The sequence below is a fragment of the Schistocerca piceifrons genome, chromosome 7, assembly GCF_021461385.2.
Source record: "Schistocerca piceifrons isolate TAMUIC-IGC-003096 chromosome 7, iqSchPice1.1, whole genome shotgun sequence".
In the NCBI taxonomy this organism is placed as follows: domain Eukaryota; kingdom Metazoa; phylum Arthropoda; class Insecta; order Orthoptera; family Acrididae; genus Schistocerca; species Schistocerca piceifrons.
The window spans coordinates 162,389,267-162,461,355 of NC_060144.1; positions in this window are offsets into that span (position 1 = coordinate 162,389,267).

The window sequence follows — 72,089 nt, forward strand, 5'->3', positions numbered from 1 at the left end:
TATCACACTGTAATGCCATTTCCTGATTTTTATATGACCACTTATGCAATTATATTTATATGAATACTTACTGATGATTATCGTATTTTTTTCTTGGCAAGTGCCCGGCAAGGTAAGGTTAGCAGGTCGCTTTTCCTGTCGTTACACATCCAGACCGTGCACATTTTTTCACATAAACTTACATATTTTATGACCAATTATGCAATTCTATCTAGTGACATATTAATTTTATCAAAATCTTTCTCCATTTAAGTCTTCAACTCTCGCCTCTATCAACTACACAACATACATGCTGAACACAAAGATAGTCATTTCTTTTCATTATATATCAGACCGTGCACATTTTCCATTTTTCTTGAATGTATGATTGTTTCCCTGTTTTGTTTGTATGCACTACGAAATCTTTAAGATATAACAAACACCAGTTGACTTTGACATTTTGCCTTATGATATCTCAACATCGTGACTGTTTTACATTTTTTTTTGCTACTACATTGTGATTCTCTGTGTAAATTTTTGCACCTGAACACTGTCTATGTTTTTGACATAATACGTTTTCTGTCATGCTATGCTGTATGCTTAATTATACCGCTAGAAACCAGTTTTTATCTAATGGGTATATGATTTAAATGCAAGATATTAATCCTTATGCATCATTTTCAGAAAGCAATAACGTATAAAAGAAATATATGAAACAAACCAAAGTGGATTACTATGAAATAGGAATTTCACCTTCGGAATGAACGAAAGAAGATGCAATAGCTCGTCATGAAGAGTAAATGGATCTGAATTAACTAGCGTTAATAAGAATATACTATACACATCGTATGATAGCAGTCTTAACAAATTATTTTTCTTTCAGAATACGAGGCGATTGATGTAGGCTGTCAGACAGAACTACACTTCTTAGTTTTAGTGATGAAATATGCTAGAAATAAGAAACTCTATACTATTAATAGTTGTATGAAGTAAATGGTGATACGAATAATGAAGTGTCTTTTTTGCAGATGATAATGAATGGCGATGAATAGTTATATGAAGAATATGCTAATATGAATAATGATGTTTTTCTTTGCAGGTGATGATAGTAATGAAGTTATGGTAATCTGAATAATGAAGTTTTTCCTTGCAGATGAGAATAATGATGAAGTTTATATATTTACTATTAGTTAAGAGATTCTATGTAGTTATTTAAGTATTTGTTGCAGTTCGTTTTGACAGTATGTCTTATGTCGCATAGTATATTGACTGAATGTTTTGGAAAGGACAGCTAGAGTACATACATATTGAGTACACGATTCGTTACCTGTTAATTCGAAATTCACTACTTTTCAGCATAATATGCGTTTCTTCTTTCAGCTTAATAATCCCTTTTGTATTTTTCCAGGGGAAGCTATTCATGAAATTAATGTGATATAAGCAGTTAGTCATTAAACTTGTTGTAGTACTTGTATTTTTTTTATCCATTTGTGTGTGTCATTCATGAATGTGATCACATGTACTCCACTTGTATCATAACCTTGTTACAGCTGACTCATGACGAATGATGTTACTAATCGTTATTTGCAGCAATAAGTCAAAAGCAAATATTTTCATTCCCCAGCAATTAATTATCGATCCCAACGCAATGCATTGCTAGCAAAATAAAAAGTCCCAAATAATGCTACTAGTTTAAGAGAGTTCTGAGTAATACTGAATGATGTTTTCTAATCACAGACCTTGAGTAATAGTTACAGTGTGTTCCTTTTAAATATGTCCTATGTCACTTGAATGATGAGTTATGAGTAATAGTGAATGATATTTTGTAATAATGCATACATGCAATGCGAATAATTTCTGTAAATAATATTTTTGTTATACTCTATAAATGCTATGCTAATAATTAACTCTCATTTTGAATGATGACTTCTGATGGTTTGTAACTGGCCAATGAGTGCCAATAATTATTATAAATATGTCGTATGTCACTTGAATGATGAAAAATGTTTTGTTATATTCAATACTTGCTACATGTTTAGTAACTGGCCAATGAATGCCACTGTTTCTTATATTATAAATTTGTATTATGTCACTTACATGCTATTATATATGAATAACAGTAGCTTGATGCTACACTCATTAGCTCCTGCTTTGAATGATGACTTCTGATGGTTTGTAACTGGCCTATGAGTGCCAATGATTACTATTACTAGATGAATTATGTAAATCGTATGCCTTTAATTAACTCTTGCTTTGAACGATCACTTTTGAATAATGCATAAAAATGGTTTGTAACTGGCCAATGAGTGCCAATGTTCACTGTAATCAGATGACTTATGAATAATATTCTGTAATACTTCATACATAGTACAGAAATGTTTAGTAACTAGGCAATGAGTGCCATCAATTACTCAAATCGGTTGATAGACTAGTGTAATTCTCAATGAGGACTAGCATAAGACTTAATGTCCTTCACCTTCTGACCTAATTACCAGAAATTACTGCAATATCCGTTTGTCCTGTCCATCCTTATGATCATGGAGCACCATATTTGGTTTTTGCACTTATTCTACGTTGGTGAAAGAGTGTGGTGTTGACACATCATGGTGTCCACCACCTTGAACAATGGAGATGTTATTATGGTTCCACTGTTTGGTGTACCTAATGTACTACCAAATGATAACATTGAATATTAATATGAAATTTCAGTGTCTTGGCTACACTGATTAGTACTTCAGGGAAGAGAACTTCTGATTATCTCACTTGGTGTGGTGCTTCTGTAGAAAGATATGGACTTTCAGTGCAGCTACGTGCAACCTACTGTGCTACAACCATGATGCAATCCTTCCCTTTCCTATCCTAGTTCTTGTAAAATGGTAAAAAAATACTACAGTGCGTATGCATTTTGTGTCATTTGTTAATATGTTTTGTACTCATTGCGTATACATTTTGTCATTGCTAGATATGTTCTGTACTACAGTGCATATGCACATTATGTCATTTGTTAATATATTTTGTAGTCATTGCGTATAAATTTTGTCATTGCTAGATATGTTCTGTACTACAGTGCGTATACACTTAATGTCATTTGTTAATATGTTTTGTACTCATTGCGTATACATTTTGTAATTTCTTGACATGTTCTGTACTCAGTGCATGTGCACTCTATTTCATTTCATGTTCTGCACTTATATATATATATATATATATATATATATATATATATATATATATATATACTCTGTGACTGTAAACTTAGTTAATTAAGAAAAATTTGTTGCTCATGGCAAGTCCAATTGACTCACCATCGCTGCCACATTTTTGCCCCCCCCCCCCCCCCCCCATGGAGGGTTATGTAAGACGTCCAAGCAGATGTTATTTCGATGTATTGCTCATGCACTGCCTGCGATATGTAAGGTATAAGAGAATCGCTGACCAGAGAGCAGTGTTGACTCAGTAGGAACTGTGTAGCTGTAGCAGTAAGTTGTTGCCAGTCTGTGTCTGGTCTGCAGTCTGCTCTGGTCTGGTATAGTGTATCACGTTGGCTGGGCCAGTCGTGGTGCAGCGATGCCGGAGCCTGAATCTACATCTACATCTACATCTATACTCCGCGAGCCACCTTACGGTGTGTGGCGGAGGGTACTTATTGTACCACTATCTGATCCCCCCTTCCCTGTTCCATTCACGAATTGTGAGTGGGAAGAACGACTGCTTGTAAGTCTCCGTATTTGCTCTAATTTCTCGGATCTTTTCGTTGTGATCATTACGCGAGATATATGTGGGCGGTAGTAATATGTTGCCCATCTCTTCCCGGAATGTGCTCTCTCGTAATTTCGATAATAAACCTCTCCGTATTGCGTAACGCCTTTCTTGAAGTGTCCGCCACTGGAGCTTGTTCAGCATCTCCGTAACGCTCTCGCGCTGACTAAATGTCCCCATGACGAATCGCGCTGCTTTTCGCTGGATCATGTCTATCTCTTCTATTAATCCAATCTGGTAAGGGTCCCGTACTGATGAGCAATACTCAAGAATCGGACGAACAAGCGTTTTGTAAGCTACTTCTTTCGTCGATGAGTCACATTTTCTTAGAATTCTTCCTATGAATCTCAACCTGGCGCCTGCTTTTCCCACTATTTGTTTTATGTGATCATTCCACTTCAGATCGCTCCGGATAGTAACTCCTAAGTATTTTACGGTCGTTACCGCTTCCAATGATTTACCACCTATGGAATAATCGTACTGGAATGGATTTCTGCCCCTATGTATGCGCATTATATTACATTTATCTACGTTTAGGGAAAGCTGCCAGCTGTCGCACCATGCATTAATCCTCTGCAGGTCCTCCTGGAGTACGTACGAGTCTTCTGATGTTGCTACTTTCTTGTAGACAACCGTGTCATCTGCAAATAGCCTCACGGAGCTACCGATGTTGTCAACTAAGTCATTTATGTATATTGTAAACAATAAAGGTCCTATCAAGCTTCCCTGCGGTACTCCCGAAATTACCTCTACATCTGCAGATTTTGAACCGTTAAGAATGACATGTTGTGTTCTTTCTTCTAGGAAATCCTGAATCCAATCACAAACCTGGTCCGATATTCCGTAAGCTCGTATTTTTTTCACTAAACGTAAGTGCGGAACCGTATCAAATGCCTTAATGAAGTCCAGGAATACGGCATCAATCTGCTCGCCAGTGTCTACGGCACTGTGAATTTCTTGGGCAAATAGGGCGAGCTGAGTTTCACATGATCTCTGTTTGCGGAATCCATGTTGGTTATGATGAAGGAGATGTGTAAGAACGTCATACTACGAGAACACAAAACATGTTCCATTATTCTACAACAGATTGACGTAAGCGAAATAGGCCTATAATTATTCGCATCTGATTTATGACCCTTCTTGAAAATGGGAACGACCTGCGCTTTCTTCCAGTCGCTAGGTTCTTTACGTTCTTCCAGTGATCTACGATAAATTGCTGATAGAAAGGGGGCAAGTTCTTTAGCATAATCACTGTAGAATCTTAAGGGTATCTCGTCTGGTCCGGATGCTTTTCCGCTACTAAGTGATAGCAGTTGTTTTTCAATTCCGATATCGTTTATTTCAATATTTTCCATTTTGGCGTCCGTGCGACGGCTGAAGTCAGGGACCGTGTTACGATTTTCCGCAGTGAAACAGTTTCGGAACACTCAATTCAGTATTTCTGCCTTTCTTCGGTCGTCCTCTGTTTCGGTGCCATCGTGGTCAACGAGTGACTGAATAGGGGATTTAGATCCGCTTACCGATTTTACATATGAACAAAACTTTTTAGGGTTCTTGTTTAGATTGTTTGCCAATGTTTTATGTTCGAATTCGTTGAACGCTTCTCTCATTGCTCTCTTTACGCTCTTTTTCGCTTCGTTCAGCTTTTCCTTATCAGCTATGATTCGACTACTCTTAAACCTATGATGAAGCTTTCTTTGTTTCCGTAGTACCTTTCGTACATGATTGTTATACCACGGTGGATCTTTCCCCTCGCTTTGGACCTTAGTCGGTACGAACTTATCTAAGGCGTACTGGACGATGTTTCTGAATTTTTTCCATTTTTGTTCCACATCCTCTTCCTCAGAAATGAACGTTTGATGGTGGTCACTCAAATATTCTGCGATTTGTGCCCTATCACTCTTGTTAAGCAAATATATATTCCTTCCTTTCTTGGCATTTCTTATTACACTTGTAGTCATTGATGCAACCACTGACTTATGATCACTGATACCCTCTTCTACATTCACAGAGTCGAAAAGTTCCGGTCTATTTGTTGCTATGAGGTCTAAAACGTTAGCTTCACGAGTTGGTTCTCTAACTATCTGCTCGAAGTAATTCTCGGACAAGGCAGTCAGGATAATGTCACAAGAGTCTCTGTCCCTGGCTCCAGTTCTGATTGTGTGACTATCCCATTCTATACCTGGTAGATTGAAGTCTCCCACTATTACAATAGTATGATCACGAAACTTCTTCACGACGTTCTGCAGGTTCTCTCTGAGGCGCTCAACTACTACGGTTGCTGATGCAGGTGGTCTATAGAAGCATCCGACTATCATATCTGACCCACCTTTGATACTTAACTTAACCCAGATTATTTCACATTCGCATTCGCTAATAACTTCACTGGATATTATTGAATTCTTTACTGCTATAAATACTCCTCCACCATTGGCGTTTATCCTATCCTTGCGGTATATATTCCATTCTGTGTCTAGGATTTCGTTACTGTTCACTTCCGGTTTTAACCAACTTTCCGTTCCTAATACTATATGCGCACTATTTCCTTCAATAAGAGATACTAATTCAGGAACCTTGCCCTGGATACTCCTGCAGTTTACCAATATTATGTTAACTTTTCCTGTTTTTGGTCTCTGAGGGCGGACGTTCTTTATCAACGATGATAATGTCCTCTCTGGTAAGCCTTCAGGTATTTTATCGTTTCGCCCAAGGGGGGGTCCCTCTAACCTAAAAAAACCCCGTGTGCACGCCACACGTACTCTGCTACCCTAGTAGCTGCTTCCGGTGTGTAGTGCACGCCTGACCTGTCTATGGGGGCCCTACAGTTCTCCACCCAATAACGGAGGTCGATGAATTTGCAACCATTATAGTCGCAGAGTCGTCTGAGCCTCTGGTTTAGACCCTCCACACGGCTCCAAACCAGAGGACCGCGATCGACTCTGGGCACTATGCTGCAGATATTAAGCTGAGCTTGCACTCCGCGTGCGATGCTGGTTGTCTTCACCAAATCAGCCAGCCGCCGGAAGGAACCAAGGATGGCTTCAGAACCCAAGCGGCAGGCGTCATTCGTTCCGACATGTGCTACTATCTGCAGCCGGTCACACCCAGTGCGTTCAATAGCTGCCGGAAGGGCCTCCTCCACATTACGGACGAGACCCCCCGGCAAGCACACCGAGTGCACACTGGCAATCTTCCCCGACCTACCCGCTATTTTCCTGAGGGGCTCCATAACCCGCCTAACGTTGGAGCTCCCTATAACTAATAGGCCCGCCCTCTGTGACTGTCGGGACCTTGCCGGAGAATCGGCCACTGGCCCAGCAGGCGAGGCATCCTGTGGTGGCTCGGAAACGATGTCATCACCACTAGGAAGCACCCCGTACCTGTTGGAAAGGGGTAAGGCAGCTGCCACGTGGCCAGATCCCACCTTCGCCTTTCGGCCAGGCACGCGCGAGCCCACCACTGTCCGCCATTCACCCTGGAGTGATGGCTGACCTGTAAGATGCTCACTGCCGGAAGACGCAGCGACATCAGGGGTTCCATGTGATTCCAAGGCCACCGAAGTAGGCATAGGTCTCACCACAGTTGCCCCAACGCCACTACGAGCCGACGCCTGCACCTCGAGCTCGATGAGCCTAACAGACAAAGCCTCCACCTGCCCCCGAAGAGTGGCCAATTCTCCTTGCGTCCGCTCACAACAACCACAGTCCCTACACATGACTATGTTTACCCTACTCTATACGGTGACAAATTCCCAAGATAATCTTCTGATGAGCTACTCTGATAATCAAGAAACACTCACTGAAATACGAGACGCGAAAACTACGCTAGGTTTTCCCAGAAAAACTATTTAAAAGCTAAGCGCAGCAAATAAGTACAAAAACGCTTTATACAAACAGTACTCGCTGCTGCTGGTGCTCTCGCTCTGGCTGTCACAAGACAACTGCTGATTCAAGTGACTAGTGGCTAACGGCCGCGAAACAAACAAAAGACGGTTTTAGGGCGCTTTCTGTTCTAAACGATCAAGAAAACACTAAGAAATCTAACACGAAAACTACGTAAAGTTTTATCAAGAACTGTTAGTTACTATGCAGAGCAGATAAACACAAATAGAATCCCTTCCTTAGTGGAAGGTCGTAAACAAAATGCAAAATAAACGCTTTATACAAACAGTACTCGCTGCCGCTGGTGCTCTCGCTCTGGCTGTCACAAGACAACTGCTGATTCAAGTGACTAGTGGCTAACGGCCGCGAAACAAACAAAAGACGGTTTTAGGGCGCTTTCTGTTCTAAACGATCAAGAAAACACTAAGAAATCTAACACGAAAACTACGTAAAGTTTTATCAAGAACTGTTAGTTACTATGCAGAGCAGATAAACACAAATAGAATCCCTTCCTTAGTGGAAGGTCGTAAACAAAATTCAAAATAAACGCTTTATACAAACAGTACTCGCTGCTGCTGGTGCTCTCGCTCTGGCTGTCACAAGACAACTGCTGATTCAAGTGACTAGTGGCTAACGGCCGCGAAACAAACAAAAGACGGTTTTAGGGCGCTTTCTGTTCTAAACGATCAAGATAACACTAAGGAATCTAACACGAAAACTACGTAAAGTTTTATCAAGAACTGTTAGTTACTATGCAGAGCAGATAAACACAAATAGAATCCCTTCCTTAGTGGAAGGTCGTAAACAAAATGCAAAATAAACGCTTTATACAAATATTATTGTATAAGGTAAAATGCAGCCTCGCGCATATCTAGTAATGTTATGTGAACTCCCATGTAAGTCTTTTAAAAGTCTCCTAATAATAATATTTGTCATATAAAGTAATTTCCAACAAGCATTCATTTCAATTTAAAGAATTTACAAATTTCTCCAATCCATGATCATTCCGATTGTTGCAAAAGAAAAATCAGTTGCTTCCTTTGATAAATGACAAATCTATCGGCCAGCATTGCACAGAGCTGTGCCGGAAAAAGTTATTGTAAGAGCAGATGGTTGGCGACTTTATTGAGGTAAGAATTTTTGCTTTTTATTCAGAAATATCTTACAGGGCCATGACGCAGCACTGCAGTCGTCCAAAATTTACCGGATTACTGAATTTATTTTTTATTACGAGGTTTAGGAATTTTTCTGTTTCGAGCTTACATTTAATGAGAAAAGAATTTTGTGGGTACATTAAATTGGAAACAAATTTTGTGTGGAGTTTAAATGTGAATGAATTTCTGTAGGGAGGTTATAAACGGGAACCAATTTTGTTCTGAGGTTACACGAAAATAGAATCATATTATTATTATTATTTAATTAAATTTTGTGGGGAGGTTACAAGGGGAAGAGGCAAATCCTAATAAAATCTTACCGAACTTAAAAAAGTGTTTCAGCTTAAGAACGTAGCTTTGCACCTTTCCTCTGCTGATACCTATTTCCTACACTAAGAAACAGAATTTATGTCCTGTGATACAGGCAGTGTATGAGACCTCTGCAATACGTCCAAATGTATATGCCGCTCGCAAAGTAATGAAGGGTGTGCTTTAGCAAAGATACAGGATTTGAGAACCGTGCTGTAATGTCATTGGCTGATAGCATCACGAGATCGACGCTGGCAAACGTTTGTTGACGTGACAACTCACCGAGAGTGGTGGTTTGGACCTCGAGTAACTGAGGAAAATGCGTTGAAGTATGGAAAACCTGGTAAAGTACGAAAATTGATGGAAAATACGTAAAACTGATGAAAATACCTCAAGAAATTCAGAGGGATGAGGGTACTTACACGCTCGCCTGCATGTATGAGAATCATTGCATTCCTCCAACTGTGGGATTCACACCTGCTGTTGCTTACTGTCCATGTCCTGTGGGTTTATGTACTGCAGTATACCCCTTGTTGCATATGCGGTTACGCATTGGAAGTTATAAAAATGAAAGACGCAGTGTACAAAGATTTGAGGGTCAGGATGTCCACCACCCACGCTACCGAAATAGCTATGACACAAGTGGGTGCAGTATACTCCACCATTATCAGGAATCTCTGCTCTGGATCTCATTGAAAACAGAATACCGAGACACCTGCTGCCCCATCTGTGTGGAAGGTGAGATTAAATGTAGAAGTCATCACCTTCATATAGCTACTAGGAACCCCTACACAATTCCACAGATTCTTCCAGTTTCCATATATTGAAATAACTTCCACATTTTTGTCAATGAGAAACACCGCCTCTTTGATTTCAACAATACTGCGTATTGTGAAAGCAGCTTATCTTACATATGCGATGTCCAGCTTTCTATGAGAGCCTTTGGATCGAAACGTGTTAAGTACGATTCAGCACTTGACATAGACCTGAAAGATGTGGTAGGAAAGCAAAATATATGGCGGTATACAAAGCTACAGTGATGCACTGCTTGCATGTGTTACAACAGAAAAAAACGTTGTATCATCCTGCTTATGAAAGATTAACACATGAACCCATTCTTGTGATTGATAGTGCCATATGGTCCTCCCACAGTATTGGTGACAAAACTTTACACAAGTCTCGTCAGTGGCCACTTGCTCTAGTGGACCAGTACGTGTAAATTTGACATGGTAGATGTCAACAACCTGACGGTATTTGTTTTCGTTGTACCGGAAGAGAGGGACGTAGTAATATCTCATCGAGTTCTCTATCAGGTGATGTTAGCGAAGTTTTTATAGGTTTTAGTTTTACTCCTTTAGATTTTGTGGAAATGCCGTGTGGCTAGAGCCTCCCGTCGGGTAGATCGTTCGCCTGCTGCAAGTCTTTCAAGTTGACGCCACTTCGGCGCCTTGCCAGCCGATGGGGATAAATGATTATGATAAGGACAACACAACACTCAGTCCCAGAGCGGAGAAAATCTCTGATGCAGCCGGGAATCGAACCCGGTCCGTTAGGTATGACGTTCCGTCACGCTGACCACTCAGCCACCAGGGGCGGGCCTTAGATGTAATAAGAAATAACGAGGGGAGAGAGAGACAGAGGCTGTGCTGTTGTGACGGTAACACCAATCACCTTAAACGGCAATCGATGCTAACGTTAAACCTGTGCGAGAAATTTTTGTGAAAGTTGTGGCCGTAACATAACCTAATGGGATCAGAGCAATCAAATAGGATTCGTTTCCGAAACACTCCAGCAGAGTATAACCAACAGTAACCAGTGGGCCAGGAACAGACGGTCTCCAAGCTCAAAATCAAGCTGTAACATTACATATGAATATCGGTCACCAGCCTAATTAGGCATTTTTGTGTCAAGCAATATAATAAAGTAGAAGGCAGTGTTAAGATTAACCTAATCTTCTTTGACACACACACTAAACTTTTTCTTTACATCTGTTCACACTACAACACAGTAATCTAAATTTGCAGATAAATATACTGCTGACATGAAAGTAAAAAAAAAAAAAAAAAATGGGCAATGAGATAGCAAATAGTAACATGTACCTCTTGACAACACGTACCTTATATGAACTAGATGCAGCAGTTTATAGAACCAATCACCAACACACATGAAACTAGTACCAATACTAAACAGGAAAGATCGTGAATTGATTTTGATTTAAATCAGGGGGTCTGTTACCTATCTTACTCTATAACATCATTGCTTAGAGCAGGGTCTCTATGCCTGTGCATTAATGAACTTGTGTTAGAATAGCTAACTGAGTAAATATTTCTTTCTTAAGCTCGGTTTAAAGAAATTAAACATAATGCAAACATAACTACACTGGCTCTGAAAGTATCCTTCGATGTGCTTAATTACCTAACTAGGCTAGCACATTTGGCCCCTTAAACTTTCATTGTTTAAAGAACCCTGCTCATTAACAAAACTACACAAGTATGTATGAGATGTGTTAAGTATTCTCATTATTAATTATTAACTAAGTAAAGGATAACAAACTATAACCCTCTAAATAACTAATTGTACTTTGATAAGCAATCATGTAATCTACTCAAAATATACTTGGCTGTGAAAATGCCAACACAACATTAAATTCAAGTTCTAACACTTTCTCATGAAACGAACACTGATAAAACTTTGTAATTATGATCAGAGTGAATAAAAATGTATAATAATGCAAAAAAGTGTATAAAAATATCTCAAACTATAAAACTTAACCTGAACCACTATAACTCCATATATCAGAAAGCAAACACAACTCATTTCATAGCTGCCAAATAAGCCTTTCCACAATAAATCATTACACTCGGAATTAAATTCACTAGGATGTGATTCCTGTCCAGGTTTGTGATTTGGGATATTCACAGGTGTCTGACAGAGTTTTTAACAACACCACGATAACCATCAGAACCAACCAAATTTCACGAATTCCTGCTCCATTTACAGAGTGCCAAATATAAATAGTTTATGGGAAGGCTGGTGGTACTGGCGGCGTATTTTGCAGTGGCTGTTAACATGGCGGCTGAGCATTCATAGCAGTAGTGTTGGACTTGCCATGTTACAGATCTTCTTGGCGTCGGTATTATATTTTTATAGGGTCACGAACCATGCCATGATAGTAATATTACCACATGCAGCATCCGAGGGCCTTAAATACTGCTCTCAAGTTCTTCTTGCCTCAAAACTTCAAGAACATGAGCCACAATGATCCGCTCCTATTGGCGTCATGTCAACCACAGCACTGCTCAGCCCTGACTCCTTACCCGTCACAAAGGTCGAGTTGCCATTTGCACGCCAACCACACCTTTTCCACTCCGCCAAGCAACTTCCGTAACACCAGGGCTTCCCCACGATTGTACATTCAACCCTACGTTCCCTAACTACGGACCAAGTCATTTAGAGTACATTATATAACAGTTATTCCAGTAGTCAATTACATCCACAAGCACAATTTAAACAACACCAATTACAAAATTCGCATAACTGAAATATGTATACATAGTCAAAGAATTTCCGTGACAGGTACAACATATTAGATAGGCAACACTACAAATTGACGTAGAAATAGCGATACAGATGCAAAATAGGTCGAGAATAGGTGCTACATTGTCAGCGACATCATTACGCTGCCGTATTTCTGGCATGCTAATCATAGATATGCGATAAAGGAGATCAGGACGCGTAGAGAGTGACGTTTATGATGGATGTTATGCTCCTGAGTTTATTTCTGCAGTCCGTGTACACTCTACATGGTAGTGAAATTCCTCCTGTACTTTCTTGTGCTATTTTTCTCCTTGTGATGTCCGCCTACATAGTCACCGACGGGTAAAGGACTAGATGCCTTCTAACTAATCGAACAGTGCTGTCGGAACGGATTTCGAGAGAACTGGCTGAGGTCTGTGACTCGGCGGGTACGTCTCTCACACGTGGAAATCACATGAATTCAGATGCTACCTATCGAAGACTGGAAGCTTCGTGAGAATACGGCCGGTATAAGATACTCTGATGAAAGATGAGTTGAGAGGCGAACTCTATACCCCTTCTTCTAAGTATTGTTGGCAAACATTTTAGAACCTCTCACAATCGTCTCGCGAAGTGACTTCAATGAGAAAATTAGGGGCCAATATAAAGATTTCTTACCGAGAGACGTTCAGCAATAAAATCCCATCTTTCGTTTACTCGGAAAATTGGAGACAACATTCTCACATGAATTTAGTGTGCCTATGAGTGGATGGAATGACATATTAATAGGCAGACAAAATTTACAATTACAGCTATATATTTACGGTTTGTGGTGGAGGGTATGCTGTACGACCACTAACCATTCCCTTTCCTATTCCAGTCGAAAACAGAACGACGGAAGAAGATTGCTTATATGCCTCCTTATGAGTACTAATTTCTTGTATCCTATCTTCGCGGTCCTTACGCGAAATGGATGTTCCCGGTGGTAGAATCCTTCCGCAGTCAGCCTGATATGTCGGTTCTCAATAGTGTTCCTCGAAAAGAACATCGTCTTCCCTCCAGGGATTCCCATTTGGGCTACATGGCGAGTTTAGTGTAAGTGCTGGAAAAAAATTACTCGCCATGCAAAGCGGCTCTCATTATCTACTTAATTAACTATCCCATCAATTTGGTGTCAATGACTTGCCGCCAGTCGGTTGGAAGCAAGGGTTAGAGTACCAACGTTATGATTTGGGATTTGGAGTGGTAATCAGCGGTGTTTTCGTTGCGGCGATATCTTCTAACAATATTCGTATCCCCCACCTACACAGGAAGATATTACCATTGTAATAAAATCAGGTACAGTACCGAATTTAAAGAGTGATACATTGTATAAGTCTGATATTTACTAATTCACTGTGCTGTTACCTTAAGAGACATTGTATGTGACGAAACATTTGGTTGCTTTAAGACAGTTGGAAAGTGAGGAAACATCCTGTGACTGAGGTAATCTTATCACTCAGCAACGAGCCAAAAATGAGTAGAATATTATAGATCAATGACGCAGGACATAACAGATATAATGCTAATTAGACAGATTTTTTTTATCGAATGGGAGAAGACTTACAGGAAATACCGCCTATGCCATACTGTTGGAGGTCTTTCACAAGAAGTAAAGATTTCTTAATGATGTGCAAATGCTTGTATGCTTCAATTTCCTCTGTCTTCGAGAATAAGTGATATAGAACTTAGAAACGTACATTTTTCGTGAGAAATTCGAGGTATATTGTCAACAACATTCCTGTCTTAGATTGCGTAAAATGGAATTTTTAAACGGGGGAGAGCGGCGTGGGATTAGCCGAGCGGTCCAAGGTGCTGCAGTCATGCACTGCGTGGCTGGTCCCGGCAGAGGTTCGAGTCCTCCCTCGGGTATGGGTGTGTGGGTTTGTCCTTAGGATAATTTAGGTTAAGTAGTGTGTAAGCTTAGGGGCTGATGACCTTAAACTGGGGAGGGTCTATGTTAGGGTGGAATTGCAATTAAAAACAGACGTCCAAGCCATACTAGGATTCAATCGACCAGAGGTCGCGGATTAATTTAACCTGTGATGACTGGTTACTTACAAAGAATACTCCAACCTGAAAGCTCTTGACCGGGGCCAAAGAGGCAAGTCCCGGCGGCGGCTGGATGATTCACTAGCAAAACGTCCAGTAAGCTGGATGAACGGTGACAGGAGCGTACATGTGTGTCGCATGAGAAGTTTCAGAATGTTGGGTGTTTGCTGTGGACGATTACTCCACCCATGTAAATTGATCAGTTTACTGCTTGGTAACAGTCCCTCCAAGTTCTTAGCGTTCAGAAGGGCTGCCGTGTGGATGCTGGGATTGGGCATGCAGCTGCAGATGCGCCTGTGGGTTTCTCCTGACTGGCATCCGCACGACATGTCCCAGCCAGCAGCATGGTCGCGGCTCTCACAAGCTGGTGGATTGTGTGCTCTTCGCGACTGTGACCGTGTGTGATCGGTAGGATGTTTTCACCGGATATGTTTAGTGGAAACATTGTGGTGGAGGTGAGTGCTTGTGTTGTCAAACGTTGGTGCATACAGAACCTCAGAAATATTTTGCGCCTCGGTAGATTTGTGGGGGAAATTTAGTTGCTTCACATGAAAAATAATTTTTGTCTTGAAAATATTTTTACTACAAAGAAGAATCATTGAGAAGTGGTTGTGAATGTTTTAAGCGATCTATCTGACATCTGTAAATTATCAAACAATTAATTTGTCAGAGTAGTGCAAATGGACTATTTCCCTACATTTTTGATATCGAAACTGATCAGCTCTCCATTTGTCCCCAGCATTAGCCAAAAGGAACACAGTATTTAGAGAAGAGATGAAATCCTCCATCTGCATCTTCGGAGATGTTAGTTCACACACAAATAGAAGAACCCATTTGAGGCAGAGAGAGAGAGAGAGAGAGAGAGAGAGAGAGAGAGAGAGAGGATATATAAAGAGAGGGGGAGCAAGACAGAAAGTGAGCACATGCTTCGACAAGAATTGCTCACTTATCAGTATAAAAGAGTTCCATCCTCTTGATGCTTTGTCTGATAGTTAATAACTGGAGGAGCAAAGATAACGTGAAGCGGGAATAGGAGAGAGGACAGCTGGCAAGGTTTCTTCTTCCAGGGTCCTCTTCCTGTGGCATTGTGAAATAACTCATTCAGAATTTGCACAGCAGGGCGAGCACAAAAAGCAGCTGCTTTCACTGGCCTGGTATGGGAGGTGTTTGTTTGGCAGCAAAACAAGAAGAGTGGCAAGTATAAAGGGGAAGCCGACAGCTGATGCTTTGTTCAGGTATTCAGTAGTAAGCGACCAGGGGCTGCTACCTTCAGCGGCCTGGCAATTCTACAGTCACTGCCCACTGTTCTACGCACATGTGTATGAAAAAGAAAGTATGTGTCATTTGTGCAATTGGAAAGCTGTCTTTCCGTCAGATATCTTAAGCAAGAACGGATAAACGAACCATTTACATATTTCATTACCTTTTCGATGTTCACACATCAAATAAAGTTTTGCAACACCCTGGTTCCCACAACTCCTGCAGACAGACGTTAGCTGTGGATATTTAATCACAGACACAGTCCCTTCGACGGTCTGGAGATGTCACTAAAACCACCCAAAGATGTAAAAAACCATACATCAGCAGCGCCTGTTAGACAGAGGGGGTCCGATAGCCGATAAGATCCTCTAGTTCCACCAAGAAGGAGGTACACGGCTCGTGCTGCCTGTAGTTCAACCATTCCTAGACGGTCAGTACCGCGGTTCGATCGCGTCCGCATTGTTACTTTGTGCTTGAAGGGGCTCTCAACAAGGGAAGTGTCCAGGCATCTAGGAGTGAAACAAGGCGATGTTGTTTGGATCTGGAGGAGATACAGAGCGATAGGAACTGCCGGTGATATGCCTCGCTCAGACCGCCTAAGGGCTACTACAGCAGTGGATGACGGTTACCTACGGATTATGGCTCGGAGGAATCCTGACAGTAACACCACCATGTTGAATAATGCTTTTCGTGCAGCCACAGGATATCGTTTTACTGCGAACTGAATGACGCGCAACTTCACTCCCGATGTCCATGGCGAGGTCCATCTTTGCAGCCACGACACCATGCAGCGCGGTACAGATGGGTCCAACAACATGCCGAATGGACCGCTCAGGATTGGGATCACATTCTCTTCACCGATGACTGTCGCATATGCCTTCAACCAGATAATCGTCGTGTTTGGAGGGAACCAGGTCAGGCTGATCGCCTTAGAGTGCAGCAAGGTGGAGGTGCCCTGCTGTTTTGGGATGGCAATATGTGGGGCCGACGTACGCCGCTAGTGTCATGGAAGGCGCCGTAACGGCTATACGATACGTGAATGCCATCCTCTGTCCGATAGTGCAACCACATCGGTAGCATATTTGCGATGCATTCGTCTTCATGGACGACAACTCTCGCCCCTATCGTGCACATTTTGTAAATGGCTTCCTTCAGGATAACGACATCGCTCAACTAGAGTGGCCAGCATGTTCTCCAGACTTGGATCCTATCGACAATGCCTGGTGTGGTATCGATGGCTACGATGCCACGGCGTAGGTACAAGTTCTTAGGATGGCACTACGCCACCGACACCGACAGCGCCCTCTAGCCGGCGCTGTGCAGCTCTGTGAGCGCCGCTCCTGATTCAGGTCGTTTGATTCCGAGTAGACGACCAAGCTAGATTGTTTCTATTTCATAGTAAGCGAGCCACTACAGATTTGCCTTCGTAAATTGTAGTAGATGTTAGCTTTCATAGATGAACGACTTCGCACCAACGTGCTCATCTGTACGCAAAGTTAAATAATATTATCAGTTGCGTATGTTCATACATCAGTAAAAGAGCTATAACCTATACGAAGTACAGAAGCATTTCACCTTTTCCCGCTCCTACTCACTTCCTACATCCGGCCTACACCTCTGTTTACAGGAGCAGATCCACGCGGGATACTAACCTGGGATAGATTGAAAATTGCGGTTTATGGATGACGTGACCCACCGACCGTTCTGAGGGATTTACGCCAACTCGCCATTTAGGAGTGGGACAATCTGGACCAACAGTGTCTTGATAAATTTGTTGATAGTATGCCACACTGAATACAGGCATGCATCGATGCAAGAGGACGTGCTACTAGGTATTAGAATTACCTAAGTGTACAGTAATCTGGACAACCACCTCTGAAGGTCACAATGTATGGTGGTATAAATGCAATGTCTCGTTTATATGAGCAATAACAATGGCAGAAATGATGTTTATATTGATTTATATTCCAGTTTTTTGTTCAGGTTCTGAAACTCTCGGAACTGAGGTGATGCAAAATGTTTTTATGTGCATATTTTGCAAGACCTGCATCTTCCAAAACAGCACAAAATGATGAGCTTCACCCAACAAATAACAGGGAGATACATCCCTCCAAAATTCAGTTTTATAAATAAACAATGCATTATTCTTATTTACTAGTATGTCCACTTTATTGCATTTGAATTTTCAGTTGTGGGATAATTCCAGTCCAACAGCTCATCGATTTTTCCCACCAACATATTTTTGGAGGGATGTGGAGGGAGGGCCCAGAGGTGGGTGTGGAAGTCCTCTGGTTGTGGCAGTGTGTGGTAGCCCAGTCAAAACCTGCACATCAAAGTGAGAACACATATGAAAATTTTCCAGCAAGACTACACCTTCAATCGGCATCAGAGTAATTACATAATTATGGCATGTAGTTGCTGGACAATACAATAATGTTCAGCACAGATTCATCAGTTCTTGCCACTACACTAATTGGGGTGGGGGAGGGTGGAGGTGAGGGGCTGAGCTTTTCACGCCAATTTACAACAGGGTAGCACCGAAATAAAGAAATTCAACTCCCTGTGTCTTTCCTCTCCAGAAACTCGGCATAGACTGTTTCTTTTTCCGCCAGTTTTCTGATGGGAGGATAGTGGGTGATGTGAAGGGTAGGCTGGGATGTTTTCAGAAGAGGAAAGAAGTAATATATTGCTAAATTTATCAATTAGTTAATTTATTTGATAACTGAAGTGTGCTTATATCAGTGTTGGGGGCTGCAGAGGTTGGAGGTTTCTGAGAGGGGAGGAGAAAGTAAAGGGGGAGGGGGAAGGTTTGGGGGTTTCTCAGAAGGAGGGATTAGCCTCAGAGATTCATAAATCAACCCCAGGGGGTGATAAATCATTGAGCACAACAATACGTTTACCCCTGAATGTGTGCTAGCTACTGAATGTATGCATGCTGCAGAACTAAATTGTGCTCTTGCGACCTTTGCCCCTCCACTCATAGACAGAGGTACATAGTGCTAATGTTACACAATATTTTATATCAATTACTGATTGCGTAGAAGGCTATTTCACAACAAAAGATTAAACTAATCTGTTGGAAAATTAATACTGTGTGTTTCAGTTTTTAATACAGTAATTTCATTACAAAAACAATTGATGAGAAAATGCCTGTAAACAACACGTGAGTTCTGTAATAAACAACTACATTTCAGTTGGATATGTCGATATATTCATAGCCCAGTAATACCGATATAGTCCATCGTCTTGGACATTAAAAACTAATTCTAGTGTGGCAATCGTGGCTGGGAAACGCCAAGGGGTGGATTCAGCCACATAGTAGGAACGGATGTTCCTCCTCCGCGCCATTGGGCCATTTCCTTGCAGAACGGTGAAAGCTGTACCGTATGTGTGTTTATGGTGTGTAGGTGAGTGTAATGGATGCGTGTTTATTGCAGTGTAATTTTTGAGTTGTTTGAATACAATGAGCGTGGTGAGAGAAGAGTTAGGATGAAACCTGTGGTCAGCCCACTCCTCTTGAATGGTAACAAAGAGCCTAATGTCGCCAGCCGACGGGACGATCACCATAAACAGTATCATATGCCCTCATTTCGTGAGACACTGCTGAGAAGTTTGAAGTTCAATACAGCACATTGGCACAAAGACAATCAAGAATTGAATGCCACTACCTCCAGTCTCCTTGCCGGCTAAATACTGTCAGCGAAAATTTCATCTACCAACAGTATTCGAACTGCCTTTGTTCCTAATATACCACTACCGCTCAGGGGCGCCGCCGGGACGTCGACTGCGGAGGCTGTTTAGTATTCGAAACAATTGACGTTAACATCTTGACACATATGGCTAAAGACAATCATGCAAAGCGAATTGCGGAGGTCTTTATTCGCAGCAGATGTTATATGGCAGAGAAAGACGAAACACTTCTATCTCATCCAATGTTGCAGCGTTTAAACGAAACGGCCGTAATATACGAATACCCCCACGTGAGAGTTTTCTGCAGCTGTAAGGCTGTCATTAGTGAGAACACTGCCAGTTTTACTTTGGAATGTTGGCAGCACTTCAAAGGAGACGCTTGAAATTAGTGCGTTCCTGCCATATGTATTCTACGAAATATCTGCACTGGTGCAGTGGAGAAGATAGAAACACTACACTTTCATCTTATTACCACATAAACGTAATGAGCTGCGGTCTTCGTGGGTGTCGAAAGGTAAAAGCTATCCCACATCTTCTTCTTTCCTTTTTCTGTCTTTGCGTCTCCATATTGCTTCCGTTACATGAATAGCTCGTACTGTTTTCCTCCTGTAATATAAATAGCCCGCAAGATATTTTAGAATTTTTAAAGATGGGTGCGTTCTTACCAGCTACTTATAAAGTACACGTCACAGTAATAAACCGGCTTTGTAATTCGAGTAACGAAGCGGTTTCTTAAACACACCACACAGCCCACAGCAAGTTTTAAATCAAACTCTGTGTCTCACACTCAGAACGTAAAAGCCTGTTCGGAGTAAACGGTGAATGGTACAGGAATTAATACTCAGACCCTGTGTATAGGGACATAGAACAGTAATTATGCGAGAACGAAATAAAGGCATTACATAAAAGGAGTTGGTCAAATGTGAAGGGTAAAGTGGTACGAAAAAAATTAGAGGAAATTGTAGTTAATGGCTGAACAGGTTTTCGTATGTACAGCATCCTGTTACGTTTCAGATAAATTAATGACGTGAAACTGTGATAAATAATTCTTCAAGGCAAGTGGTAGGTACGTACTGTTAAGGACTTAGAACGTAAAAGTGGTGTTTATAGTTACTTATTCCGAGGCGCCTTACGAATACATATTGTGTATCGATATATTAAAATGTGTTTATCTGATCTAATGCATCTGCCTCCACATTGTATTTGCTTCTGAGGAATTCTGTTTTGGGCATATAGCAGTTACTTCACAACTATGAGGCTTGATCAAAAGATTCTTTAGGTTTTTGAGAAATTAGATACGTTCTTGGTTCCATATCGAAGCACAGTGATGGATATATATTGTAAATATTGTCTCGAGTATCTCCACATTATCCCTAAAACAATAAAGAGCCTAATCATTTTCGTCATTAGCGCTACAAGATAAGCAACACATTCAACAAGAAGAAGGCACTATTTGGGTCTTATGTTTTCTACGTTATGTCGAAGACTGGGATAAACCAAGCGAAGTTTGCATGGGGGCTTAATTAAGTATAATGCAAAAAATTTTTAATTTTTGTAGCTGTTTGTCCGATTACGGAGGCTCATAACCGGTTGGCCCTGACTAGTATTAGTACGCAATCTGACTGCATACAATAACAACAAAGAATGAAACAAAACTTCCGTTAACACAATTAATTAATTAAGTCCCCTGCAACTATAAAAGCTACGAAACAAAACCACGAAACAATAAAGCACAAATGTAACAGCTCTGTGTGTGGAAGTGTGATTCAACGTACACATCTGGCACGGTTCTTCCTCAATAAGACAAGGTATTTTAAATACCAATTACACTGAATTAATTAAATAAAACTGAAATACTATACTTGCACATAGAAACCGGAATTAGACTCTAATAGATGAACACACGCCAGATGCTTTGTTGACTGAACCTGTAACACAGAGGCATTATTATTTAAGACATTTGAAATAAAAATAAAAAAAATTATTACCTTCATATGTATTGACGAAACATACACTCTGATCATTACAACATCCGCAATCGAACAGCATCGGCTGTCTATCCCATCAGAACAACTGCATGAAACATGCTCACAACTAGTCATGGCTACATCGGAACTCCTACTGCCCACTTCTCAATAAGCACTCTCCACGACGACTTCTCGACAAGCACTCTCTACCACATCTCAACAAGCACTGCCAGTGGAGGCGGCTGAATAATACTCTTTGGCGCAATCTGGCGCTGTGACTCAGTGTAGCCACCTTTCATATGCCCCTCCGCCACGGGCTAGAATTTGATGGTATTTTTGCCAGCATTGGTGGTGAAAATACCACGTAATTCGTCCAAAAAATACAGACAAAAATTAAAAACTAATATTAATAAGTAAATATCACATAACTAAATAAATTTTCCCTTTGCACTGACCCTTCAATAACCTAATATATAAAATACAGTAAGGAATACAAATGCTTGCATACATATGATTTTACATAATAGTTTACACAAGTATCATGTGGTTAAACAATTCAATCAATAGCGTCAGCAATGACGAATAGGTGCAGGTAAGAGTCTCATAACATCTCATAAACAGTAAACACACAATAAATCAATTTATACAAATATTCACATAAAATCCTTTCAATAGTTCAATAAACAAGTAGAACTCCTCAGAGTAGATGACAGTTCCAACAGTAGCACCCAGCAAAGATCAACAGGTGCAAATAGCAGTCTCATAACATTTCATCAGAATATTTAAACAGCTTTAACTGTGGCACCCAAAAATGGCGAGCAGGCGCAGACACCAACAAGTGACATTATCTCAGTAGATGCAGTCCATTAGTGGCACCCAGCAATGTTGAACAGGTCCAGACACCAACAAGTGGCATCATTTCAGCAGAAGCAGTCCATCAGTGGCACCCAGTAATGTTGAGCAGGTGCAGACACCAACAAGTGACATCAATTTAGTAGAAGCAGTTCCACCAGTGGCACCCAGCAATGTTGAGCAGGTGCTGACACCAACAAGTGACATCATTTCAGTAGAAGCAGTTCCACCAGTGGCACCCAGCAATGTTGAGCTGGTGCAGACACCAACAAGTGACATCATTTCAGTAGAAGCAGTCCATCAGTGGCACCCAGTAATGTTGAGCAGGTGCAGACACCAACAAATGACATTATGTCAGTAGAAGCAGTCCATCAGTAGCACCCACTAATGTTGAGCAGGTGCAAGTAACAGTCCATAATATTCACTATCACTAATCAGACAGTTCATCAGAGTTCATCAGCAGAAATTAAACATTTCTAAGTGGCACCCATTATGTTGAACAAGTGCAAGTAACAGTCCATAATATTTACTATCACTGATTAGACAGTTCATCCGAGTTCATTAGCAGAAATTAAACATTTCCAAGTGGCACCTACCAATGTTAAACAGGTGCAAGCACGAACAACAGTTTGAATGCACACACAATTGCTTTTACAAAATTTTATCAATGCTCTTACACTAAACATACAAATTATAATAAACACACAATTGATATCAGATAATTGTCATACTAACTATTACAAATACACAAATACCAGTAAACATATAATAATTATGGGTGTCAGTGCAAGCCACAACAACAAGTAAAATAATATTTAGGAGATAGGTCGGTACAAATTATTTGGGATTAGGAAAGGAAAACACACAAAACACATTCACTCATCTTTCATCCACATTAAGTACTACTGTGTAATTGAATAGTGTTAACTGTGTAAATGCAACTCAGTCCAAAACTTTATGTTCAACTTGTGTATCAAGTAGTAGTGGCAGCAATGTATAACAGTCAATAATAGTTAGTCAACATCGTAGTCATCATGTCAAGACCAATGTTTGCCAAGCCAAATCAAATGTCGGTTGCTGAACAACTGTCAGTGTGCCAAGATATGCAAATACTTCCTCTCTCCAAAAAAAATAAAATAAAATAAAATAAAATAAAATAAAAATCAACAAATAAAAATATATACTGCTTAGTGATTTAAAAAAGTGTGTGTGTAGACAATCTTCCTTCCACTTGAGTGTTCTGGTCTTCCATCTTCATCCTCCTTGTTCTATATAGACCAACAAACAAACAAAAAATGCTCCTCACTTACTTCACCTCTTATCCACCAAAACTCCAATAATCAGTATCGTCACATAATCTTAATACTTCAATAATACCTCTTACGTCGATACATATAAACCTTATCATCAATATCATTTACCTTACCTCTTGTCCACCAAAACTCCAATAAACATCAACTTCACACAATCTCAATACCTCAATAATACCTCTTCAATATGTCGATACATATAAACCTTGTTACCAATATCATTTCACTTCCTTAACAACTCTTTCCTCTAGTCAGTCTCCTCGAACAAGTACAGACAAAATCCTTGTGCTTTATACAGCTTCCATAAAACCTCCTGCTCATGTGACTTCTATGAAGTTTCTTGTACTAATGTCGATCGTCGAATTATAGCAGTTCATTTTCTTATCTTAAAAATATAAGGCACTGAGCGTAAACAAAACATGCAATAGCGAGTAAATATACCAGTAGAGAACAGAATGTCAACAAGTGGATGCAGCACTATTCCTACAAGAGGCTCTGGCAAGCGAACAATCTATAATTAATACCATAGTGTAACCTAAATTCTATGTTCGTACACAGTCATTTTCTTATCTTAAAAATATAAGGCACTGAGCGTAAACAAAACATGCAATAGCGAGTAAATATACCAGTAGAGAACAGAATGTCAACAAGTGGATGCAGCACTATTCCTACAACGAGGCTCTGGCAAGCGAACCATCTATTATTAATACCATAGTGTGACCTAAACTCTATGTTCGTACACAGTATATCAGCATTTCTATATACCAAATTAAAGAATAATTATGACAACAAACAGAAATGTATAAATATGCAATCCATGCGCAAAGCAGCAAATATGTATCTTACATAATAAACAGGTCATTAGCATCATATCAGCATAAGCAAATTAATGTTCATATGTAATCGTAATTAGTAAACATGAAGGCGCAAGCAGATAAATCACAAAGTATAACTTACATACATAACCATATCAGCACAACTAATCAGGTGACAATTATAATTTAAATAAATAAGTACAGCAGACACATAATAAAAAAATGTGACATCAGTGAAAAAGCATAGCAACCGAGCGATGCATAATATACATAAGTAACAACCCTGTTCATTAATCAATCATTGTCAATATCAGTTAACACGAAGTATGAATCACGTAATCGCGAGCAGGAAATTACGTCTAAAGTACGTACCAAGTGGAAATATGTTACCTGAAAAATAAACTCAATTAATAGTTACGTTTTTAGTTTATTACTTTCTTCATCGAAATTACATTCTTCCTGAAATTTTCTCTTAACGTCGGACACACACAGAATTTACCTGAAGTTCTTAAATATTTTTGTACAACCGTATCCTGAAAAATACTGAACGTTAATAACATAATTTATCAAGTCACTATAGCTTTATACTGAATTTATTCGGAGATATTAGACTGTGTATTTGTTTACGGCTGTCAGTGCATTCACACTGAGCGCTCGCGTGACGTAGGAAGTAATTGTTTGCGGTCAACGACTGCCTTGTGCGGTGCGCAGACTTGATTGTTGCTCTGAATATGTGCCGCCGCCGGAACACGGCGCGGTATCCTTGTATTCTCTGCGTGTTTACATGTAACTGTTAGTCTCTCAAAAGTAAGTCACTCCACAAAAATTTTAACGTTCGATATATTATGTGTTCCCTTAGAGCGCCGAGATTTAAGAGTTTCTACTTCGACAGTGTTTTCATGAATGATTTTGCGAACTCTATATGGACCGTTATAAAGCAGAAAAAATTTGCGACACAAGCCTATTCCTTTGTGAGACAAACGGTGAGACTTAATTAACACTTTTTGACCAACTGACAAGGTTTTTAATCGACCAGGACGCTTAGCTGATTTCTCTCTTCTAGCAGCCGCAGACGCAATATTTCCTAGAGCCAGGTTGACAACTTCAGAATGCCGCAGTTTCCGTGTAGGCGGAAAAGGAACGATTTCAGAAATGCGAATTGTCGGTTCTTTATTATTTAATATCAATATCGGCGGTAAAGAAGTTGAATCATTAGAGAGTTCATTCAGAATGTTTTGAAAAATATGAAGATACTGATCCCACGTTCTGTGATTCTGATGACAAGAAAGACGACACAATTTATTGATTTCCTTCATCCATCTCTCTGAAGCGTTAGATTGAGGGTGAAAAAGCGAAATGAAAATTGGTTTAATTTTATGACGCAGTAGAGTACGAAGCCTAATTTTAGAGCGAAACTGTGATCCATTATCTGATATAACCTTACCAACATGACCCACTTCTTTAAGAAAATGTTTGAAGAAAGCGTTAGAAACTGAACGAGCTGTTGCTTTGCGTAAAGGTGTAAAACACAAATATTTTGATGTCAATTCCACTGCTACTAAAATGTACGCAAAACCATTAGTAGAACGAACCACTGGACCGAACAAATCGACTGTAGCCGTCTCCTTTAATTTCGCTGTAATGATAGGAAACAACGGTGCTCTGTGAAAAACAGTTGGCGGCTTAGCCTTTCGACATAATTTGCGTTTGGAAAGAACAGATCGAATACGTTTTTTCATATTACTGAAGTAGCAATTTTCTCGTAATTTATGAAAGCATTTTCTGGGACCAAAGTGTGCATAACTGAAATGTGTATACCAAATCAATTTATTAACTCACTCATCAGGAATACAAACTAACCAAAAAGAGTTGTCAACCGATATTCGTTTAAATAGAACTTTCCAAATAGTTCGCAAAAACGAGGTGTGGCCAAATTGTCCAATTTAACAAAGCGTCTAAGAAAATTAGACACACCAAGGAAACTACGAACATCACGTTTTGTGGTAGGAACAGCATAATTACAAATAGCATCTAGTTTCTCTGAATCAGGAAGAATACCTTCTGTAGAAATAATATGACCAAGAAATTTCACCTGAGAACGACCAAATTCAGATTGTTCCAAGTTCACTGAAACGACAACTCTTGCAAAAATACGTAATAATGAATCCAAAATTTTGTTATGCTCGCTCCAAGAACGTTTAGCAATAAGAATATCGTCAACATATGAAGTAATATTGTCACGAAGATAAACAGGTTAATTTTCGTTTACACTACGAATGAATGCTGCTGAAGATACGGTAAGTCCAAACGGTAATTTCCGAAATCACTTTTGGGTAAAATAGTCATATCCAGTTATTCTTTACCGACTCTCTAGATAGATTGATAGTTGAAGAGTTGTTTTGATAGATACAAAGAATAGTAGAAGAGTAGGCAGCGGTGCAGAAAACTAAAAGGGAAATAGCACCACTACAGCTCGGGGCCCTGTGCATGCTAAGGCACATATTCGCTTAGCATAGTGAATCCCCTGAGGACTTTAATAGCCGCACATAAATTCCAGTTTGTGACTTATTGCCCAATTTGGTGGAAGTGCGTGCATAAATTGATCTAACCATGAACATGGATGCATGTCGTTCTTAGAATTGCGAAAGATCTTAAGTTTCCGAACAGTTAAGAAGTGTTTATAGTCAAAGTTTTCTCCTCGTGGCGACAAAGACCTACCGCGTCTGTCCCAGTCCCAATGTCGATTATTGTCAAGTTCGCGCGCCTGGCGCTCTCTTGTTGCATCTCGTAAATGAAACAAATTATTTTCTTCAAACCCCTCTGCTATCTGTGATTCTAAATTTCTTCTACTGTCTTTTCCAACGATTTCATCTTCCATTTGTTTGACTTGCTTTCATGATGCCTCAAATTCCCTTTTGACGCGTTCATTAAATTCTCCCTGATTTTCAACATGCTTAGTTATGTTCTGGTACTATTCGGTTTCTGCAAATGGCAATGGACCTGTATCATCTGAATCTCTGTCCCCATTTAAACTAAGACTTGTCAATTTATCTGCGATCTCCTCAACTCTTTCCCATAAGTCACCTATTTGTTCTTTCTGTTTATTTACGTCTTCCGTAAGGGTCGCGACTCGGGTTTCAGCATTGACACATTTAAGAGTTAACTGTTCATACTGTTGTGTTAGGTTATTTATTCTGTCATTTGGCACGGATTCCTCGATTCTTTCAAATATTTCTTCGTTATCGTGTGCACGTTGTAAATTTAACTCTGAAAATTTTTGTACTATCACGCGATCTCTTTCTTCCTGTTCTCTATCCTGTTCCTTTTGTCTGACTTCTATTGAAATTAATCTATTATCGTGAGCATTCAAAATCCGTTGTACTTCCTCTCTAATTTCTTTCTTTAATTCATCTTTCATGTTTTTGAAACATGTCCCTATTCGTGAGTCTAACCGTGTTTCCATTGTTCCCATATCAGTTTTAATTCTTCCTAGCTCTGTTTTAATTGTTCCTATTTGTGAGTCTAACCGTGTTGCCAAAGTTCCCATCTCTGTTTTTAATTCCAATCCTAACTGCGATCGCTGTGAGTCTAACTGTGTTTTTATTGTTCCCATCCGTGATCCCAAATTTAATATAGCACCCATCAACAGCTCCATATTAACTGGTTCGAAATTCTTTTCGCCTCTAACATTTCCCGCAAAACATACAAAACTCGTCACTATACGAAAATTACAGACAATGACACTTAATCTCCAACAATACCATTTACACGAAATGCTTCCCTCAAACACGATTAATGTACAATTGAAATCTTCATAATTGCACAAAATTGTCAAACGCGTATTCAAGACATCAAAAATTAAATTCTGCAAAAATACCATTAGAAGAAAGACAAGACAGCTACAAATGTTCATTCCGAAATCTACACATGCAATATAGACTACAATTACTAAACTACAAATTACTTCAACAATATTACTGTCTGCTATTTTTACAATCAAAAGAATTCCAAGGGACGATCCGAAGCAGCGGTCGCCACGTGCATGGGGGCTTAATTAAATATAATGCAAATAATTTTTAATATTTGTAGCTGTTTGTCCGATTACGGAGTCTCGTAACCGGTTGGCCCTGACTAGTATTAGTACTCAATCTGACTGCATAGAATAACAACAAAGAATGAAACAAAACTTCCGTTAACACAAATAATTAATTAAGGCCCCAGCAACTATAAAAGCTACGAAACAATAAAGCACAAATGTAGCTGTTCTGTGTGTGGAAGTGTGATTCAACGTACACATCTGGCACGGTTCTTCCTCAATAAAACAAGGTATTTTAAATACCATTTACACTGAATTAATTAAGTAAAACTGAAATACTATACTTGCACAAAGAAACCAGAATCACACTCTAATACATGAACACACGCCAGATGCTTTGTTGACTGAACCTGCGACCAAGAGGCGTTATTGTTTAAGACATTTGAAATAAAAATAAAAAAAATTTATTACCTTCATATATATTGACGAAACACACACTCTGATCGTTACAACATCCGCAATCGAACAGCATCGGCTGTCCAGCCCATCAGAATAACTGCATACAACATGCTCACAACTAGTCACGGCTACATCGGAACTCCTACTGCCCACTTCTCAATAAGCACTCTCCACGACGACTTCTCGACAAGCACTCTCTACCACATCTCAACATGTACTGCCAGTGGAGGCGGCTGAATAATACTCTTTGGCGCAATCTCTGGCGCTGTGACTCAGTGTAGCCACCTTTCAAGTTGCTGTTTTTCTCAAACTGAATCTGAGAAGTCATTAGATTCACCATAGAATCGACTCTCAATTAGCAGCATGAAATAGAAATTAATACAGTTTACTCAAGGGTTTATTTACGCTTGGTATCGTTGATTTACAGTCTTACAAGCAATTTTATAGGTCTACATAGCCATTATAGCGTATAAGATTAGAAACACCTACGTGCCTGAAGATCTGAATAGAAAGAACATGTTTTTGATGGTAAAGAACACCCTACACATCATGTTTCCAAAGATACACTAAGTTTCACGTGCACTCACTGTAATAAATTCTCAACTAAATTAAAAGCAGTGTACATAAATACAGTTCACTATGATAGTTTGATGAAAAGGCATTCTGTTGTTGACTATCTTGAGCCGGTTTAACATCTTTATTTTTAGTGATTAATGCCTGTATTTGACAAAGTTATTCTGTTCAGAATGTACTACTTGACCAAAGTTATGTTCACTGGAATTTGAAAAATGTATGACACGAAATGATGATTTCTCATTGCATTTTTGAAGTAAGTACCTTCTCATGGATGCTGTTATCGCAGTTTGTTACCTTGCTGCCTTGCAGATCATATTGTTGACTGTATTTTAATGTAGTTTTTGTTTTGTCTCTGTACAGTACCGTGAATATGCTCCTGGATTGAAAAACAACGGTAAATAAATTGCATTAAAGTCGAATCTGTTTTTTTGCGTTTCCTACCTTAAAGATAAAGAAGAAATTGAGAAGTTAACAAACGTGAATAATATTCACAAAAGAAAAGCTGAAACATTCTACTAACGCAATAGAGGAACAAGACACAAAGCTACGAAAACCAAAAAGAAGGAAGCAATTTGTTCATATTCTGTTAAATGTTTCTCAAAACATAATGCAACTACGAACGACGTGTACTATAGGTGTCAGCTATTAAGGTATTTACTGATCTTTCACTTCGTCCTCACGGGACAGACGGTTTTCTATGCGCACCATGAGAGTATTGCTAGGAGACGTCGTACTGAGGTAGCGTCATTTATTTTTACTTCGTTATGAAGTATCTACACAAAACGTTGTTATGAAGTATCTACACAATAATGTTGAAGTTTTTAAAGTGTTTTGTGATTCTGAAGAGGGGGAAAAAGGAATCATAATATTTCGCTCCATGCACTATATCGTTCATTAAACATCCATGAATTGAGATACAACAAGATCACATTTTCACAATGAAGTCGGTCATACATAGAATGTTATAAGAACGTTGGTTTGTGGAATTTGAAACAGAGCATGGAAACACAAGAGTATTTGATAAGCAGACTGCAAATTCATGAAATCATCATCTTTCACTGTGGAGAGACTTTGGCACGAAATGGTATACGATACGAAAGATTTTTTTTTTAATAACGTACAACGAAATGTCCAGTTAAGACCCGATCCGTGAAGGAACCTGAGGACTCATTTGTTCGCCCTCGTATGGTGAACTGGAACACACGTATAATGGACCAATGACGTCTAAAATTATAAGAAAGCCCGACCAAAGAGTATCAAAGCATTGGACAGGAGAAATGGAGTTACTGCCTTTGTCCTAAACAGGAAAGTTTAAGAAATATCAATGCTATCCTTCATTTTCTTTTAAAATTTCTTATGTGAATACATATGTAACATACGTATCTATTATCTGCAAGACGCAGACGTATTTCCAGAGCAATGTACCGGAATTTAATACTATTAGAACTGAAATAATAATATTAGAAGTAATAGTTGTAATGTTATGAATGATAGTAGTAATGTCAAAGTTGATGATAAAAGTATTTGAGTAATAGTGAAAATTTCGTGTACACAAAAGAAACTAAGAGTGGCGGTCTCACATGCTTCGCCCTCTTTCTGCTTCAGGAGGCTTTCTTGGTTTCTTTCCTGAAAAGGTGATGGTATGAGCTAATATTTTATAATTTAGTTTCGTATTATTCATGTTACACATTTGGAAAACCATCTTTCTTTATTCAATAAATAGAAGAATTCAATAGCTAACTTTGATTTAAAACATTAATTTTATGAAAAGTACTTATTCCTTTCTGAAATTAAAAACTCATTTTCTGAGTTTAGATTTGTACGTGTTATGAAAGGTCATCACGTGCTTAGTTAATTTTCTACCTGCATTCCTCCGAGTGTGTTTGTCTTGTTGCATTCAGAACAATATATAGGAGACGAGGTACTGGCAGAAGTAAAGCTGAGAGTACTGGGCGTGAGTCGTGCTTCGGTAGCTCAGATGGCCAGCCGGTACGGTAGCTCAGCGTGTTCGGTCAGAGGGTTAGCCGCCCTCTGTAATAAAAAAAACTGAGTTCATCGATCAACAACGAACTTAAATGGATGTCTTACGACGTCCGCCCCGTGCAGATTCAACAAACAAAACCGAACAAAATGAGATTTTTAAATAAAAAAAAGATGGTACAGCATTTGCCCGCGAAAGGCAAAGGTCCCGAGTTCGAGTCTCGGTCGGGCAAACAGTTTTAATCTGTCAGGAAGTTTCATATCAGCGCACACTCCGCTGCAGAGTGAATATCTCATTTTCGATTTTTTTTTCTTTCTTTTCATATGGCGTTTGCTTCATAGTGTGTCGACACTGACTGGTGTTGCTTCATGTGAACGTCGTGTGAGAGCGTCTACAAATTACCAATGGATACGAAAATATTCTGATACTTGGAATACATGTAGCGCATTCACAACAGTGGCATTCAAAAACAGATAGAATTCTGACGTTCGATATCATTTCACTGTTTTGTCAATGGAATGCTATGTGCACTCATCTGGTCAGCAAGGTCTCTAGCAGCTTAATCTTAATTATATTCAGGAATTTTTCGGTAAACGCTTCTTTTGAATATAACGTTTCCGATTTCACTCGAATGTCCGGCGGAAAAACTGCAATGACTCACTTGTCTGGCATTTCAGAGCCGTAATTCCTTGATTATTTTCTTTTGCAATCAAAAGCCCGCATTTAAATTTGGTCGTCACAATTACTTTGGGAATTACTTTACCAGTTAGTCTAAGGGAACTAACTATATATAAATGAACACACACACACACACACACACACACACACACACACACACACATATATATATATATATATATATATATATATATATATATATATATATATATATATATATATATGTCTGTGTGTGTGTGTGTATGTCTGTGTGTGTGTGTGTAATCATTTTCATGACTCTCCTTGCCAAAATTACACTGGAATACCATTTATCGGTATATAATATATGGACAAAAATTCATAGTATTTCTTATTATATTTTTTTTTAACATTTACTTTGCTAGTGTAAATTCGAATACTGTAGCGATGTCTATTATTACAGAACAATTTCAACAATCTGGTGCCTTATTTTACATCTGCAAAAACAGACTTAATGTCTTATGGGATAACAGCAATCAGTGATTTTACAATGTTACTTGAAATCCGGCTTGATTGCTAATTTTTTATTCATATGACCGGTTTCGGTTCATTCAGAACCATCTTCACATTTGATATTTCAGTTACAGGAGTAACTCGTCCAGATCCAGCAACTTTCACACGCTCTGAAATATCAGATATGAAGATGGTTCTGAATGAACCGAAACCGGTCATATGAATAAAAAAATTTGCAATCAAGATGGATTTCAAGTAACATTTATTTTAAACCCTTTGTTTCAAATACCCCTGAATAGATTTTGTCCTCTGAATGGTAATAGGGGCAGTCAAACTAAATCCGCACACATGCTATAATGGGACCATGCAGTAGATCCATTCAAATCAGATGTCAAGACCTATATCACACTCGGAGATGAGATGATCAATCATTCTTTTTTTGTAATGCTTCTGCCCACTGACGGATCCATAACCGCACACACTTTTGCACTTCCTTGTCCTTCTGAAATCGGGGTCCTCGCATGTCTTTCTTCAAGTCGTACAATGCGTTAAACTCTCAGGGTGAAAGATTCGTAAGGAGAATGTTGCATTGTGTCCCAACCCATAAAATACACGGAAGTAGAGAATAAAAGATAAAAGAATAATTTAATACCCAGGGTCCTATTTTAGCAGCTGTAATTGATACAAACGACAGAGAATAATGTTTAATTATATCCATTCGAGAACGGATACCTGAAACTAACGGGAAAGCGTTCCTACAACATTCAGTTACATTAAAGACAGGAAATTCCCTTATCACAGACAATAAGGTTGCATTGAGAACATTACGAGTATCGTAGCAAGATCCATTTTGTATTTACAATACACGAAATATCACACATATTGCAAAGAATAGTAACTCATAACATGTCTATCGTATTCCGTTATAAAAGCAGAGGAAGTTAGAATCCTATTCGGGAACACATGCTGAGCTCTTAAAATATGAAGTAACTCGAGAAATTACAGTATGGTAGAGGTCGTTTACCACCCAGAACCTATCACTCACTCCATCAAAAAACACACAGTACCATAGGCAGCTGCCTCCTTGCATCATAAATGTTGAAGTGTCCGAAATCGCTCCCTTGAGTTCTTACCTCGAAAAGTCGCAGTCTTCACCTGGCTTCCATATAATTCTTTTTCTGTTTGCTTTTCAATTGGCTGAAGGCTGTCCCCATCAGGAATACATTGCCCTTACGTTCTGCAGGCTTCATTTGACTCAACCTGTCCTCTTCCTTTTGTAAACCAATATATTACACCAATAATCAAATAAAGAAATCTCATTAACATACGGATACGCTAAGATAACTTACTTTAAATGTAACTAATAGGTGGTTTATAAATAAATAATCCAGCAGTATCGCGCAAGTTTCTTCACGATAAATGACAATAGGTTGTTGTTAGATATTGTTTAAACAATTACTTATGTCTTCTTGACAGAAGCGTCTTTTGGTTCTCCTTTCAATTGTGGTGTCTGTTAACAAATGTGACTCATCACTTTAAAATTAGGAATTTTTTTCATAGCACTTGCAATCAACATTTCATGAAGTTGCTGGAAAACTAGTAAACTATTCATTAAATAAATACACAATTACGATACAGTGAGGTATTCATGCGAGATGCGTTTGTTGTGTGATTGTAGAGAATACGTTGTTCTGACAAACATCTGCATAATGGAAAAATATAAACAAAGTTATATATCGAGAAATAATTATATACATATATATAGCTTCCAGCGATGGTAGCTATAGTCCAATTGCGAGATGCGGTTAAAAGTTGTCAGTTCAGGGGTTCACTGTGAAAATATTAAGTCAACTTTTGTTGTTAAAGATTATTATAACAAGTAAATGTAGCCACATCAGGTCATTTTGTCACGTTAGAACTTAAACTATGCCACAGCAGGTAAAAATTAATTTAACAGGTAAGTTCAAAAGTAGTGCTTCTATTAGAAGAAGAAGGTAAAAGGGTTCTGTATGTTCTCTTTCTTTGCTTGTCTTCAGTCATGTAAGTCTTAATATCTTTCTTTCTTCTCAGGCACTTAGATTAGCTGCCGACAGTTAGTTTATTCTGTGTAACGAACTTTAAAATAGATTTTTTACTGTTACCTTCTTTGTAGATTTACATTCCTTAAACATGTAGAAAAGTATCTAAATACACAGCAAAGTTCTGGCTACTACATACCACATACTCTGTACTATGCAATACGTGAGACTTGCAGTATAATAGTAAAATCACAGCAGTACATTTCTTAATCAAATAAACAGCCATTTGGGTACAACAATATGGCCATTTACGTATATACAAAGTGAAGTATTTACTGCAAACATTTTAAACTTTTGTTTCTTCTCTTTGCGAGAGTTTCGGAACACGTTAAATTTCCTGCCTGTCAGGAAATGCTTTTAATATAAATTATCTTTCTTCGCTGTACTTAAATACTCTTCGTTGCGTCACCTTGAGGGTCCACTATTCAGCCTGCGAGATGAATTTAGTTTCCAAAGAAGGTGACCTACGTGCCATGAATTCCGATGTCCATCTAAATTGTCTGTGAGACAACATCCAAATCATTACCGTCACCACCTCGTTTAACTTTTCTTCCGATTTGTGAGAACTGACCTCGCACCTTGTTTCTGGTGTTGACTACTATTGATTTGAGCGTTTCTTTATTGTTTACGAAAAATCTGTACTTGTTGCTAAATTTGTCTTTTTCGTAGTACGTTCCTCAGTTTTCTGAGAGATAGTACTTAGTTATTGTTTTTCTGTTCCTATCGTAATTTCAATTCTTCGGCCTACTCACCTATTTCGTGAATAGTGGTCGCTCATGCTCTTCATCTACTTGAGTTACATATCGCTCAGCACTATACTACCTAGTTTCGCTAACCATCCTACTTTATTTTGCTACTCAATATACTTTACATTGGTTAATCAAACTGTGGTTCTTCTTTGTCCCTATATGTGTCTGCAGTGCGTCATTAACTTTTTGTGTTCTCCATGTGTAGTTGGGTAAAATGGTGCACCAGCAATCGACCTCTGAGAAGGTCTGAAAAAAAAAAAAAAAAAAAAAAAAAAAAAAAAAAAAAAAAAAAAAAAACCACTTTCGCGAGCGATGAGATAGGCAGCCAAGAGTTGCATTCACTTCACAAGATGGTAACTCAGACTACTGGCAGTCTAACGAATGACTAACGATAATCTTGCTGAAGCTACTTGACGTCCAATAAACCAAATGCAAAGATGTAAAAATACACCGAAGCCGGAACCGGCGGGCTGGACTCCACCCGCAGAATACTGTGCTTACAGCGCCTGGAACGAGAAAGGAATCCCTACCACCAGAGTAGAAAAATCGCCAACCAACCTACAATCAAGAAAGCTGTCAAAACTACACGCCTTACCGGACAGAAGCGGCAATGCGAGGAAACGCACACTCATCCCCAGGGCAGGTAAATGGTGTGTTAGCCGCCCTGAAGCAGGAAAAATACCGCTGGTTGGACTTTACAAATAGTAACAAACTGAATGCAATAAATAGTAATTAGAAGTTTTGGAAAGCTAATCAGATCCGCCTTCCCCAAGCACTCCACTCGCTGCTGTTCACCTTGGCAAGCAGCATCAGCACGAACCCAGGTCACTGGAGAATCGCGAGATCTCACAATGGTGGAGGTTTCTCTATTTGAACCGAAATGCACTCAATCTAAAGCTTGCAGGATCAGGTTTACGACGAGGTCGAGCACCCTCGTGGCCACAGGCCTTCGATCCGGCAGTCCACGTGCGCTGACAGCAGTCCCGGTGTGTTCTTGCACTGCGCGGACGTGGCTCCCCCTGAGTACCGCCCCCCCCACCCCCCCACCCCCCCACTTACATACACCGGATCTGCACACTTACACGACTTGGAAGAACAACAACGTCGCCCCAAAGATTGGACCACAGTTACTACATATCGATAAGTGCCGCTGCTGCCACTAGCGAACATTCTACGCTTGCGAACGTCGTGGCGCCAGTCAACACGAGAAGACAAACAACCGCAATCATGTCAGCTAAACGATACTGCCTGGCATCCAACAGGGGACGGAAACCTACAAACCGAACCAACGTCAGCAGCAGTGTGGCTCAGTATGTTCTATTATGTTTTATGCTAGCTTTGTTGGACTTGCCATTGAGATAGTCATTGTAACCAAAGACTACACACACACACACACACACACACACACACACACACACACTCACACACACACACACGCACATTAATTTGAATTAACTTAGAGATTCACGAACTAAACAAGATATTTGATCAGGTGAACATCCACAACTGAGTAACATATTTATAGCATAAAAATCTGCTTCAGTTGCTAGTAATTTTCTAAATTTATTCCACTACAGGTTTCGAAATTCAAGCTTCATCATAAGGTGCCACCAAATTATTACGAAAATGTAAATTTAGGCTTGTCAGGCTAGTATATAATTGAGGATGACACCCACGTCAAACAAACACATGGGAGCGTAGGTTCAGCAACCACAGCGCCCACCTAGACAGAACGACACAGAAGTGACTTGTGCAGACTGCCTAGAAGCCAGCTTACCACTGCGGGAAACAGTAATTATGAGTAAATTATCGGGAAAGCGGCGAGCACTGTCCACCCCATGACGGAATTACGTGTCCATCTGCTACTGGAGATGTTGCACAACTCTGCTGAAGCTGAAGTGTAGTTATCGGACGAGGACCTCATGGGCGTCCGAGAGGCGAGGCGAAAGAACGCGGCACCTAACTTTACATTAACTCTTGGTGCGAAGAGCATTCAAAATTTAATCCGCACAATAGAGGCCTGCATGTCTTCTTCACGAGTTCCAATACTGTGATAGTAAAATTCACAATCCTCCAAGGATGCGCTTTTGTCTTTCTTCCAGTTACAGATCACGTTCTTACACAACTGTCGTACTGCACTGGAATGAAGACATAAGAAAGTATCACAATAATTCTTGTTCACACGTGATACAACTTTTCCAAGAAACGTCCGCCAGTAACGAAGTCTGGATTATTACATGCAGCCGCAGTTTTGAAATTGGTGCGACGGCCATTAATATTTCACGTCAACAGTGCGATTACCGATGAAGGGCTTAGCGTTACAGTTGGTTGCCGTGCAAATAGATGAAGTGTTCTTCTCTCTTTGACGCAAAATAACGCAGGATAGCCGAAACAAGGAGGAAATGAGAAGCAAGCTAACACAGATACGGAGGGCATCTGTCGCTAAAAGTAGTCCATTACAGTCAGTCGTAAGCCTTATTTTGAGGATTAAATTTCTTGGAATGTAGATCTGGAGCACCGCACTCTATGAATCGGATCTTTTGTATGTTTGGTTGCCGAGGCTTGTCCGTATCTGTAGCTGAGAGGTTGCGCGGCTGACTGTCATGCGAGGGACCAGGTTTAGAATTCCTGTACTTTCATTACTTCTAGGACCGGTTAGGGGTGCACTCGGCCTCGTGAGGATAACTAAGGAGCTATTCGACTGGTTAGTAATGAATCCAGCGTCAAGGAACTCGACAACGACCGGGTAAAAGGTGTTCTGACCACATGCCCCTCTATATAGGACCCGATGAGATTCACTTAGAGCCGCAAATATGTGAGAAATCGGAGTGACCGAGCAGCACGCTCACTTGTTCAACACACTGCACGGCCCGGCGGCCGACGTGGCAGCCACTACTTCGACGGCCACTCGTGAACGACGGGACCTGAATGTACACTCTTTGACACGCATTGTGTTTCCAAAAGAGCGTTCAAAAATGTAGCGGAAAATAGAGAATGCTCCACTGAACAATTTAAGACAGGGAACCTGGGGTCGGAGAATCCAGCATAAGGAGAAACGGAAGTAAACTTGTCACCACTTTGCCTAGCGTCACTGTTTTTCAGCCTACTTACAACTAAGACGGATACCAGTCTATACGTGCTGTGGTCTTAACATACATGTATATTCTTTTTTTCCTCCAAGGAAACAAGGAGGATGAGCCTGATTACCAGCAAGTCATGATGCTGGTTTTGTTTACTTTACTTGTCCATAAGGTGGCTCTGTTGTATCGCATTTACATTGTCCCATGACATAAGATGCTATGAATCAACGAAAAGCCATTCACTACTTATTGTTATACAGAGACGTACAGTACAGTACAAAGGAGCAGCACAGGTACGCTGATGCACAATTCACCGACACGCGCATTGTGTATGGGGAAGTACGTTGCCATGCTCTCGCTGTCCGCCGCTCGTGGTCTCGCGGTAGCGTTCTCGCTTCCCGAGCACGGGGTCCCGGGTTCGATCCCCGGCGGGGTCAGGGATTTTCACCTGCCTCGAGATGACTGGGTGTTTGTGTTGTCCTCATCATTTCATCATCATCCAGGAATGTGGCGAAATTGGACTGAGCAAAGATTGGATAATTGTACGGGCGCTGATAACCACGCAGTTGAGCGCCCCACAAACCAAACATCATCATCATCATCATGCTCTCGCTGCTGAATGAGTGTGCAGGGAAAAGGCATCACCAGTCACGAAGAGTGTTTATTTCTCTCTAACGACGAATGTAGGAGAATGGTTCATTGCCTGGGAGAATTGTAGCTGCCTGTGATGTGATTCGAAACACAAAAGGCCTATTTGTCAGGGAGCGTCAGAATCATGTTTGCATTGAGGTTGATGGCTGTCAGTCGCAGCACACTTTGTAAGATACAGTACAAATGGTACGTTCATTGTGTCAATGACGGAGCTTGCAGATAACTGGAACTAATGTAAACAAAAAAGTACACAGTAATGTGAGTTTACTCCCGTTATCTCTCCCCGATTTTATTCAATTGTATATTGCGCAAGCAGTAAAGGAAACAAAAGAAAAAATCGGAGTAAGTATTAAAATCCATGGAGAAGAAATAAAAAGTTTGAGGTTCGCCGATGACATTGTAATTCTGTCAGAGACAGCAAAGGACGTGGAAGGGCAGTTGAACGGCATGAACAGTGTCTTGAAAGGAGGATATAAGATGAACATCAACAAAAGCAAAACGTGGATAGTGGAATGTAGTCAAATTAAATCGGGTGATGCTGAGGGGATTAGATTAGGAAATGTGACATTTAAAGTAGTAAAGGAGTTTTGCTATTTGGGGAGAAAAATAACTGATGATGGTCGACGTAGGGAGGATATAAAATGTAAACAGTCGACGGCAAGGAAAGCGTTTCTGAAGAAGAGAAATTTGTTAACATCGAGTATAGAATTAAGTGTCAGGAACTCGTTTCTGAAAGCATTTGTATGGAGTTTAGTCGTGTATGGAAGTGAAATGTGGACGATAAATAGTTTAGACAAGAAGAGAATAAAAGCTTTCGAAATGTGGTGCTACAGAAGAATGCTGAATATTAGATGGGTACATCACACAACTGATGAGGAGCTATTGAATAGAATTGGGGAGAAGAGGAGTTTGTGGCCCAACTTGACAGGAAGAAGGGACCGGTTAGTAGGACACGTTCTCAGGCATCAAGGGTTCGCAAATTTAGCATTGGAGGGCAGCGTGGTGGGTAAAAATCGTAGAGGAAGACCAAGAGATGACTACACTAAGCAGATTCAGAAGGAGGTAGGTTGCAGTAAGTACTGGGAGACGAAGAAGCTTGCACAGGATAGAGTAGCATGGAGAGCTGCATCAAACCAGTCTCAGGACTGAAGACCACAACATCAACAACAATAACATCTCAGTAAACCGGCTTCTTCGATCCCAGGTTCCCCACCTCAAATTGTTCGGTGGAGCATCCTCTATGTAACATTCTTGCACGCTATTACAGAAACACCCTGTGTATCCGAGAGATTCCACTCCGCAACATAGACGACCACAATCAGAGCGCATTGAAGTTTCAAAACATAAAGTCTAATGCAGCGGATTGCAATAACGAGTGGCGTAACCGACCGTGTTGACCATTCTCCTGATTCACTCGAGCACTTCTCTTTGACCCCATCCATAACATGTAACCAAACACTTACGATTGAGCCTTCTGGCTTGCTCTAGCAGTGTGACACCAATAACGGCTATCTCATCTCTTACATATGCTCTTTTTCTAATTTGTCCACTTTTATTTTCTGAATCATTTACATCAAGTACTTCCTTTTACAGGGAAACATCATCAACTTCATGTTTTAGGAGAAGGAAGTATACATGTGATATAACAGCTACAACTGTTAAAGCCGAAAGAAAATTTGGGCTATAATTCTTACAGTTAGCTTTTGAAACTAGAGCTTTTATACTTTCGCGAACACCGTTTGTCTGTCACTCTCTCCGCCCCATTTCAGAAAGTACTGCCCTAGAGCGAACTACTGTACATGGGAGTGAGAACGGAGCCCTCTATACGCGGGAGTTTGAAAGCTGCGGGGGACATGGGGGAAAGTGGTCACATCTGCCCAACTTGGCTTCAAATCTTGTTCCAGAACACACGTTATCTATCGTAAAAACGGTGATATGAGTATGTAATACGTCTACCTAATGCACATTAAAGTACAGTATTATTTTATCGGTACTTTCCTATTGAAATTATGCAACTATATATACGCCTGTGAGCAATTTAAATATGTCTTAGCACCCTGAAGTTAAAGATTTTCGATTTACAATTTATTCGTGTGAAAGACGTTTAAGAATAGCGCTATATAGTTCATTTTAGCAGTGCCAGAATTAAAATCCAAAGAAAATAACGCACAACGGAGATGATAAAAACCGAACACCACTACGCTACTTCTTTCATGACGCACTCATTTGTTTATTCATTTACACAGCCCTTCCGAATCGCAAAATAAAAGTCTTCAAAGCAAAAGACTATCTGGCGCAGCTGCACATTAGAAATCACAAACCTTCACACACTGAACAAAGGACTTTACCAGCATCAAAAAAGTGTCTCACAGCACTCTTAAGCACTCCCGTGTACACTGTTTCGCCCTCGGGAATCAAGCGGCCGCCCCGCGGAGTGGCCACGCGTTTAAGGGCGCCATGCACGGATTGCGCAGCCCTTCCTGCCGGAGGTTCGAGTCCTCTATCGGGCATGTGTGTGTGTGTGTGTGTGTGTGTGTGTGTGTGTGTGTGCGCGCGCTCGCGCTCGCGCATGTGTGTTTGTGTGTGTGTGTGTGTGTGTGTGTGTGTGTGTGTGTGTGTGTGTGTGTCCTTCTTAACATAAGTTGGTTTAAATAGTAAGTGCGTGGACCGATGTCCTGAGCAGTTTGGTCCCTTAGGAATTCACACATAATTTATTATGATGCAACCGGAGTGGTGCGGAGCAAGTCACAATCTGTGCGTGCCAAAGTCTAAAAGCTGTACACCCAGAATGTCATAACGGCGTATTACCCGAATCATAGCCCAAATTATAGTGTGTCCTTATAAGAAGCCTACAGCGGGCGGTGAATCAGTCTTTGTCAGGCTGTATGAGTCTAATGCATGTGTTAGGACTGATCTTACGTACTACCGTACACCAATGATTTAGCTTATCTTGGCAATTAGCGATTCCATAGGAGTGGTCTAAAATGGTGGTAGAAACATGAGCTCATCTAAACCCATTTGCCACATCTTTCATCGCTAGACGGATTCGATAAATTTCTACTATCAATTTCATCGTAAATTCCTAAAAATTAAATTACGTAAGTAATTTTTTGTTTATTTGCAGGTTCATGTCTACAGTCTTCAAGCACATTGAATCCCCGCGCCGCAGCGCTGTATGGCGTTTCTAGAGGAACCAAAACAAAATTATGCCGGCACTTGAAAGTGTGGTATCATATGGAACCCGTTCAACAAGTAAAATAATAAAACAAGTCTCTGCTGAGAATGACTAGGGTTGGGTGCTGACTTACCCCTATAACGATGGTAACACACGTCAGTGGTAATCCAATTAGTAAACAGGTCGCGCCACCCACGAAGTCAAGTAAAATTAATTAACGATGGGTAACACAAGAGAAACTACAGCGCTCTTGGTTGACGATAGAGGTGGCCCTACAAACGCGACAACACGGGTCAGTAGCTCACTCAGATATATTAAAGAAGGGTTAAAGAATGAAAATAATATAGAAGACATGTTAAATTTTTGACAAAAATCCAAATATCGTTTATAAACGGAGACCGAATTTACAGTCAGAATAGAATGCACAGTGATTAATAAGATTCACTGATGTATACTTTGGCATGAGTACATGGAAATAGTATTGCGAATAAATGGCTAAAAGCACCCACCTAAACATTAATCATTGTGAATGCTAACTATCAATGGGTTTGATAACCAAACCATAAACAAGAGACCCAGGGCATTAAAAGTATGCACCTATTCCAGCGCCTAAGCGCATAGTAAGTCAGGTGAGCTGACAGTGTAAATTCAATTGTGCCAGTCCGGAATTCAGCAAATTCGTGAATCCCTCTCCAGGACACGTGTGTTTGCTGCACACTCATCGTATTCATACGCCGTAGCGTGTGACTGAAGTGGCGACTGTGGTGTGTGCCTGTGGCCGCCGCACCAGCGTACATTTTGCGACAGTGTCCCAACTCTGTGAGATTGGGAGGAAGATGGCCTCTGGGCTCCGGAAGCCGAGGAGTTCCCGGTGTCAGCTTAATTTGAAGTTATCTCTCTACCTGGCCAAGGAGAAATGTGACTACGCTCGTTGTTATTAAAACTGTGCTGGCTGTCCCAGCGTCGGAAACTCTCATGCCAATTACGGGAAGTTCTTACCAGTTACTGAAAAGACTGCGAACTCCGATGAATGAAAAGCTCCGGAATACGATACCAAAATCCCTTCCATTAGTTTGATATTTACTCTCTTCAAAGCGGCGGCAGAAGTTCGGAGTTCTTTCCAGTCAAAAGCATGACTTCCTCCTGGTAAATGAGAGGGCAGGCACGTACTAACACGTGAGCCGTTCATCTGGCCACCAAATAATTTTTGGTGAGCCGACCAGCGTTGGTTTTAAAAGTTTCATTAACGACACCTAGCTAACTCCTTCTTAACTACGGCTTCGCTTTCCGTTATCACTGCGTGTAGTATTTTTCCACCAGTAGATCCGCATCTCTCTAAAATGCATTTCGTAACTTTCTGGAAAGCCACCCTGAGACACCGGGTTGGGCTGTATGTGAAAGGAAACCAGACAGCGTGGTCATCGGTCTCATCGGATTAGGGAAGGACGGGGAAGGAAGTCGGCCGTGACCTTTCAAAAGAACCATCCCAGCATTTCTTTTGAGCGATTGAGGGACATAACGGGAAACCTAGATCAGGATGGCCGGATGCCGGATCGAACAGTGGACCTCCCGAATGCGAGTCCAGTGTGCTAGCCACTGCGCTAAGACACCGGACGACCCCTGGAGTTCTACAATCTCACCAGGACTCGCCCTTGGTTAGCGACTCTGTATGACCCCACCTACCGCTTCCGCACTCATAGCGATCTGAAAGGAACTCAACTATAGCCCCATATCGTCCCCCTGTGGGGAACCGACCCACGGTAGCTCGTCTAAAATGCTGGCAGGAATATAGGACGTCAAAGTGTAAAAAGACTAAACAGAAACTAAAGGGATTCGCAAACACTGAAATAACTTGTACTTGCGCGAATAGCTAAGTGCACTACTGTGTGATTTTAATAGGGCCTCCTATTTTAAACAAGCGAATGGTAACAGGATGGTTTCCTACCATAATTACGTACCCTCAGCTAACCAAAATTTATTGTAATTCAAATGGTCAGGTTGTACAGGATACTGAAATGAAATATTGCTCTTTTCAGACTTAGTTCATCACAGATTCACACATGCATTCCCAGAAACAGCATACGGATTAATTAAAAAAAATGACAAACACGAAACAAAATACACAGTGACAGATTGTGTTGATGGCTGTAAAAGTTATTAAAGAGGAAGGGGATCAAGCTAAGCCAATGCATCCCTCAAGGTAATAGCAACAGCGCTTTCTGACTATATTTGAGGTACTGACCGAGACTGAACAGCTAGCTCCACGTCAATACGTTGAAGCTCGGTTGAAATACAGGGCTGCAGGTCGGATGGACGCGCTGGAAGGGCGTAGACTGGGTTTTGCCAGAGGTGTGGGAGGGGAGGGGGAGGGGGGGCTTGTTAAAGAAGTCCTTAAAAGGTCTCATGATTGCCATTTCTCCCGGAAACACATTCATTTTTAATTGATTTTATGTACATAATTTTCTTTCGATGGGTCTTCATAAAATTAGTACCTGGTCTGTAAAACAAAGCAAGAACAGGTCTTCTTCAAAAGGTATAACTTACACTCAATAGTGCGGAAGAAGTACACAAACGGACAATTACAAATTTATTTATTTTGTAATACAATAATTCCACCTTATTGCCAAATGAATTATAAATCCAAGTTAATGTACTCCCTCTTTGCTCTCAAGACACAATTCACTGTTCTGTAACAAGGATCAACAACGCACCCCAAATCCTGGAAGCGTCTTCCTAACGGGTGCTGCTATCCGCGAGGGATGGATAAAATTTCAGTAATTTTAAACATTATCATTGGTGCTATGTCACTGCTGCAGGCAGTCTCAAGACTTGTTATTGCATGTTTTCATATTTTCGCTTGATAGGAAGTAAAATCATGCTTATTTTGTTTTCTTTTATACTTGATATGACATATTTTACACTTTAATACTATGTATTATTCACTTTTCCCTGCCCTTAGCGCATAACATAATCTTATTGTGCAGTTTCTCAATTTTGGTCCATAAAATAAACAGTTTACATAAAGAACGATTCATCATTCTGTTCGTCAATAATCTCGGGGTTTCCACCAAGCAGAGATATAATTTCGTAACTTAAGAGCACTGCATTATCACAAACAAGTAAGGAAAAGTCTAACCAGCTTTCGACATAGTCGCACTCTAATCTCCCTTCACCCTCCAATATCATTTTTCACTGTTCCTCTTACCATCTAGATTTGAGCTGAGGAACTGAAGAACGAGCGTGAAATTTGTGGGATACCATGATTGTTACCGAAAGACCTATTAGAACGAAGAGATCTGATATTGTTGTGTTCGACCGAGAGGCTAGAACAATTTTTGGTAGAGAAAATGCAAAGGATCCGGCATTATACAACTTTAAAATTTCCATAAGTTCCCAAATTAAGAACTCATTTGTGACTTGTTGCATAGTAGAAACGTCATTTTCTGCATAACAGAATGAGAGGGTGGATAAATACACCAGTCTAAATAAGAGGAATTTTTATTGTAATTTGTTTATCATGCTCCTAATTTTGAACATACGTCTGTAGCACCACATCACATCTCAAACGCTTCGATTCTCTTCTGCTTCGGCTTTCCCACAGTCTATGTTACACTGCCATACAATGCTCTACTCAAGACCTATATTCTCAGAAATTTCTTCCTCAAATTAAAGCCGATATGTGATATTAGTGCTCCATGAATCATTGGTTGATCACTGCCTAGGTAGCAGAATTCCTTAACTTCATCTACTTTGTGACGATCAATCCCGAATATAAGTTTATCGCTATTCTCATCTCTACTACTTCCCATTACCTTCGTCGTTCTTAGATTTACTCTCAATCCATATCCTGCACTCATTAGGTTGGTCATTCAGCTCAGAAGATCATGTAATTCTTCTTCACTTTCGTTCAAGTTTACAATGTCATCAGCGAATCGTTTCACCTTGAACTTTGATTCCAATCCAGAAATTATCTGTTATTTCCATCTTTGCGTCCTCGGTGTACACACTGAACAATAGGAGCGAAAAACTACATCCTTGTCTTACACCCATTTTAATACGAGCGCTTCGTTCTTGGTCGTCCACTCTTATAATTCCCTCCTGGCTGTTGCGCATATTGTATACGACCCGTCTCTCCCTATAGCTTACCCATATTGTCTTCAGAATTTCGAAAATATTGTACCATTTTACATTGTCGAACGCTTTTTCCAGGTCGACAAGTCCTATGAATGTGTCTTGATTTGTATTTAGTCATGTTTCCACTATTAAGCGCAACGTCAGAACTGCCCCTCTCGTTCCTTTACCTTTCCTAAAGCCAAACTAATCGTCATCTAGCGTATCCTCAGTTTTCTCTTTCATTCTTCTTAATATCATTTTTGTGTGCAACTTGGGTATATTAGCTGTTAAGCTGATTGTGCGATAGTTCTCGCACATATCAGCTCATACCGTCTTCGGAATTGTATGGATGATGCTTTTCCGCAAGCCATATGGTATGTCGCGTGACTCATACATTCTACACACCAACGTGAATAGTCGTTTTGTTGCCACCTCCTCCAATGGTTTTAGAAATGTTATCGGTCCCTTCTGCTTTATATGACCTTAAGTCCTCCAAAGCTCTCTTAAACTCCGATTCTAATTCTGAATCCTCTATCTCATCTAAGCCGGATCCTGTTTTTTCTTCTATCACAACAGACAAATCTTCCCCCTCATAGTGGCTTCCAATGTAATCTTTCCTTCAATCCGCTCTCTCCTCTGCATTTATAGATGCAATTCCCATTGCTCTCTTAATGTGCTTTTAATGTCACCGAAGGTTGTTTTGACTTTCCTGTGTGCAGTGTTTGTCGCTCCGACCAGCATTTCTTTTACGGTGTCTTCACATTTTTCCTGCAGCCATTTCGTCTTAACTTCCATGCACTTCCCATTGATATCATTCTTCGGCGACTTATATTTCTGTATTTTTTAATTCCTGGAACATTTTTGTACTTCATCCTTTCGTCAAACAATTGAAGTATTTCTTCTGTTACTCATGCTTTCTTCACAGTTACCTTCTTTGTACCTATGTTTTCCTTCCCAACTTCTGTGATGGCCCTTTTTAGAGATGTCCATTCCTCTTGAACTGTACTGCCTCCTGCGCTAGTCCCTACTGCTGTATCTATAGCGTTAGATAACTTCAAACGTATCTCGTCATTCCGTAGTACTTCTGTATCCCACTTCTTTGCGTATTGATTCTTCCTGACTAATGTCTTAAACTTCAATCTACTCTTCATCACCACTAGATTGCGAGCTGAGTCTATATCTACTTCTGGGTACACCATACAATCTAGTATCGGATTTCGGAGTCTCTGTCTGACAGTGATGCAATCTAACTGAAATCTTCCCGTATCACCCAGCCTTTTCCAAATGTACCTCCTCCTCTTGTGATTCTTGAACAGAGTATTCGTTATTACTAGCTGAAACTTGTTATAGAACTCAATTAGCCTCTCTCTCTTATCTCATTCCTTGCCCCAAGCCTATATTCTCTTGTAAGTTTTCTTCTAATCCTTCCCCTACAACTGCATTCCATTCCCCCATGACAGATTTCTATCCCGTTTTACATACTATATTACCCTTTCAATATTCTCATACACTTTCTCTATCTCTTCATCTTCAGCTTGCGACGTCAGCATGTATACCTAAACTACCGTAATCTGCGTTGGCTTGCTATCGATTCTGATAAGATCATCCCTATCACTGAATCATTCACAGTAAAATACTCTCTGCCCTACCTTCCTATTCACAACGAATCCTACTGCCGTTATACCATTTTCTGCTGCGGTTGATATTACCCTATACTCATCTGACCAGAGATCCTTCTCTTATTTTCCACTTCGCTTCACTGATTCATACTATATCTAGACTGAGGCTTTGCATTTCCCATTTCAGAGTTTCTAGTTTCCTTACCACGTTTCAGCTTCTGACATTCGGCGCCCCAAATCGTAGAGCGTTATCGTTTCCTTGATTGTTCAATCTTTTTCTCATGTTAACTTCCCCCTTGGCAGTCCCCTCCCGGAGATCCTAACGGGGAACTATTACGGGATCTTTTTGCGAATGGAGAGATCTTCCTGACACTTCTTCAATTAAAGGCGACATGTCCTGTGGATACACGTACGTGTCTTTAATACAGTGGTTTCCATTGCCTTCTGCACCCTCACGCCGTTGATCATTGCTGATTCTTCCCACTTTAGGGGCAGTTTCCCACCCCTAGGACAAGAGAGTGCCCTAAACCTCTGTCCGCTCCTCTGCTCTCTTCGATAAGGCCGTTGGCAGAATGAGGGTGAATTCTTATACCGGAAGTCTTCGGTCGCCAATGGTGATTCTTAATCAAAATTCAAGCAGCAATGAGATTCAAACCTGGAACCGAAAACAATTTGATTAAGAGTGAAAGACGCTACCCCTAGACCTCGCATGCAACGTGAAAACTACCCCCCTCTGGCCCGCCCTTTCTCAATATGCTCCCACGCTGCAGCGAAGAAGAAGTCCTAGACAAAGATTGCTAATACGCTCTGGCTGCCGACACGCTCACTACCGGGTAATGTGGACAAAGGCCGTCGGTGCGCAACTGCAAAGGCCTCTGCCGGAGTACCCTTGAGCCAAGCTGTGCAGTGAATGACAGTTGGTGCGCTGAAGAAAATAAGACTTTCCTCTGTGGCGCATCTCTGCCAATTTTCCGATCGTACATCGTACCTCGGCCGACCTCCCCAGACCATCCTCTACTGAGGACACCCTCCGAATGCCACGAATATCTGTCCTCTCTTCCCTCCTCAACAACAAATCTACGGGGAGTCGCCAAAAATTGTCCCTTCATTTGAGCAAGCTTCCGGAGCAAATTGCGCCAATGACATGCTTACAACACAGCGCGAGAACTCTCGTATAGACAAGACACAGTGGTAGTCCTCCAGTGAGAAAGTCTGACCCCGTAATCTACGCTCTGCCTCGCTAAACGTGGCACCAGAGGTACGCGCGTGAGATCCACTAGGACATTGCCGTCCTTCCAAGGGCTAATCATAAAGCTCGGCGCACCTCTATCGGTTGCACACCCGAGGTGAACAGCACGCGTCCACAAAGCAGGCCGCTGACCACTGTCCGGCTGAAGGCCGGCCGCCCTCGTTGGCCGACATTACATTTACATGCCACAGCCTGCACTCACAAGCAAAGCGGCCACACTTTTGTAGGAACCCGGATACTCTCCCGGAGGAGCCTGAGCCTTTATATTTCACTTCTACCAACCAGGCCACATCTCCCTGCCGTCTTCGACATTGCAGAAGAAATCTAGCGCCACGACTATTATAGCTTGCTGCAAACAAACTTTGTCATTCCCCGTCATACCTGGAATTACTCGGCCCGATGGCTCGCTACATAAGTAAGAAGGCTGCAGTGCTTACACGGGGACTACGTAATTAACAAGGGGTGAAAGGTGGAGTGCCCAAAGGGTCGACACCTTTCATAATTAGATTCCGTGTTAGTTTGACTAAAACTGACGCATAACAAAGCGTATGGCAACAACTGAACATTAAACGAGACAGTGGTTATCTGGCCCAGACAATCCCACCGTGGCCATACAAAAATGAATGACAAAACTGAGGAATGGAGAATCGGAAGCCCTGGTGTTCCAGGACAGGCTTATCACAATCGAGGATATTGTGGAAATGTGAAAATCAGTGAAAGATCAATTTGAAACATTTTACACGACATTTTAACATTGACAAACGTCGCTGCTAGAAGTTTTCCGCGACTCTGAGAACCAATTATGAACCTCGCCCAACCGAATCATCAGCACAAATTTTTCAGACGTGTTAGGCAAATCCTGGCTGTTTCTTCTCGTGCCTGATTACCAAGGATGAGTTCTGTTTATATCGAAATTACATTAAGGCTAAGAAGGAACGGAAGTTATGGAAATAGGTGCTTCATAAAGGGATGAAGGTTAAACCATCACAGGGCACGATGATGAGTGTTTTTGTATCCGAGTGGATTCCTGAGGATTCGTGGCAGAGAGGTCACAGTTCGTAGTAAATGACGGAAAGTTATCGAGTAAAAGAGAAGTGGTTTCTAGCCTTTCACAAAGTAGTGTCATAGGACCACAGCTGTTCCTTTTCTATATAAACGATTTAGGAGACTATCTGAGCAGCCGAGTTAGGGAGTTTACAGATGATTCTGTTGTTTATTCTCTAGTAAAGTCATCAGCAGGTCAAAACAAATGGCAACACTATAAAGAAAACATATCTGTATGGTGCGAAAACTGGCAATTGACCAAAAATCATGAAAAGTATGTGGTCATCCACATGAGTGCTGAATGAAATTCATTAAACTTCAGGTATACGATAAATCATTCAAATCTAAAGGCCTTAAATTCAAGTAAATACCTAGAAATTACACTTAAGAACTATTTAAATGGGAAAGAACAAATATTCAAGTGTGTGTGATTTTCTAAGGGACGAATCTGCTGGGGTCATCGGTCCCTAGACTTACACATTGCGGCCACTCCGTTCGGCTGGAAAGAACACATAGGAAATGTTGTGAGGAAGGTCCACCAAAGACTGCGCTTTTTTGGCAGAACACTTAGAAAATGAGACAGATCTACTAATGAGACTGCATACACTATGTTTGTCCATCATCTTAAGGAATATAGCTGCACGTTGTGAGTCCCTATCAGATAGGACTAGCGGAGTAAATTGAGAAAACTGAAAGAAGGGCAGCGTGTTTCGCGTAATTGAGAAATAGGGGAGAGAGTGTCACGGAGATGATGCAGGATTTGTGGTGGCCATAGAAAAACAAATGTGTTTTTCGTCGCGGCGTGATCTTCTAACGGGGTTTCTATGATCAACTTCGATTGCGAAAATTTTCTATTGGCGCTGACCATCTTAGGGAGAAACGATCTTCATAAAGGCCAGCCGCGGTGGCCGAGCGGTTCTAGGCGCTCCAGTCTGGAACCGCGTGACCGCTACGGTCGCAGGTTCGAATCCTGCCTCGGGCATGGATGTATGTGGTATCCTTAGGTTAGTTAAATTTAAGTAGTTCTAAGTTTTAGGGGACTGATGACCTCAGAAGTTAAGTCTCATAGTTCTCAGAGCCATGTTTTTCGATCTTCATAAACAAATAAGGAAATTCATACTTCCTACAGAAAGATATAAGCGTTCATTTTTCAGCGCGCTTTCCGAGAGAGGAATAATAGAAAATACTAGATGAACCCTACGCAAGGCACTTAAGTGTGGTTTTACAAAGTACTTATGTAGATGAAGAAACTATATCTAGATGTAGATGTAGCTTTACTCGTAAAAATGGTACTAAAATTTTGTGTTTCTATGTTACACGGAAGGACAGCTTTCTCAATCGTGTTAGTCACATGTGCATATCTTATAAAGATTCTGTTCCCCATAGTAGAACTAACAGAACCATTAGCTTCCACTGTATTTTCTACGGAACATACCAAATTCTATGATGTTCAATATGAGAGAAAATACACTACAGATGATAAATGGTACAGATAAAATTACTATTTATAGCGAAATGAAACTACACTGGAAAACTGATGTGGGCATCTGTATTCAAATGTGGAGGTATGTAAACAGGCAGAGTATGGCGGTGCGGTCGGCAACGCCTATATAAGACAACAAGTGCCTCGCGCAGATGTTAGATTGGTTACTGCTACTACAATGACAGTTTGTCAAGCTTTAAGAGAATTTGAACGTTGTGTTATAGATGGCGCACGAGGGATGGGAAGCAGCGTCTCCGAGGTAAAGATGATGTGGGGATTTTCCCATACGACCATTTCACGAGTAAGTCGTGGATGTCAGGAACCCGCTACAACATCAAATATTCGACATCGCTGCGGCCCGAAAAGGACCCTACAAGGACGTGACAGAAGCGCAATCTTTCCGTAAATTGCTTCAGATTTCAATGCGGGGACATCAGTAAGTGTCAGCGTGCGAATCATTCAACGAAACATCATCGACATGGGTCTTCAGAGCCGAAGGCCCACTCGTGTGGCTTTAATGACTCCACAACACAAAGCTTGACCCCTCGCCTTGGCCCATCAACACCGACATTGGACTGTTGAAGACTGGAAACATATTGCCTGGTCGGACGACTCTCGTTTCAAATTGTATCGAGCGGATGGACGTCAGATATGGAGACATCACGAATCCATGGTCCCTGCATGTCAGCAGGGGATTGTTCATATTGATGCAGGCTCTTTAATGGTGTGGGGCGAGTGCAGCTGGAGTGAAATGGAAACCCTTATACGTCTAGATACGCCTCTCACATATGACACGTCCGTAATTATTCTGATCACCTGCATCCCTTCATATCCACTGCGCATTCCGACGGACAATGCGACACCCCAAATGTCAAGAATTGGTTCAGAGTAGCTCCAGGAACACTCTTCTGAGTTTAGGCACTTCCGCTGGCCACCAAACTCCGCAGACATTTAACATTATTCAGCATTTCTGGGAGCACTATTTCAGACATTAGTCGAGTCCATGCCACATCGATTTGCGGCACTTCTGCATGGCCACGGTGGTCCTACACGGTATTAGGCATGTTGAAAGGTATGTGCTGAGATTCGATCAGGATAGTGCCAGTGAAAAATGTCTATAGTTCCCAACCGCAAGGTTGGACGAGTAGTACATCTTCGAGTAGTAAGATCTTTGACAGCTAACAGAGCTAGGTGCACGCGGTAAAAGTTAGAGCAGTGGTGAGGAGACGCGCAGAGACAGCAGACGTGTTTCGAGTCGGAGCTAGATACCTGCAGGAGGCAGCTGGGTCGTGACAGCATCAAAGTAAGAATTGGCGCTACGCACATAATAAGCTATATATTGAGCGAAACTCGGCGCATACCTGGGGAAACTAGAAAGAATAATTAATAAAATAGGTTTTCTTTGGTTAAATAATGCCTATAAGCTAGATAGAAATCCCATTGTTGCTGCAATAAGCGTTTTGTGAAACTTTCTCGTAAATCCATACTATAGAAGTTTTTTTTAGTTTTTCACATGTGCCTTAAAAGTTTGAACAATAAATATTTTTAGATAAAAAAAATACGTTTTAAAGGAATTTTTTTGTATATAGTTTTTGTTCAACTCAAGACTATTCTTGCTAGAGAGTTGGTAACATTAGTGTTATCTTATAGATATGTAACACATTTTTATGCAGTAAATGCACTGTAGACAATTATTGTAAATTATTTTAAATATTAATTTCATGTTATATTAAAGATATATAACACATTCTTTATGCAGCTAAAGTCCACTGCATACTGTTCTTGTATACTACTTTAAATGTAAATTTCTTGTTAACTTAAACGTAGATAACAAGATAGTACAATGTACATTAGTAGTGGTTCAGTGTGTCCCATCACCTGATTTTTTCTCATTTCTTGTACTACAGCTCACTATTGGGGTCAGTGTGTTCCATCACCTGTCGTGACATGCTGTGTACATGGACATCATCGGCGTCTCAGTATGTCCCATCGCCTGATGCACACTATTCTTCACATTTCTTGTACTACAGATCACTATTGGGGTCAGTGTGTTCTATCACCTGAAGTGACAAGATAGTACAATGTACATTAGTAGTGGTTCAGTGTGCCCCATCACCTGAATTCTTCTCATTTCTTGTGCTACAGCTCACTATTGGGGTCAGTGTGTTACATCACCTGATGTGACATACTGTGTACATGGACCTAATCGGTTGCTCAGTGTGTCCCATCTCCTGAGGCCACATATTTCTACAGCTCAATAATTAGTCAGTGTGGTCTCCCACCTGATGTGACCTTTCCTGTACAATTGACCTAATTTAGGGCTCAGTGTGTCTGATCTCCCGAGGCCGTTTATTCACTATTATCAAAGACAGTCGACATGTATCTGAGGTTTACTCCAAGATAATGATGGTACCTGAAAGTCAGTTTATGGTGTCACATAATGTGACAAGGACGTAATAGTTAAGCCTACTATTAATTAAAGTATCTTATTGCATATTTTATGTATTTTTTCTCATGTTCTATATAACTATCAGGTAAATGTGGATATGATTTGAGGTATTTTTCCCTCATATTTCTATACTTGTAAGTGGTAACATTCCAGTTTATATGATGTAACTATTAGGTAAATTTTGATATTTTTCGAGGTATTTTTCCTTATATTTCTATGTTTCCATTTATAACACGTAGTATTGTGTGTCATTGATGATTCACTTGTATTTAGCTATTTTACGTATTTTTTTCTCACATTCTACATAACTGTTAGGTAGAGTTTCCTGTTATGTGAGGTATGTTCCCTCATATTTCTCTGTTTGTATTTGGTAACATTTGGTATTATGTAACAGGTATTTCAGTTTTGTACATTTCGATGTTCTTTGAGTCACTGTGACTTGCAAACCTGGACTGTTGGTAAAGTGTGATTTGATACACCTCACTTAATACCCTATATGTCTGATGTTTTTCTCCTATATAGAGATGTTTTGGTTTTGTATATTTTGATGTTCTTTGATTCACTGTGAATAGCAAATCTCATGGTATTATACATTTTACTTAACATCCTAGGTTTATTGATCAATTTCATTGCTCTGTAATACTCTTTTCATGAGAATACTCTGTATATTTTATATTGTATCTTCCATTGTAATTTTTTTCAAATTTCGTGGGGAAACCTGTGCTAACTGCACAGATCCCCCCACAAAATTCTGGTCCAACGGACCTAAGGGTTGTGAAAGGTAGGTGCTGAGATTCGATCAGGATAGAGCCAGTGAAAAATGTCGATAGTTCCCAACCGCAAGGTTGGACGAGTAGTACATCTTCGAGTAGTAAGATCTTCGACAGCTAACAGAGCTAGGTGCACGTGGTAAAAGTTGGAGTAGTGGTGAGGAGATGCGCAGAGACAGCAGACGTGTTTTGAGTCGGAGCTAGATGCCTGCAGGAGGCTGCCGGATCGTGACAGCATCAAAGTAAGAATTGTCGCTACCCACGTAATAAGCTATATATTGAGCGAAACTCGGCGCATACCTGGGGAAACTAGAGAGAATAATTAATAAAATAGGTTTCCTTTCGTTAAATAATGTCTAAAAGCTAGATAGAAATCCCATTGTTGATGCAATAAGCGTTTTGTGAAACTTTCTCGTAAATCCATGCTATGGAAGTTTCTTTTTTAGTTTTTCACATGTGCCTTAAAAGTTTGAACAATAAATATTTTTTAGATAAAATTAGAGTTTCATCTCACATCTTATATCGTTCTCCGCATCCAGTGCTTGCATTGAACCAAAAGGTACATTAAAGTAACGTTCCCATGAGTAAAGCTAATAATTTCATTTATCAGAGTAAAATAATCTATATGCCATTGCACAGTTGGAAAATATTCAGATCAGGACAGAAATTTTTTTAAGTAACAAACAGGGCCAAAATGAATAAAGTTATCTAGAATGACAATTTTATGCCACTGCACTACGGCTGAGTTGAATATATGTTTTATTATCGGCTAAACGGGAAGGAGTGCACGAGCTAAGTCCACAGACGCAGTCAGATGCAGGTTGGTGCCTCATTTGTTTTTACCACTAAACTTACATGCTGTCAGATGTGTATTTTGAGTATTAAATTTCCAACAATATTTTCATGCAGTCAGATAAAGTTCAGTTCAGTTAAACACGCAATCAGATGGAAGTTTTATTAAAGACTAAAGCAGTCACATGCAGTTCAGTTTAGTTTAAATAGAGAATTTATATTAACAACACTTTCAATGTGTACCAGGTTCTTTGGCTCTCTAGTGCATCTCAAGATGATGTCATCTACCAGGGCTTATCTGCTTTTCAACACATCACGCATGCAGGCTCTTCAACTTCTCACTGCACCGATGTGATGATGTATTGCTTTATGCTTTATAATTGCAGTTTGTTACTAGGTGCATATCAGTTAACGTGCGTGACAACATGATGTGCCCGAAGTGCCGTGCGGTTAAAGGCGCTGCAGTCTGGAACCGCGAGACCGCTACGGTCGCAGGTTCGAATCCTGCCTCGGGCATGGATGTTTGTGATGTCCTTAGGTTAGTTAGGTTTAACTAGTTCTAAGTTCTAGGGGACTAATGACCTCAGCAGTTGAGTCCCATAGTGCTCAGAGCCATTACTCAGAGCCAGCCAACATGATGTGTGACGTAAGTATTTTCTCTTTCACAGCTGCATGTCAGTAATCAGTTTTTTATTACATGTCTGCCCAGTGACAACATCATTTCTAATCCATATAGGATTAGTTATTGTATGCAAACGTGTTTTCTTTCTACAACTAATTACTTCTCTCTTATGTACCGATTCGTTTATTACAACGTCCGAAACAGTACTGATTCACGTAATAATTGGTGCATTAACTGTTTTCCACAAAACTACTACACATAATCACTTCATCTTATTACTTCGTGTCATGTATGAGCTCCATGTATAACAGCGTACTCGTATTTATGAATACATGGAGGCACAGAAGTATACAAGGAGATACATAAGTTTTAGAATACGTATGTAGCAGGGAAGGTGTCTTTTGGTACTTCAAGGCTAAGGTAAAATATGATTCCTGCCTTTACTAGCGATCGTATTTGTCTTTCGTGCGATAGGTGAAGATTCCAAGTGACTAAAGTTCAGTAATTATCATTATGCCATTCAGAAACCACCTTCACACTAAACAATTATAACTGCAATGCCAATAGGGCCCAGCATTGGTGCATCTGCCTTAATAATGTACTCCCCTGTCAGAAAGTGGAACGTACTAGGCGTTATTTCCATCACTTTAATTATAAAAAAAATTATGTAATCAACCAATTAAAGTCTGGTTTCCGCAGGTCAACTAGCTACTAATAAATTCATAATAATTTACACACAGTTTCTAGTGACTAACGTGTTTATCTTACATCCACTTATACTGCAAGTACTTCATAGAATTTGCACTTCTTGCTTGTCATCAGTTGAGCATAGTTTCACTCTGTGATATATTTCTTCTAAACTTAAAGACGTAGAGCATAGTAATATACTAAGATTCTCTTATCTGTAGGGTTTTTAAATTTAAATAAATAGTTGTAGGTGTAGTATTTACCCTAGTTTTAGAATAGTCGGTAACGTTGACTTAGTGCACATATTGGATATAACTAGATGTATTTGCTAGTAAGTTACTGCGTTGTACATAGCTGCATATGTTCGCAGGTAGATGTTGTATATGGTTGTATACACTATAGAGGCTTGGATATATCATGTAGCCTAATGTACTTATCGTTCATATTTTGCCATTTAAGAAAGCAGTATACACCGTATCATATCTTAAGATATGCAACGTAGTTTGTTCATCGACTGGCTCTTATGAAATATCTTCATCTCTTAACAAGCCGTAAAGTAGCTGCTTTCCCCATTTATACCTTTTATTTAGCACTCGTCCCCAGAATACGTGAAATTATGTACTACACACATATTTTTCAAGTACGTTCCATAGCGGGAATTCAAAATAGGTCTTTATCCTCACATCTTCCTTCGGAACAATGCTTTTAATTAAAACTTATTATTAACTATTTTCATATTTATACCCTTTTACGTGTTCTTCATGGCCTGATCGCTGGACAGAGCTCTTCAGATCTTTTTCTGGATACAACCCTTCCATCTTTCCTGATTTGGGACGTGGGAACAAATAGTACTCTGCATATGGAATGACCACTATATGGAATGTTCCTGTATATAGCACTTCTCAGAATAAATGCAGCTTGTCTTATTTCATCTTTAAGTGAAGGTTCATGTACTAGTAAACATGGTAAATGTTTTAACCATACGTGATGTTCATGTTTCCCCAACTTTAATTTGATATGGACAAATCCAATATATGTGTGTGATAAACTATTAACTATGTGTAGCATTTGAGCAATGAAATCCATCCAATTCGTTTGCTTGTTTGACTTATTAAGAGCTAACAAAGCGATTGAGTTCTTTAAACATACATTCTGCTGGGCTTTAGTCTGGATGAAAACAGGGTACTAAAATATGTTTTACAAGTTCTTTGAGAAAGGTTTTCCATTTAGGATTTGTAAAATGTGACGCATTGTCGGTTAATATGCCTTAGGTTTACCTAGATTTGGAAATCATTCCTCCATTATTCTTCTAACAATCGTGTTAGTTACCATGGTTCTCGTAGTATACATGCAAAGGTATTTTGCGAAGACAGTGCACATAGCAATCAGATATTTGACACCCCTCCCCCCTTCGTTGATGAAACGGTAAAGCTGTGTCAAGTTCCACTAATTGTAATGATTTAGTATTAACTACAGAAAGTGACTCATTCGGGTGGGATGGATTGGTGTGTTAGACACTTTATCATATGATATGCGATTTTATTACTCAATGTACCCTGTCGAGCAAGTTTAGGGAGTACCAATATGACATAATGTTGTCACTCCATATCTTTACTCCATATTGTCTGCGCATGGTGTGTAAAACTAACAAAATTCGATACATATAATCTTGCCATTGAAACAGCACAACTTTATATATTGTGTAGTACTTCCCTACATTTACATCTTCTATGTTATTCAGTTTCTCTTTTACCTTCGTCTATCAAGGATCCCTTTCTTATTTATTAACAAAGTTTTAAGTAATATGGTCTATAGTTTTCCTCTTCTATTAATAAATTCCTAAAATCTGTCTACATTTAGTTCTGTAAATTCATTTAAAACTTGTGGAAGTCTAAAGAATGTGTCCACTACAACGTTTTGTTCCTCTTTTAAATTTATTATTACCAAACTGAATTCTTGTAAGAATAAGAACACTGGAGCAATTCACTTGTAGAACAACTTACAAGTCAACAAGAAAGACAATGTTCGGTGGTCATAATAGTATTTTATTTGTTTTCCTCACAAACAGTATTCAAACTTAAAGAAGCCCCTTACTATGGGTAATGCTTCCTTTTCAGTAGCCGAGTATGCTCTTCCACACTGAGTGTTTGGCTGGCAAAACTGATTATACAAATTTTACTATTATCATCAGTTTGTCTAATTTTAAACAGAGAATCTTAAAGATAAAGAAATAATACACCTGTGTTTAAGCAAAAATCTAGTTTTGTGTTCAGATGATGTAGAATATTTCGACTAAGGTTTCCTGTAGGACCTGGAGGTCTCTTCTACAATTCACAACGCCCTATTATTGCTTCTTAACAAGTTCAGAAGAGGACCAGTATTTAACAGTTGTTTAAGTACGAACCTCCTAAAGAATGAACTGAGTCCCAGAAACACCTTTAATTGTTTTCGCTTCCTTGGTGTAAAAAAGCAGTTGATAACTTTAATTTCTCCTGCACCAGGTAGAATTCCTGTGGAAGTTGTAATGTGGCGTAAAACTGTTAGTTTTTCTCTTCTAAATTTGGTCTTTTCCAATTTAAATGTAACGCCATAGTTCAATTATTTCAGTATCTTCTCTAACAAATCACAAAACTCCCTCTATAAACTCATTGTGACCAATATATCGTCGACTTATATGGTGACTGTCTTGCACTGTGCTGGCCCCAAAGCAGCGCTGAGTGCTGCTATAAAGAGCTGTACCTAAATTGAGTCCGAAAGTTAATACCCAAAATTAATAACTGTGGCCAGAACATACAAATGCAGTTAATTTCCTAGCCTCTGAATGTAACAATACTTGCTGATATGAAAAGCACAAATCACATGAAGTTAAGCACTTCACAACATGAAATTTTTCAAGTTGCTCTATGATATTTTTAACTTTTCTCTTCCAAGTATAATGATTTTGTTAATGGATCATGCATTAAATACTAAAGGAATGCTTCCATTTGCTTTAGTGGAAACTAACAATGGGCTGCAATTAGGAGAATTAGAGGTTTCCGTGATTTTCCAACTTTCCATTTCTTTATTTGTTGCCTATTTCTTCAGCCAAGGGATAGCATAAAAAGTATGATAAAATTTTTGATGTGAAAATATGTTCATTTTGAAACTGTGTTATTTTATAATACCGGATTTTTTATGAAACACCTGTTTGTACTATACAAGTAGTATGTATAACTCCTTTCTTTGAGAGCCAGATAAATAACGAGACCTCTTCATTCACAACATGGTACATCCAAAACCTTGTAAGGGCACAGTACACTTACTTAGTATCGATTATGCACTATGCAGAGATCATACATGGTTTAAGCAAAGACTGCATTGCAGTCAACAATGTGCGAGTGGGTAAGCAGTAGACGAGTATTGGAGTCCGTGGGTGGAAGTCGGGTGTGAGAGGATAGAGAGAGAGGTTGCTCAGTAGCGAGGCCGGAGATGAGTGGCAGAATAGCACACAGTGTTTGATGTTCATAAATGTTTATAAATTGAGTAATTTAATTAATAAATTCTAGCATTTAAGAAAGGTGATGTTATCATTTAGTAGTTTTCACAATAACGGAAGTGGACAACAATGAGTCTCATGACAAGGAGGAAAGATACATATTATGCTAAAATAATTAAAATATAACTTCATCTACAGCATTTTCGAATAATACAGTTCGGTGCGAAACTAGTGGGAGGTTACACATGGCGACGCGTGTGCCGGACTTCGATTCCACACCAATCTTCGGAAACGACGGAGAAGACAACACAGCAAACGGTGAGTCCGCAGCTTTTCAGCACAACAGCGCTTCAAAATTAAGTGATCACAACGTTGTGTAGGAATGAAAAGGAATAGGAATAATCAATACTGTTACTGACTTTTAAGTTGCGAGTGAACTTTTCAATTTAGAGCAAGCATAAGTTATCACGAGCAGTTATTGTTTTGAACAGTGGTAATAAGGCTAATTCGGAACAAAACAGTAGTGTTATTAAAAACGAGGGAACACAATTTAATAACGTGGTTGATGGAGAAAAAATTAATGTGATGGAAGACACTACAGTTAATTCGACAGAGGACAGTGGTATTCTTAGTTTTGATTTGCCTAACAGAAGTTCTACACCGATGATTATCTAGCAAACACAAACTGCTATTGTCAGTAAAGATTGTATGTCTCAATTGTTAGAAGCAATCAAAATTGTTCATGAGGAAAATAGTCAGGCGCGTGTAGAAATAAAAGCCTTTCATGAAGAAAATTGACAGGCGCGTGTACAAAGAAAAGCTTTTCATGATGAAAATAGACAGACGCGTGTAGAAATTAGAGCGTTTCATGAGGAAAATAAAAAGGTTCATGAGGAAATAACAAAATTTTATGAGGAAACAAGCAAGTTTCATCAGGAAATGAAAAATTATTGTCGGACACTAACTGTTGTGATTACCAATTTGCGAACCGAACTCAACAGCTCATTTGAACTCCGAAAAGAATGTCAAGGCAGACATGAGGCCATTGGCAGCGAAATTACAGATCTTAAAATTTAAGTAAGATGACGGTGTAGGCAAACGGAAGATTTTATTTTCAAAGTTAATGACAAAGTTGAGGCTCAAGATAACGAATTAGTCAAAATTAAAAGTTCTTGTAAAGCCAACGAAGAGTCGATAGTTAAGATGGTTAACGGTGTACAAACGTGATGTGATGAACTAAGTGATGAGGTACATGAGATACGACAAAAGGTAGCGAACAACGACACATTGTCAAATGGAATTAATAAAGAAATTTTGCGTGATGAAATAAATGCAGTATTACGTGAACCAGATAAGAATATTGTTGGTTTGCCGCAAGTAATTGTGGACAATGGACTGAGCGGTCGAAAATTTCATGAATATGAACCGAAACAAGGCATCCACGCAGTTGCGTTCGTTAGACAATTCAAACATTTGTTTCCGAGGGATTGTACGGAACGTGCTAAACTTGATACTTGCGTCAGTCACATGAAGGGTGAGGCACATATTTGGGGTATAACTGTATCCGACAATTACACAAAGTATGAAAAATCTGAAACGGCATTTTTAAAAAAAAATTTGCAGAAAGAAAATCAGTGGGACGTAAAATCAAAAATTCGCACACCGCCAAATTTTGCAAGACGTCACGGTACAATGCGTGAATTTATGCAAAGGTACTGGAACGACAATGCATACTTGGAAGATCCGGTTAATGAAGAAGAGTTAATGCTTATATTAATCCTGAAATTACCATTTTTGGTGCGTGTGAAGTTAGCACTCACACCACAGTTAACCATGGAGCAAGTGTGTTTGCTAATTGACAGAACGGGATTGCTCAATGCCGAACGCGATCAACGTGAGCGACACAGTAATAACAATTACCCAAATCGTCATGACGGCCCAGTACGGGAAGGAATCCCAAGTTACGAACGACCGAAAGTATTTGATCGCCGAGACGCTGACAGACACAGGAGAAAAGAATAAAATGTACCAGACGGATACAGGTCGACTAATCCGCCGAACCGGCCACACAATGACAGAGACAGAGGACAGTATCGATCGCCAGAACGTGCAAGAAGCCGCCATCGTAATCAGCGAGATTCTGAACAGTTAAACTAAGCAAAATTCCGGAGAAGACACGCTCCGAAACTCTGTCACAGGGGCAAGGGTCGGATATTATGATAAATGCCATAAAGTGTGAACATGTAAGTGATGTCAACGAAGATTTGTGTCGAAAAATGAAGAAGCTAATAAAGAGATTCTGATGTCATTTGTGGAAGTCGAACTATGTGGTATTGTTATGGATGCATTAAGTGATTCAGCTAGCGAGGCAAGTGCTATTTCTGAAAATCTATCTTCGCAATTATACAATCTTGTCGCTATTCCCACATTTCCTGTTAACGGCGTACGTATTTTCAGTGCAGTTGGAAACCGAAGCAAACCAATTAAAGGACAAGCATTACTAAGAATTCGTATTCAAGGGGACGAATATCAGCAGAGTGTGTTAATCGTCGGTTCTCTCAATGTTGGGCTAGTTCTCGGACTTGATTGGTTGTGAGAGGTGAGATGCTGTATTAATTTTGAGGACAATTGTCTGCGGACGTTGAGAGATAATAAAGAAAGAAGAATTGTATTCAAAGTGTTTATTATGGATAATAAGGGCGCTGCGGGCGTGAAAATAAGGGTGATGCGTTACAGAGGAAAATATGAAGCTATCACCTTAAACTATTCAGAGAACTGCGCTAAGCTGCAATTGAGGAACGAGGAAGATACTCTAAATTGTATTCAAACCAAGATTCGAGCGTTAGTGAACTTGACTGAACCACAACGAGCAGAACTAAGGGAACTACAGAGATGCTACGTCGATATGTTTTCAAAGATACCAGGATTAATTTAAGGATATGTTTGTAAAATCAAAGTAAAGGACCATCAACCATTTCGCAGTAAGTCATACGAAATAGCATTGGCAAAAAGGGAAGCTGTTAACAAGGAAATACAGAGGATGTTGAATAATCACACAATTGAGCGCTCAGATAGCGAATATTCAAACCCAATACATGCTAAAGCAAAATAGGATGGCACAGTTCGCATTGTTCTAGACGCCCGTGGAATGAATCGCATACATTTACCACAGCGTGATCAGCCAGAAAACCTGGAGTTTTTGTTACAAAGATTCAAAGGAATCAAATATCTAAGTAGCCTTGATTTGACTAGTAGTTACTGGCAGTTAATACAAGAAGGGAATAGTAGATACAGCATTTCTTTATAATGGTAGAGGTTACCAATTTCAGAAAATGCCTTTTGGTCTCTCGATTTCTTCAGCGGATTTTATTAAAGCACTGGATAAAGTTTCAGGCGAAGACTTATTGAAACATGTTACGCTTTTATGTTGACGATATCTTGATTAGCACAGCTTCATGGGAAGAACATTTGGAAATTATTCATCGGATACTTGACGCATTTAGGAAAGCTGGAGTGACTGTTAACCTGGAAACATCGGAATTCGCCAAGTCACAAATTAAATTCCTTGTGCAAATTATTTCGTCGCGAGGGATTGAACCGGATCCAGCAAAAATGGACACAGTAAGAAATTTTCCGGCACCTAAGTGCCGTAAGCAACTTAAGTTGTTTTTTGGTTTCTGTAATTTTTATCGTCGTTTTCTTTCTGGATGCTGCCTATCTTCTCCTGTCTTAATGGAATTGCTGAAAAAGGATGTGTGTGATGTCCTTAGGTTAGTTAGGTTTAGGTAGTTCAAAGTTCTAGGGGACTGATGACCTTAGATATTAAGTCCCATAGTGCTCAGAGCCATTTTTTTGAAAAAGGATGCTATATGGAAATGGACTCACGAACATCAGGTAGCGTTTGATAAAAAAAAGCCAACTATGTGAAGCATCTATCCTTTACCACCCTGATTTAAATGAAAAGTTTTACCTTGGCACCGATACAAGTGATTATGCGCTTGCTGCAGAATTATATCAGTTAATAGAAGTCGATGGAGTTATTGAAAATCATACTATCGCATTTGCGCGCCGCGCACTCACAAGCTGGGGGCGAAAATATACTGTCACGGAAGGAGAAGCACTTGCCATCGTTTGGAGCATGAAAAGTTTCGTTTTCATCTATTTAGAAGTAGTGACAGATCACAAAGTATTATCATTCCTCATGAATTGCAAACTGATGCACAATGTGTTAACCCGGTGGTCGTTAATGCTTCAGCAATACAGTTTTGAGATTCAGTACATACCAGGAATGCAGAACGTCGTACCGGATACGCTGTCAAGACTATCAGAAGGACAAGATTCATTTAATGTTCCGCATCCACGCCAGAAAGATATAATGATTCATCATAATGCGAGGTGTCGAAGGCGAGCGTCATATACGCACGATTCTGCGGAACATCAAACAGGAAGAGGACGCAGACGAAATATTGAGGGTAGTTAAAGAAAAATATGATGATCCGAATGCCGAGAGTAGTGGCAAGGTACGTCAATATTGTTTAAAACAAGATGTTATCCTTTATCGGCGAAGCAACCTGAATTCTGATCTTTGGAGGCTATGTATACCCAAACATGTAGTGGATGAACTAATAAGATACGTTCATGTGAGCTATGCTCATTTTGGGCCACGTTCTTCGATAACATGGCACGAAAAGTACGATCAATTCTAAAATCTTGCGATCTCTGTTAAAAAACTAAAGTGTCTACGATTCAGCACAAAGGTTTCATGCATAACATTATAGCTCAAAATCCTGGTGAAATTTCAGGTCTCTATCTCTATGGACCGCTACCAAGATCTAAAGGAAATTTTACTCAAATTTTGGTTGTGATGGATGTCTTTTGCCGGCCACGGTGGCCATGCGTTTCTAGGCGCTGTAGTCCGGAACCGCGCGACTGCTAAGGTCGCAGGTTCGAATCCTGCCTCGGGCATGGGTGTGTGTGATGCCTTAGGTTAGTTAGGTTTAAGTAGTTCTAAGTTCCAGGGGACTGATGACCTCAGATGTGAAGTCCCATAGTGCTCAGAGCCATTTGAACCATTTTTGATGTCGTTTCGAAATTTGTACGCCTTTACTCACTCAGGAAAGCCAACTGTTAGAACATAATCAAGAAACTCAGGGAAGAATACTTCGTAAATACTGTAAAGCCAGAGTGCATTTCATCGGACAATGGTCCACAATTTCGGTTACACTTATGGAAAGATTTTATTAATTATGAAGGTATTCGGCACATTGCAATTTCGTCTTTCAGACCCGTGTCCAACCCGACTGAACGTCAAATGCGTGAACTCGGACGTTTATTTCGTGCTCATTGTGGGAAGAAACATAAAAGATGGATAGAACGATTGACAGATTTTGAAAATGTAATTAATAGTTTGTCGCAAGATTCAACGTTATTTCCGCCATGTACAGTCCTCTTTGGAAAGACACCAGACAGTATCTTTCATGAATGCATTTCCTTTCCGGAAGAAAAGGAAATTACGCAAGAGGAGCGCTTTAAAATCGCGTTGGAGACGGTGAAGAAACGAGCAGAAGAACAGAACCTGGCACATGACAAGAGAGTGAAGCCCATTATGTACAAAGTCGGTGATTTAGCACTTATTCGAAGTCATACGAAATCATCAACTGCGAATGAAGAGATAAAAAAGTTTCATCATTACTACAGAGGACCATTCAAAATTAGAAAACTTGTTCACCCTAATTCGGTTGAAATTAAAGTGGTGCATTCCGGTCAGTATCATAGCCTATAACATGTAGAAAACATTAAACCGTATCATCTATAAGAAGTGTTGCAAGACAAGAGATGCTCTGTAGAAAAAAATGAACACTGTGCTATTTGTGTACATGTCATTTAGCTTGTGTGAAAATAAGTGGACAATGGTCGGCAGCGATTGTGAGTTAGTTATAGTGGACAGTAGTAGGTAGGTACTGTGAGCTAGATGCAATCAGTTTTAAGCATTTTATGCCGTCACGTTAACAATGTGCCGTGCTTGAGTCAGAGAAACATCTATAAGCAATAATAGGAACGCGTGGCGCGAGTGTTGTGGTCACTACAGACTGATTATCGTGCGCGCGCAGTATATTTTGTTTCCCCACTGCCGTAATTCCGTTCTGTGTTTGTATGTTGGGGAGCCGATGTGGAGCCACTCACGTGAAGCGAAGCGCGCGCAGAGCGATCGTCAGATGTTGCAACTGCAGTAGAGGATGTACCAACCCCTACGAGGACCTACCACACAGCGCGACTGTCGCCTGTTCCAGCGCTGCGCTAGCCTGTCAGGTTGGCGAGTTGTGTGGAACGCGGAATCATAGCATGCTGATGTCAGCGGCCAGCTGATCAACAACAACAACAACGACAAGCTTCATTGCGCGGGAGTCGCTGTTATGACGCCGTTACTACAACCCCACCAATTTGCAGAGACAACGAGTCTACAGTCCCCGGCGGCTTCGATGCCACAGCCCTATAATTCATCGAAAGCTACGAATACGTGTGTTTTGCATCGCATCATATAGGTAAGTGAAAAAGCAATCGACGCCACAGCCCAGCGCCTAGTGGACCAGCGTGTCTGCGTATGATTTACGACTCTACATATAGGCAGGGACCTAAAGCACAGTAATTAGATATGAAGTGATACATAAAAAAGAAGTGTTTTCCAAGGTGATTATTTGTTTATGGATTACTTTCCAGGGTATGTGCCTTTTGTCAAATTTCTTGTATTACTAACCCTGTAAACGGTATGCCATAAATATAACAGGATCGCATTTTCAAAATATGCTACCACTTGGAGTGTTAATTTATGTGGGGTTGTAATAGAATATTTTCCTGTGACTATTGTGTAGTAGTTAGAGTTGTCTGTTTATTATTTTGTTTATTTTTTGATCACATTCATTCAATTAGGCCTATGTTTCTATTCATTCAATACAGTGACTATCTGATCATTAGTATTTAATTCATTACATATATATATATATATATATATATATATATATATATATATATATATATTTTCATGAACAAGCTGATAGACACTTGTTATTCGTGTATCACAGTTACCCATATTATTTATTTGGGATGTTACAGCATTGTGTTTCATGTTGCTATGTTAATTCAATGACATTATGCAGTGTGCACATGCATTTGCGATTAACCTGACTTATCTTGTTGCTAATTAGTGAGTGATTGAATGATATAGTTTTATTAATGTACTGAGATTAAGTGATACTTGAATTTCTTAAACACCATTTTCCTTACACAAATGAGAATTATTTTTAATGATTTGAGGTTCTTCATTAATAATCAAATAGTTTTGACTAAATAATGTAAGTTTACATTTTATCTTTTTTGTCTTTCTATATATTTTTCTACTTTAATATTCAAATGAAATATCACTATTACATTTTTTCATATGACACTATTATTTTGGTGGGATTATGTAAGGGTACAGTACCCTTACTTAGTATTGATTATGCGCTATACAGAGATCATACATTGTTTAACCAAAGATTGCAGTGCAGTCAACTATGTGCGAGTGGGTAAGCAGTAGTCGAGTGTTGGAGTCCGTGGGTGGAAGTCGGATGTGAGAGGCTAGAGAGAGAGGTTGCTCGGTAGCGAAGCTGCAGATGAGTGGCAGAATGGCACAAAGTGTTTGATTTTCATAAACGTTTATAAATTGAGTGATTTAATAATAAATTCCAGCGTTTAAGAAACGAGATGTTATCATATTGTAGTTTTCATAATAACAGAAGTGGACAACAATGAGTCTTATGACAAGGAGGAAGGATATATATTATGCTAAATTAATTAAAATATAACTTCACCTACAGCATATGTGAATAATATAGTTCGGTGCGAAACTGGTGGGAGGTTACAACCTCTTCACTACATTGCACATTTATCAAAAGGCTCTCAGGTTTGACTAGATGAAAATTAATTGATAACATCTCTTTATCAACCTGCAACAAACAGTTATGTTTTCTATGACGAGTTTTACCATAAACTGTATCAAAAACTCCATTCCTAACACACAATTTACTATTAACATTGAAACTTCCTCTTTGCATGCAAATAATGACAGTGCTGGAAAAACCCTTACATTATTTGATTTTGAAACAGCTAAGCGAAACTCAACATACTCAGACAATTTCTCTTTAGTTATTCTGATCATCAGTAAAGTGACACGCAATATTTTAGCGCAATGCAATCTGACTTTCAATAATCCCTGCAAAAGAATGGCCGTGACTAACAATAACTTATAACTTTCATGAACCACTTACCTCACAGAAATCTTCTTTACTCGACCTACTGCAATACAGCGAGCGCCAAAATTGCCAGCTAAATAAAAGTTTCCAACTACTGATGGCACTAACTACTGATAGACATAGTTAGCAAAAGGAAGATTTTTATAGAGAACAAACAATGTATTTGCTGTAATAGCGTTCAAAAGTCATAAAATATCTATAATTTTGTGACATCCAGTTAAACAAATTTCCTTTTTTTGACGGAGACATGTCCAGATCGTCCGCTCATGTTAACCTCTCGAGACTGTGGCATCTCTTTCCCCATATCCACCACTGCTGGCAGCTCACTTCCAACAGCCCATCGCTACGCGCTGTTCACATCCAAATGCCCAACACTATACTAGCGAATATTATAACAATGAGACCAACCAGCCACAGACTGCACACAGCGCAGTCAGCGATTTTCATACAGAGCACTACGTGGCGTTTCCAACGTAAAAACCTAAACAGCCTACTTACAACCTCTCAACAAGAAAAAAAAATTGTATTTATTGTATTATCTAAGTTAAGAGGAATGATTGCTTGGTGCTTGAAGTGTTGTGTCTTATTTCCTATTACGGTTAACACCTTGTAGATCCTGTATAGAGAAAGTGGGTACATGCATTTCCTTTGGTATTCTGTCCGACGAACTCTTTGACAACATGTTCGTAAACACACAAGTAAGCAGGTTTGAATGTACTGGTATATGGTCTAAATTTAAATGTACTATTACATCTGCCATCTCCTAATTGTCCCTTCTTGTCGCATCGCAATATAGGTCCTCTCTTAAGTCATGCTGCTTATCGTACCTCAGAAATTAATAGTAGCCATTTCTACCCCCACTAAATCGAAGATTTGGCAGGCTGGCATTTACCGGAGGTGACATCTAAATACTCTCATAACTATTTACCACCTCAACCATTCGAACTGGATGCTCATGTGGACACCAATTACGAAAACTTTCTTCTACTTGTCTAGCATTATTGCTTGAGATGGCATTCGTGTGATCATTTGTGTTTCCTTGACAGGCATTGTTATTGTTTGGATTTCTGTTCCAGAGTACACCATACCAGTTGTTTTGTCTGTGCTGTAATTACCATTCCCATGCAAGTTTGTGTATCCAGGGTTATATCTACTCCATCTCCATTTCTATATATTTAAATTTGCTCTAAATTTATGGTTTCTGGGTCTGTTATTTAGTGTTACTGGCTTTTGCCACCCCTGTTGGTATTATATTTTTTTCCTGCCATAACACCATAATAACAACATGTGGTGAACCTATGTTTCTTGTTTCCATATGTCCCTCCTTGTAAATGAGGTCAATGAGGCCAACTACAAATAGAAAGCTCTGTAAATCATTTCCTGATACAGCGACTAGATGCTCTTTTGCGTGTGCAGGTAAAATTTTAAGACTACCTACGAGTGATGTGGGCTTACTGCAATAAGGTACCTTATTTAAATATTTTTCAAAATACTATTTGAGCCCATCTGGTCTGTTCTTAATTGGCTCTTCGTCAAAAACTTATCTTCCGAGTCGTTCTTGAACATTCCATGACCGAAACGTAGCAAGAGAAGCCTGTTGAAATTGATCATAGATTTCACAACGTTCAGCCCACAGCAAAGCGTCCGCTTGGCTGCAACCTACTACGCAACGAAAGTTTTGCTGTTCATTGCAGCTGCACGGTAGAATATCTCGAAAAAATATGATGAATACCACCGGATGTATCTTAATTGTTTCCGTAGAAAATAGTAGGATTTGTATATGTTTTAGTGGTGTTTTATCTATCAAAGTCCTCGATAGGCAAGATCTATTCTCCTGTAGACCTATATGCGGTATACGTACTTTCGTCGCATGACCAACAAACGGTTCTCTTGAACCCAAGCTCACTATGCCTATTCCATTTAACATTTTTTGAATTGCGTTGTTCAAATCGATATCGAGTACGTTAAAAATCCTAACCCTTCTTTCAGATACAATCCTTTCTGCTTCAGCAAGGTGGGTGTGATATTGCTCTACAAACATTTCGTGGAAGTGTAGAATCACTGCCAAATAACCCGACATCAACACGATCGTTCAATTTTGGTACATCATTAGTGATGGGTTTCTCTTGTAATTTAAGAAATCCAATATCTCTTGGTATTTTTTATACGTGGCCAGGTAAATTTCCAACGTGTTGTGCAAGTCTGACATTCTAGTTTGCTCCATAGATACCACGTGCGATAAGCTGTCTTTCTCTGTAAACTGTTTTGCTTCAGGTTAAGCTTATCTAACTGGTGAGCGGTTTTCTTCTGCTCATTTGGAAGTTCGAAAACTTTTCTTCGAAGTTGAGATGTAACCTTCGTTCAAAACTCGAAAATTCAGTTTTTGAACTCGAAAATTTGTGGTCAAAGTTACTTGACATCGGTAATAACGTCTTATATGATATTTCTTCCAACTGCTTAAACGATATTTGTTCAACCGGCGTAGAATCTGCTCAGGATAAATATAGGTCAAAACAGTCACTTCCAGATGTCGGAAAGACTGAATTTGCTACTTCTGCTATCGTTCCTTTTCAGTGAATACAGTGAGTACTTTCTGTACACGAGATTCAAGTAAATCTGTACGATAAAAAGTAACGCACAAGAATGTCTTGTTGGCCACTTATCCTCGTATCATCTGTCCTCGACAAACCACAGTTCGTTCTTTGTGTTGAGTTTGAGGCTGGATAATCGCCTGTCTTGCTCTCAGTGCGTTCTTGTGTCCCCGAAATTGGAGACACGTTATTGACTGCCTGCCCATTAATTTTGAGGGACTGCATTATTTCGTCCGGTTTTTTCGGTAATACTGTTCCTTCCATAATAAAAGTCTATTAGTAATTTCTAATTTCATACTGCTTCTTATTGTAGATATGAATACACTACTATCAGGATGGTTTCTGTCTACATCTGAAATGTAACAGCAATGCAAATGAGTACGTCTTCCT